The sequence below is a fragment of the Aethalodelphis obliquidens genome, unplaced genomic scaffold, assembly GCF_003676395.1.
Source record: "Aethalodelphis obliquidens isolate GAN/ISIS:26980383/991018 unplaced genomic scaffold, ASM367639v1 scaffold50, whole genome shotgun sequence".
NCBI classification, from domain to species: domain Eukaryota; kingdom Metazoa; phylum Chordata; class Mammalia; order Artiodactyla; family Delphinidae; genus Aethalodelphis; species Aethalodelphis obliquidens.
The window spans coordinates 1,906,055-1,976,529 of record NW_020837994.1 but is presented as its reverse complement, the minus strand read 5'-3'; the positions used below and the strand labels follow the sequence as shown (position 1 = coordinate 1,976,529).

Genomic DNA, 70,475 nt, shown 5'->3' with positions numbered 1-70,475 from the left:
ATGGCTCCCTTCAAACTTCTGACTCCAAATCCATCGTGCCCGTACTTCATCCCGAAGTTCAAAATTCAGAAACACATACTGCACCTGGGCAAAGCCCGGTTCCAACCCCACGAGAACTCTCGACACCCGCTCGAGCAGGGCCAGGGCCTGGGACCCTCCACCCCCTAACCAGGCCAGGCCGGGGCGCGGCGGCCTCGCTCCGGACCCCAAGGGGAGGAGAGGAAACTCCACCTGGCTCCGCTGGCGCGCCGCGCGTCTCCTGCTCGGGCCTGGGCCCCGTGGCGGCCGCGCCCCCGTCACGACGCGAGCGGCAGCGCTCGGGTGGGCCGCGGCGGGCGCGCTCGCCCAGCACCTCCGCGTCGGGCTGCCAGTTGTCGCGGGCCCGACGGCGGGCCCAGCCCGGGCCGCGGGCGCGGCAGCGCGGGCAACCCGGGCCCGCCGCGTCGGCGGCGCGTTGGGCGCAGCCTCGGCACAGCGAGTGGCCGCACGGCAGGGCCGCCGCTTCCCCCGGGGTCTCCAGGCACCCAGCGCAGTCCGACTCCTCCGGCCGCGGCGGTGGCGGCGGCTGCAGCAACGGCGGCGGCAACACCAGCAGCGCGGGGCCAGAGGCCGGGCCCGGGGTCCCAGTCTTGGCTGCCGCCATCTCGTCACAGCGGCCCCGCCGACCCCGCCGATTCAGAGCTGCCGCTGCCGCCGCGGAAGAGGCCCGAGTACTCGGACCTGCCGCCGCCATCTTGTTTCCCGTTTGTAGGGAGAGTCCGTTGCGAGGGAGAAGAGTAGAGGGCGGGGCAGTGCGCGGCGGGCACCGCTATATACATATTCATGAGGGGCGGGGCTCCAGAAGAGGGTCTCTCGGGACATGGTTGGCGTGAGGTGAAACCTCATTAATATTTATTAGTTATCCTTTATATATCTGGTCTTCGGCCTCGCCTTCTACTCTTTGCGATTTCCTCTTAGTGGGCCAAATTAAGTTGAGGACTGAGGGGATTTATTTGGAAACTGAGCGATATTAAACTTTATGAAGTAATTACACTTATTTATCCTGCAATACCCTGATAACTGAGGCTAATGTGATTGGGGAGTATGTGAATTACTCAGAACCCTGCCTCTGCTTCATAGCTGCTGTGACTGAGACCAGTCCTACCCTGACCAGCAACTAACTGCCAAAAATAGCAGCTTCTTGTCAGTCCACATCTCAGTAAACTCTCTCTCCAGATTCCTTCCTGAAACTTCCCTCCCTTGGCTGGCAAAGCTACACTTTCCTTGTTTTTTTTTCCCCTCTCTCAGCTCTTTCTCAGACTCTTTTCCTGAGCCCTCCCCCTTGTTTCGGGCTTAAATGTGGGTATTCCTCTAGGCTCAGGCCTCAGTCCTCTACTCCTTTCCGTGTATTGCCCCCCCCACCAGCCCATACCCCACCTCACATTTTCTTCCAGCTGAAACTCTCGAATTGATATCTGCAGTCCACACATCCCGAGTCCAGCCCTGCATAGTTAACTGCCTGCTGGAAGCATCATCTTGGATGTCTGCATCCCTCATGTACCAAACTAAAGTCACTGTCTACCACCCTCCTTTCAAAACAGCTCTTCTTATTTCCCTCATTCCAGTAAAGGTACGATTCTCCCAGTTCCTCAAGCTCCAAACCTGGTAATCTTTACTTCTCCCTCATCTCCCACATCTGTCAGTTTCTTAGTTCTGTCAATTTTCCCACCAAAATGACCATTTTCCTACCTATCGTCTCTTCTTCATCCCATTCCCACTGCCCAATTCAGGTCTCATCATCTCTCACCTACATTATTGCAGAAGCTTCTATAAATTGCCTCCCTGCCCACAGACTCTCTTCCTCCAATCCATCCTCCATAGTTCTTAGAGTTACTTCCTAAAGGACAGCTCTGACCACACCATTCCTGCTTGGCTTAGTCACTGAGTGAGGTGCTCAGACTTTGGTGCCAGTCCCCTTTCTGGATGCAGAGGGTACAAGAGAAACAATAGCTTCCCTCTGACAGAGAGAAGGTTGTGCTACAGCGCTTCTCCCACCCTTTGCTTTTTTGCACTAAAGTAGATTTGGAGCAGGAAGGCATTCGGCAAATGGCATTTCCTCTTGGGAATCTTTATAAGAAAGCACAAGTTTTGTAAGGAGAGCAAATTAAAAAAAAAAAGTAACATAATGTAATGGAAGGCATCAGAGGCCCTGGGTTTCCATGAGATTGCCTGGAAACAGTACCTGAGCTGATAGTAAACCAGTCCAAGGCAGAGTGATTGGTGGAAGTTAGCAGAGCAAAGAAAGAAGTGGATTCCCAAAACGAGAACCAGATGGCTAAAGGACAGTGAAGAATTGAAGAAGGGTCAATGCGTAATTGAAACAAGGGCTTGTGTGCACAGAGGCCCAGACAGTCAGAATCCTGACAAACTCAGAAGTATGGCTTCATCCAGGCTGTGCTTCCAAAGGTCCTCTTCATTTCACTTCCCACTTTGGATGGGAAGTGAGGATGCTTTGCACAGATTCTGACAAGGAAGGCCTGTGGCCCAGAGATCAAGCCAATTATTCTTAGAGACGGGGCCCTTGGTATGGGCTGTTCACTCTTGACAGTTTGGGGCTCTCAATCTGAAGTCTACTTTCTATTGGAGAAGCTGAACCATAGCAGTGTAGCATGCTTTCTCGAATACAAATAAAGACAAGAAATTTCTTTTTGCAGAGGGAAAAAGCAAGAGTTCTGAGTAATACTAGACCAAAAGCCAGGAGATCTAGGATTGGTCATGACCACTTTCTCCATTTCATTAATTTGGATAATTTCAAACAGATAAATTCCCTCTGGACCTTAGTCACCTCATCTTTAAAACAAGTGTACTGGAATTCAGCAGTTCTCAACCTGGGATACACTTCAGAAAGACACACACATGCGCATACACGAACACACACATATATACACATATGCCAACGTCCCTTTTCAGATCTACTGAACCCAAAACCTGAGGATGGGATGCCAGCATGTAAATTTTTATAATGCCATAGGAATTCTAATGAATACTCCTAGATAAGACCACTACAATGGATAAATTCAAAGGTCCTTTCTAGCTCTAACATTCTAGAAGTCTGACTCCCAATTTCCAGTCTCTTCTCTCCTCTATGCTGTTGCCAAAGTAATCTTACTAAAGCAGTATCTGTGACAGAAGGCAAGGCAAATCTAAGAAATTTGGAGAGTTATTCACTATGTGGGAAAATGAGGGCGATGAGGATGGTTTTAAAGTGCCAAGCCTGGGAAGCCTGAGATTATGATCGCAAATCACCACCAACAAAAGAGAGTAACTGGGAAGGAAAAGCAGTCTGAAAGATGAGGGCATGGTAGACATTTTGCTTTATTTAGTTACCATCAGCATCCAAAACTACCTCCGTTTGGGGGAATGACCCGTTCTGTGCAGTTTTGCTGAGACTAGGGAAGCTGAACCAGAGAGATAGCCTTCTCCCTGCCCCGGGGCAGCCAGAAAATGAAATATGACCTAGGCTTGGCCACGTGGCCACTCCTCTCTGAACTTTGAATCTTCAGGGGTGACACAAAGGCATATTGACAAGTTTAGAATTACAGGAATGGAGACAGTAGGTGTCCAACCACAGTGGGTCCCTTGGGGGTTGGGGTAGAAGGGGGAGTGTCCCTACCGTGGTGATGGTGGCCACGCCAGATTGTTCCTAAGGCACGAACTTGGCCGTAGTGCCTGCTGCCTGGCCTTCCTAGGTTACAACCCATTTTCCACAATCCAGCTTGCCAGCCTTCCTGTCAACTCTCTATATCCTTTGAGTAAATGTCTTTTTTTTCCTTAAATTACTCACAATTTCTGTTGTTTGTAACAAAGTACTCTGAGACACTGGTTTGTTGTTTTTAAAATGTCACCTGAAGGGACTTCCCTGGTGGTGCAGTGGTTGAGAATCCACCTGCCAGTGCAGGGGACACGTGTTCGATCCCCGATCCGGGAAGATCCCACATGCCGCGGAGCAGCTAAGCCCGAGTGCCACAACTACTGAGCCTGCGCTCTAGAGCCCGCGAGCCACAACTACTGAGTCCATGTGCCACAACTACTGAAGCCCGCAGGCTCTAGTGCCCACGTGCCTCAACTCCTGAGCCCACATGCTGCAACTATTGAAGCCCGTGCGCCTAGAGCCCACGCTCTGCAACAAGAGAAGCCACTGCAATGAGAAGCCTGTGCTCCACAACGAAGAGTAGCCCCTGCTCGCCACAACTAGAGAAAGCCTGCGCGCAGCAATGAAGAACCAATATGAAACCATCTGAGAAGCTTAGTCTGACAGCCTAAAGTAGAAGAAGACCAAGTTGCATGTGTTGCTTTTTCCCGAATCCCCCACCTGTACCACAGTCCACCCAGGGAAGAAGGACTTACAGGCTTACTCGAATGCAGTCATTGAGGATGCCAACTGGAACAGGTCACGGTGCAGCCACACCTACAGTGCTTCCTCTCCAGCTGTCTTTTCTCTGCCACTCCTGCCATACTTTCTGACGATTGCATCACTGCCAAAATTCCCTGCCATCCTTCTCATAGTGTGTCCCTAACTAGCACTCCATGGTCCATACCACCGCCATCACTTTAGCTCTCCTCATCCACATCACTGCAAACCTACCCTCTTCCTTCCAGCTGGAGGCTCCAGCTACTTCCTGCTGGACTGAAAGACTCAAACGTGAAGCAAAGCTACTTGGCTCCGTTCCAGGTGGAGACAGGCTGTTCCTCCCTGTGGGCCCCCAAACCCCTTTTTGCCAGCCCAGGCACTGAGTCCCTCCTGAGGCCTCAAACATCTAGGAAGGAGAAGGCTCAGTCCCTCAGACCCCACCAGCCCCACCCCTCCTTTGCCCTGCTCATCTCTCCTGGTGGCATCTTCTTCCTGTACTCTTCCTCCCTCAAGCCAGATTTCTCCTTGTGATTTGGCCCCCCTCCCTTTTGCTTTAAAGGTTCTTGCTACATTCTAACTGTCACTCATCTTCAGTTCCTTCCCTTTTGTTTCAGGGGAAGAAGTAGTTCTTTTTGCAAAGCTCATCCTTCTACCTGTCATCTTTCCAGCCTCCTCCAGATTCTTTCCAAATGCTCTACAAATACAAATAAGACTTGGTTCCTGCCCCCCTCAAGGTCACAGCCTAACAGAGAGGCAAAACTGTACGTAAATAATTATCACGGAAAAAAAGAGACAATTACAACAGAATTACAAGCTCTAAAGCTGAGACACGTACAAGGTGCGATGGAAGCAGAGAGCAAAGCTGGTAGGGAGGGGGCAGTAGGAAAAGTTTCCCAGAGGAGGAGACATGTGAGCTCTGTTTTGGACGATGAGGAAGAGTTCACTAGGTAGACAGAGGAAAGGCATTCCAGACAGAGGGAAAACAAGAGCAGAAGCACAAACGTATGAAAGTTCAGGATCTGTGTGGAACTAATGAGGAATTTGATGTGGCTAGAACACTGGGTTGGACATGAGGCTAGAAAATTGGAGAAGAAAAGGAACTAGAATTTATTGAGCAACTACCACGTGCTAGGCACATGCCCAGCAGTAATCCATCTATCTCATTTAAACCTAAAGTAACCCTGTGAGCTGAGTATATTATTATCTCCATATTACAGAGAAATAAATTCAGGCTGTTGGGGGACCTTTGAAAAGTTTAATATTTGGACCAAGGGAGTGTTAGGTATAGATTTGTATTTTATAAGGATATCTCTCAATCTTATAATTACCAGTGAGGAATAAAAATAATCTAAGCAGACTTCATCCCACCTCCATGGAGTTGAGGTGTCATTGGAGAAAGTATAGTGCACTTAACATTCATATATTCAACAAGTATCTAGAGAGCACCTACTATGTGGTAGGATAATATAGGTGCTGAGAATTCAGGAGTGAACAAGGCAGGCAAGGTGTGGATGCTGGGCCAGCTTTGGTGGGACCAGCTTTAGGTACAGTATTTGGCACATTCTAGATGCTGCGGAATGAATGAATGTTATACCCTTAGTTATGTCTTTAGTGTTTAGCAAGGTTCAAAGAGCAGTGCATTGCCAGAAAAGAAAAAAATCTGTTTAACCAACAAGCACGTTGGTGGAGAAAAATAATTCTTTAATTTCTTTAAACTTCCCCCTCTAGATACCTATAAATCCACCTAAAATCCACAGCTGGTTTCACTCTCTCTCTTTCACTCTCTGCACCTCCCTCCCATCCCCTTGGTCTTGCTTCCTCTCTTCCCTACCCTCAGGCTCTGGCCCAAGATTCCAAGCAAAGAATTCCCTCTTTTATTTGGTTGTTCTTCTCTTAAGGCAATAGAGGTGGCTCTAAGAAATCCTTTAGGTTCAACATATACAGAATAAGGAAATAAATGGCCCTTCTTAACTCCACTTCAGAGTGAGACACCTAAAAGGCAAAACTTTGGGGTCCATTGGGAGTCCACATAGGTCAAACTTCTGGGACACAGAACAGGTGGAGCAGGGTGGAGAGAATATCTGGAGAGGCAAACAGAAAATATACAGCACATTTTCCATCTAGTCCTGCCTTCTTCTATTTTCTATCTTGCAGCCAGAATGAATGATCTTTCTAAAGTATGAATCTGGGGGGCATGGAGGTGGAGGCGGAATTAGATGAAGGTGATCAAAGAGTATATAAACTTCTACTTATAAGGTAAATAAGTACTAGGGATGTAATGTACTACTTGATTAATGTAATTAACATTGTCGTATGTTACATATGAAAGTTGTTAAAGAGAGTAAACCCTAAGAGTTCTCACCACAGAAAAAAATTTCTTTTTTTAAAATTTGGTATCTATATGAGATAAGGGATGTTCCCTTAACTTACTGTGATGATCATTTCACGTTGTATGTAAGTCAAATCACTATGCTGCACACCTGAAACTTATACAGTGTTGTATATGAATTCAATCTCAATAAAACTGGAAGAAAAATATAAAGCATGAATCTAAAAAATAATGATAGTAAAAGACAAACTTATCTCCGCTATTATTGATTACCTTTTACAGTATAATAACATGTCTTATTCTAGTCTGTCTGTTTTTCTCATCTCATCAAAGAAATCCTTCTGCTACCTTCACTTTTTCTGGACCAAGTGCCCCAGAAGGAGGGGCTCATGGCCCTACTCCAGAAAAAGAGTGGGAAGGAACAAAAACCCTCATTTTGTCATAAATAAATGGGTGGATAGTAATTCTGACCAGAATGAAAAATTTGCCTCTGCTTTGTTCTGGATGTTTGCTCTCCTGTAAAATAGGTATTGCTCTCCTGTAAAATAGGTATCAGAAAGCCCAAGGGGGAGGGGTAGAGTTGGAGGACACTGGGGTTCAGGACTACAACTTCAAATTCATCTGTCCTAAGACTCGAATTTGGTCAAGAGGGGCAATGGATTATGTACTCAGATCACTGTCCAATTCTTCTGAACCCAAACTAGCTGGAGACAAGAGGCAGTGCTCTAAGGATCGGTTTCTTTCCATGTGAAATAAGAACAAAGAGAGAATGGAGGAGTACAATTCCTCAATTATTCTGAAAGTAGAAAAAAAGATCTGCCTCAGAGAGAGTACTGTGATGGGAGCAGAAGAAAAAGTCAGGGGGGCTACAAAAGAGCTTCTGAAGATTGACTTCCGGTGGTTTGAATAGAAACAGATATGAGATGGATTTAGCTGGAGGCCGAGAACAGAGAGCATGATCTCCCAAGTTCCTTCGTCCTGAAGGAGGATAGGATTCTATACCGATCCACCAGTGACCAGCTGATTGGTTCTCTTCTAGAATGGTCATTGTTCCACAGTTCTTTGTTTACTAGGCTCTGGGCTCTGCTATCTCCGTCCGGGAGAAAAGCCAGGTCTCCCGGGATTGTGATGTCGCTGAGTGACCACCAGGGGGCAAACCAAGACTACTGAGCTCTTCCCACCATCTCCTCCACCCAGTTTCCATGGAGCCAAACTCGGAATGTCAGAGCTGGAATCCGCTTTAGAAACCATCCAAGGCTTCTGATCAAACATCTTTCTTTACAGGGATGAAAACCAAGGCCTAAAGAAAAGAAATCATTTGTCAAGGCCACATAGTGAATTAATGGTAAAGTCGGAACCAGAAACTAAGTCTACTGGCTATTCCAGTCCTATACGTGTTCTACCACACCAAGCTTTCTCCTGTCTCATATTTAATTCTAGAATACACTGGTTTTTAATAACATCCTTTCCATAAAAAGGACTTGTCTCTCTAATTAGATTGTAAATCCTTGGGGCCAGGGACCATGTTTTGCCCACCATTGTACATCTTCTCCTTCAGAACCTAGCATATGGTACTGTAGGCAGCCTATGCCCCTGTAGGCAGCCTATGCCCAATACCAGATGCAGGATTTCAACAGATATTGTGAAACTGCTATGTGGTAGGTCCAGCAATGGTTCCTGAGAACACAGAGATGAAAATATATTGTCCCTGTCCACAAGGAGCTCACTATCTAGAGGAGAAGGCAGATATGTCAACAAATGACTATAATTCAGGAGATGAGTTTTTAACAGTGGTGTAGACAAAGTGAAGCACAAGAAGAAGAAGTGACTAACCACCTGGATGGAATACAAAACTGGGTCCTAAGGAAGAATGAGAACTCATCAAAGACAGGGAATGGGAATTCTAAATAGAAGGAATAGTAGAATAAGCCGACACACAGAGACATGTAGATAGGGTGTGTCAGGTGAAAACGATTGGTTTGGAGTAACTGGAGCTTAGTATATATAAGAAGCTGGACTGGGGATGGAGTAGCAAATAAGGCTAGGAACGAAGTTTGAGGTCAGCTGTAAAGTTGATGTCTATTCATTCACTCATTCATTCTACAGACAGTAAGTACCCCCATGTGCCATGCGGCACTGTTGTAGGTTGTGAGATGATAATAAAAGTGAGAGCAGTAATAATAATGATGAACATACAAGCATGGTTGAATTCCGAGGATTTGGAGTCTTGAGTTTAGGGTCCGTTCCTCACAGGAATCAGATAATCCAGATATCTTCCATTTATTTTCATTTATTAAAAAAATATTCAGTAAGCCCCTTCTATGTGCTAGGCACTGTTCTACCAACTAGGAATAAAACAGAGATCAAGAATTAGGGTCCATGGGACTTCCCTGGTGGTGCAGTGGTTAAGAATCTGCCTGCCAATTCAGGGGACACGGGTTCGAGCCCTGGTCCAGGAAGATCCCACATGCCGCAGAGCACTTAAGCCCCTGCGCCACAACTACTCAGCCTGCGCTCTAGAGCCCGCGAGCCACAACTACTGAAGCCCGCGTGCCTAGAGCCCATGCTCCGCAACAAGAGAAGCCACCGCAGTGAGAAGCCCGGGTACCACAATGAAGAGTAGCCCCTGCCCGCTGCAACTAGAGAAAGCCTGAGTGCAGCAATGAAGACCCAACGCAGCCCAACAAATTAATTAATTAATTAAAAAAAAAAAGCATTACGGTCCAGGCTGTTATAGAGCTTACATTGCTCATGGCAGAGGCAGATAATATAATAATGAAGAAATACATTGCAGATAATGATGTGACACAATGGAAACAAAATAAGGCAATATGATAGAAAATGATGGGAAGGGGACATCATTAGACAGGTTGCACAAAGGAAACCTCACTGAGGAAGTGACATCTGAGCTGAATATAGTGTCAGCTGGGGAAAAAAAGCTGAGGGAAGAGCATTCCAAGCAGGAGAAACTTCCAGGCCAAAGACCCTGCCAAGGGTCCAGGCAGCTTGGTGTACCCAGGGACAGAAAGAAAGCCAATGTACTAGAACCTTGCAGGCCCTGGCAGGATGGTCTACAGTTAGAGGGCAGGCAGAGGCCAGGTCATGGAGGGGTTTTCAAAATATGACAAAAGGTTTAGATTTTATTCTAAGTGCAATGGAGAGGTTTTAAGCAAGAAGGTGACACTGAATGATTTACATTTTTAAAAGATAACTCTGGTGGTTCCTCACTCTACCTTTGGGTGGATCCAGTGCCTGCCACTGTCTGGCTATAGAACCCAAGTCATGTGGCACTGTTTACTGGTGCTCTAGCTACATCTTCACAGACCTATGGAAAGAAGTCTCTGAGGACAAACTGCTTTTCAAAAGTCCCCCTGAGCTTGGAGGAGGTAGGAACAGAAGATCCATTCTCCTTGGTGCTTGGTTAGTGATGACGCCAGCAGTGGAGGAGGCGTCTGGTCGGTCGCAAAGCTTAGGACCTGGACGAAGGATGCTCCCACTCCATGTCTTCCATTGAAGACACTTTGTCCCCACTCAGTTTCGCTCATGAGGGCTCTGTGAAATTAAGGGCTATGTGCTCCCCATCCTGCTTTCCTGATACCTCCCCCATCAGAATCTCTGTGTGCAGGCTGTCCTGGGAAGAGATGGCCCACTGACGGAGGAAAAAAAAGGACTTAGGAATATTCACATAGCCACATAAGTACCCATACAAATAAATATGGGTGAGCCTCATGTTCATTCTACAAACATTTATTTAGGCCAACTACATGCACAGTACCTGGAGATCCAAACGAACATGTCCTAAAATAATGGTAGGTCTTAAATAAATATGTTTTACATGGATGAATAACTCTGACCTGGCTGAAGAGTAGAAGTGGAGTGGGGACTGTTCACTTTACAAATAACATCAACTTTAACAGCTCCTATAAATAAGACTCTCCTCTTAATGTATCTAAATTGGACACAACTTTCAAGAGTCAATTTGTTCACCCTTTTCAGGGCATCACATAAAGGCAATGTGCTAGAGTTGGCTTATAAGGGCTTGGGAGAGCCCAGTGGTAAATTTTCAGGAATTTTGCAAGCTGATTGTTAAACTCGGTCGTTACTAAACAGTAACTTATATAAATTTACAGTTAAATAATTTATATTTAAAACATTCAAAGTATTGCCTCCTAATTATTTTATTACATTTTACTATCAATGTTCTTGAAGTTATTTACATTTATTGTATCTGTATGATGGAAGCACTGCATAATGGTGTCCTACTGTGCATCTCAACTCCACATCCAATGATGTCCCTCAGTAGCCTGAAATTGGCCCTGATGGGAATATTTACACCATGGAAATTGCCAAATGCTATAAACCAGGGCTTTTTTCCCTTGGAGAACTGGTTGTTAAACATTTATCAGCATACCACTGTTGTAGTATGTATTATGTAGTCCTCTTATATTGATTCTTATATGGTAAATCTGCTTTTAGAATCTTACTTACAGAACTAAGTTGACTGAATTAAGAAAACTTTCCTTGACTCTGAACTCTATGGTCCTTATTGCTATATTAATTTTACATAATCAAGCAGCCTGCAGTCCAGGAGGAGGCCTGTTGGCCACAAATAACAAGTCACAAAAGGACTGTCTGAAAGAACAAGAATTCTGTTCAACAAACCTTTATTTAGCAGCTACTATGTACAAAACTGTGTGCTGAAAGCTGGGGAGGATATTAGGCAAATAACAGTGAATGTTCTCACTTTAGAGGAGGTGACATAAAACCTTTGGTGATACAGTGCGACAAGGGCTATAATGGAGATACAGAAGCATAGAGGAAAGAAGGCCATTAGAGAGACTTCAGCGAGAACCTCAACTATAAGCATCAGTGTCTGTCTTGTTCTCCACTGTGTCCCTAGCACCTAGTACTGTGCCCAGCACAAGGTTGGCTCTCAATAACTATTGGATGAATGAAGGAGGTTACCTTGATCCTGGAAAAATAAGCCAGACAGATAAGAGTGGGTAGAGGGAGGTGTTAGAAAAAAAACATACTGTGCAGAGGCGTAGGGAGAAAAGAGCTCAGCACATCTGAAGAGAGAGAAAATTTAATGTGGCATGAGGGGTCCAGGGGCCAGAACTGGTAAAGATGAGAGTACGGAAGAGTTCTGTGCCTCACATCTCTGTAGAGATCTCAGAAGACCAAAGGACTTGGCTTGTTCCGTGCAGCCCTGAGGGCAGAGCTAAGAGCAACGAGGGGAATCTCAGAGAATCAGATTTCAGTTAAAGAGCTTTCTAACAGAGCTGTCCAACAGTGCAATGGACCACCTAGGAAGGCTGTGAGCAAGTTCCCTAAGGCAGAAGCAAGCAGGTGCCAGACAAACTTGGTGCAACAAATTGCTATGGGTAATTTTTTTTCCTGACTAGATTTTGGAAAAATTTATCAAATCTCCTTTTTAAAAGGATATTAGATAATATATGGACAACCGTCCTCAACAGCAATTCTACAGATGACACAGAAACTTTCCTCAAGAGCTTGTTTCTTATGTCAATCACTGATTAAAGCTGAGGGCGATAGGGGTGCTGAAGCCTCTCCCATGAGAGAATAATATCACTGAGGTCTTCATTCCTTCATGAAGCAATTATTTACCCAGTATCTTTGTGTATCAGGGACTTTGCTAAATGCTGGAAATATAGATATAAATGAAAACAAACAAACCCTGCCCTCAGAGTGCAGGGTAGAAATGCAAATATTTACACTTCAACAGTTAAAATACAAATTTTTGCTATTTGCTAAAATTTTTGCTACCAAAAATTCACTTTGCCTGGGGGACTCAGAGAAGGCCTGAGAGAGAAATGACTCAGAGCTGACTTTTGAAAAGTAAAACAAAATTCACTAGATGAAGGAGGAGAAAGATAGTCCAGGCAGAAGGAAAACATATACAAAGCTATGGGGGTGTGAAAATGCACGGCCAGTCTGGGAGGCGAGTGGCTGGTGAAAGTATAGGGAAGGTGGCAAAGCCAGAAAATGTGTGGTCTTGAATCCAATGCTAATGATTTTGGATTAGAATCCATAAATGATAGGAAGTCAATAATGTTTTATCCTGTTATATATTTAATAAACTTTTTATTTTGGAAGGGTTTTAGATTGACAGAAAAGTTGCAAAGATAGTACAGCGTTTTTATCTAAGAACCATAGATCTTTCACCCTGTTTCCCCCAATGTTATCATCTTATATAGGCATGGCACATTTGTCAAGACTAAGAAACCAATGTTGGTACATTACTATAAACTAAAGTATGGACTTTATTCACCAGTTTTCCCACTAATGTCCTTTTACTGCCCCAGAATCCAATCCAGGATATCACATTGCACTTAATGTTATATATTTTTTATTTCCAATAATGGGTTTTAAGTGGGAAAATGATGTGATCAGATTTGTCAGTAGAAATGATCAACATAATCCTTATGGCAGGTGTGAAGAAAATAGATTGGGGGAGCCACGCTAGGGGCAGAAGACTTGCGAAGAGGCTACTAAGAAAGTCCAGTAGGGGATGAAGATGGCCTGAGCTCTGAGGACAATAAGGATGGAGAGGAGTGTTGAGACCTTTTTTGTCTCATGGTAGAGACCTTTCCTGAAGTAGAATGGACAGGATGTAAGGGAGGCCAATCTCAATCCACCTCTTTTACCTAAGACATGAATATATGTGTATAGCAGACTTTAAACAAAGATGGAGAAAGGAAAAGAGCTCTGTCCCAAGTCCTTGGGATGAGGTTATTTCTGCAATTAAACACTAAAATGGGAATTCCCTGGAGGTCCAGTGGTAGAACTCGGCACTTTCACTGCCAAGGGCGAGGGTTCAATCTCTGGTCAGGGAACTAAGATCCCACAAGCCTCACGCAGAGTGGCCAAAAAAAGGGGAGTGGAGAGGGAGGACGCAATTAAACACTAAATTTAACTCTGAGTTCCCTGAAAGCCTAAGCAAAAAGGGAAACTCAAGGGAGAGGAAGTGGCTGGCCATGTTGGAGAAGGAGAAATTAAGCTTGAAGGGCACCCAGGGGCAGATCATGTTTGTCTCTATTTCGGAGAGCCCTGGGGAAGCTCTGTTTCCGGGATCACTGGTTCCTCCAGTGCTCTCTGTTCTTGGAGAGCATGGAGGCAACACAGTAGATGCAGAGCACAGCCATAGCCCAGGAAGTTATCTTTACAGGCACAGTCAGAAGTGCTTCAACCTGGAAATGTGATTCCCTACCAGAGTGGGATGTGATTCAACATCCCATCTTCTCTCTTATTCCTCCCGGTCTTCTCCCCTCCAACATTCACTGGAGTTTCCAGCAGCTCTGCAAGAGAAGCTGGGCATGAAGCTGAGGTCCAAATTGGGGGTGGGTGAACTTACAAAAGATGCCCAAGCTAGGGAGAGAGCCAGGACAAGGGCCCTGCCCCTTTTTTTTTTTTTTTTTTTTGTGCGGTACGCGGGCCTCTCACTGTTGTGGCCTCTCCCGTTGCGGAGCACAGGCTCCGGACGTGCAGGCTCAGCGGCTATGGCTCACGGGCCCAGCCGCTCCGCGGCACGTGGGATCTTCCCGGACCGGGGCACGAACCCTCGTCCCCTGCATCGGCAGGCGGACTCTCAACCACTGCACCACCAGGGAAGCCCAGCCCTGCCCTTTTGAGTTCAGATTTTGAGTGTTTCTTATCTGGACAGAGCTGGTGGTTCTCTTCTTAGGTCCTATTAATTCATACACTCATTCAGCACGAGGTATGGAGCACCAAGCATGGGCTGGGGTGGGAAGCTCTAGGGCTTTGCCCTCCCAGAACTCACCTTCTGGTAAGAAAGACAACACTTTGACAAAAAGCTCTTACTCAAGAGGACTGAGTATGACAAACACTCTCAGAGAGGTGCAGGCCTCACCTGCAGAGGCAAAGGAGAGATTGTGTCCTGCTTCAGGACTGGGAGGGGGAAGCAGAGGAAGACTCCCAAAGTAAGGACCAAGGATCCCTCTGGGCTGGATTTCAGCTTGGGCATAGGGTGTCTGTGGGTTCGGGGGGTAACTGGTAAGAGCATTCCAGGCTCCTGGAATTAGGCCCCCTTCCTTTTGAGATCTGAGTGCTTTGACGTTCATTATCTCATTTCACGTTCGAAATAATTGCGGGAAGACATTAAAATATCAAAAGATACTAAGATCCCAATTTTAGTATCGGGATCTGGGAAACAGACTCAGGTGGAGTGGCCAAGTCCACAAACAGAATTAAGAACAGCAAGTGTCCCGATTTCATCCAGAGGCGGAGTTCCGTGCACGCACCGCCGAGTTCCCTAACCTGAGCGCCTCTCGGTTCCTCAGCCCGCTTCCCCTCCCCGACTCGACATCTCATCCTTCCCCACCCCCAGCTCCCACCTGAAGCCTAACTGGGTTCGGTCCTCCTGCACTCTGGGCGCCGCGGGGAGTCAGGGGTTAAAACCCGTGGCCCGGGTGGCTCCTTCCCCCTCCCCAGCCCCCTCGCCTCCTCTCGGCGCCGCGCCTGGAGCGTCTGTCCCAGAGACCGGCACTAGAGAGGAGGGGGAAAAGTGGGCCTGTTTCTCGGGTGGCCAATCCACCGAGCCCGCGGTGCCCCAGAGGAGGCGCCAGCGCTAGGCCAGCGCCAGGCCGGGGCTGCCTGCTTCCCGCGGCAAAGTACAAATGCGCCCGAGCGCGGCGCCTGGCGCCCTTGGCGTGCACAGCCGGCCCGCGCGCAGCCTCCCCCCGCGGCCGCCGCGCCATCGCCGCCGCCGGTACCGCCGCCCCGCCGGGCCCCAGGACCCCGCGGCCCGACCCCGAGCCCAGCGAGCAGAGGGCGCCTGCCGCTTCTAGCCCGCACGCCCGGAACAGCCCGCCGGTCCCGCGCGCCTCGCCCAGCGCTGCGCGCTCGGTGGACCCCTGTCCTCTCCTGTCTTTCTTCTCCACCCCTCCCTCTCACCTTCTCCTTTGCTTTAATCGCTTTCCCCTCTTGCATACCTTCCTCTATCCCTCCATCTCTTTCCCTCCGTTCTCTTTCCACCTTCCTCTTATTCCCACCTTGGACCTCCCTTTTTGTCCTCACCACCTTCTTCTCGACCCTTCTCTGAATCTCCACGGTAGCCGCCGCCCTCCCTGGGTCTGTGCATTGCTTTGTGGCGCTGTGCCTCAGTGACCCCCTCATCTCACTTTCTCCCGACTCCCCCTCCCGGCTCAGCGCCTGGGGGCCTGGCCCTGGGAAAGGAAGGATGGTTCCCGAGGTAAGGGTCCTCTCCTCCTTGCTGGGACTCGCGCTGCTCTGGTTCCCCTTGGACTCCCACGCACGAGCCCGTAAGTAACGGGTGGGTGTGCTGGATGGCAGAAGAGGGATGGGAGACCCGGGATGCGCGGGAAAGTGCCAGGACTTGGGACCCCAGACTGTTCTGACAGCCATCCAGGGAGCACCTGTACCGGGAGGGTGGAGACTTCTCTGCGGACCAGTATGGGCTCATGAGTCTGGGAGACTGGGGGGAACTTGGCAAGACTCAGAGCCAAGGGGGCTGCAGCCATGGACCCGAGGAGGAGGGAACTGAGAGCAGTGGGAGAGAGGGCAGGGCGCTGTGCTTTTTGTGGGGGAGGGGCTATGCTTATTCCTAGTAGAGAGTCTGGTATGTTTGGCTGCAAGGGTGTGATGAAGACGAAGAGGCTATTGCATTTAAAGAGAGCCAGTGGAAAGAAAGAAGAGCTAACTAGGAGAACTTTCCCATTGCTTTTCTCTTTTGATGCTCACAACACTCCCATGAGGTGGGTATTATCATTTGCATTTTACAGATGAGAAAACTTAGGCTGAGAGAAGAAACGCGCTCAAGTTTACAGAGGTAGTGAGCTATCCAAAGTCAGGACTCTCCAGTTCCAAATCCTATGCCTTTTCCCCCTGTGTCCCACAGCATGTGGAAGGAACCCTGATTTGGAGTTGTGAGACACTGGGAGGTAGCAGGGCACAGTGAGATAGACCAGGGTCTTCACTATCCCAGATCTGTTGAATACCAGCTGGTAGGAGGGAGGCATGGAGGGCATGTCTCGGAGCCTCAGTTTGCTAATCTATAAAATGGGAGTGAAAAATCCTAGGACTGTTCTGAGGATTAAATTCAAGAAAACATGGAAAGCGACCAGCACCAGCAACTAGCTGGTCCATGGTAGGTTCTTGAAAAACATGTTCCCTAATTCATGCTTTTCCACTTAGATACAGCGTAACTGCAAATAGTTTATATAATCTCTCTGAACCTCAGTTTCCTCACTGTTTCCACAATAGGCTGGTGGACCTCCTCCCCATCTTCTGCCACTCTCTTGCAACGCTGTGAGGGTGGAAAACAAAACCAAAGATTCTCTTAAAAAGAAGGAAGGAGCTTAGTTCAAACCCTGACATACCCAATAAAGAAACCGAGGCCCAGGGCAGTGGTCTGCTCCAGGTTACACAGGGCGGAGTCTAGGATGAAACCCCAGTTTCCCAGCCTAGAGCTCTTTCCTGTCCACAGCTCAGCTCCCCCATCTCTGCCTTCTTTTGCACGTGACTTTCTGGAGCCGGCAGTGCTGGATTTTGTTTCATTCTTGTCTCTGATCATAAGGGCAGGCTGCATGTCTGGTCGTCTCTGGGCTGCCAGCAGCATGAGACTCATAGAAGTCCTTAGTAACAAGTCCTGAAAAGAGCCCAGGGTTGGTTCAAGTCCTGGCTCTGCCTCTTAGTAGCTGTGTGACTTTTCATAAGTGACAACTTCTCTGAGCCTCAATTTCTGCATCTGTCTAAGACCCATACTCACCTGGAACCCGAACACTTCATGGGAGGATTAAAGGAGGTGACTGTGTTAAGTGCCCAGCACAATGCCTACTACTCAATCAATGTCTCCTCCCCCTCCTGGAGCCCTGGAGGTTTCCTCCTAGTACCTTCCTGTTGTTTCTTAAAAGCGACTTAGCACAGGATGCCCTCCATGCCTGCCTCCCTTCCACTTGGCACATGGCTCTTAACCCCCAAGGCTTTTCTCCAAATTTCGTTGCCCTGGTTGTGTCTTAGAAAGATGTCCTAGAATCAGATCTTTCTGAAGATTGCTCATGTCCTACCCACACCTCTCCTTCTTGCCTCCCACAGTTTGTCAGCCCTCTACAGCCTTGCTTAGGTCACACCTCTTCCAGCAAACTCTCCCTGCCACCTGATGCACTCTGATCTCCCCTCCTCTGTGCCTCCACTGGCCTTTGGGCCATGTTTCTCACTAGGTGCTGCCAGTATTCCATCTCCCCTAGTCTGGAGGCTAGTTCCCGACGGGCAAGAAAAACCTCAGAGCAGAACTGTTGAGTTAATGTGAGGTGGACCGGTAGTCAGAGGGGTGTAAGATTCTGAGATGTCAAAGCCAGAAGAACATTTGAAAATCTTCTACCCCTCGATGTACCAATCCTTATAGTTAAACTGAAGCCCAGAAAGGGGGAGTGACTTGCCCAAAGTCACACAGCAAATTTATTAAAGCAAAGAACAGAGACCTGGATCCTAGTCCCCGATTTGTCACTTACTGGTTGTGTGAATTAGGACAAATCACTTTCCTTCTCTGAGCCTCATTCTGTGTAGTGCTAACAACCTATGAATCTAGAAACAATCCTATAGTCATTTGCCGAGGTCTTATTTGAAGTTCTCCTATGAAGACCCTCGTCTTAGTTTAGTAAGTTTAGTTAGTAAGATCTCGGGCCTGTTATAGATATGAAATCTCCTGGTGGCATCTTAGGTGCTTTCAGAAGTGATACCGACAGATGGAACTTCTCAAGCCCATGTGGTGTCTGACTCCTGAGGTGGCCCAGTCCTGCAGAATGCCTAGGTCCTGTGAACATGCGTGGCAGCTTGCTCCTTATTTAAAGCACAAGGGTATTCAAACAAAGGTTATTCTATCCTTGGCTCTATTTCCAGCCACAGATTGAGCCTTGATCCTAGCCCAAACTGAATCTCAACTCCAGCCACAGGCTGAGGCCTAATCCTCAAACACTACCATAGATCAAACCCCTATTCCATTCCCAGCTAGAGCCCTTAGCCAGGGTGGGATCCCTGACCTGGTCACTGACCAGTACTGTTGCCAGTCCCAGGCTGAGCCGCATGCATACATGATGTCAGTCACTTTGGGCACCCATCCCTCCCTTCTGTCTGTGGAACAAGAACCTGCCTAGTACCTTGAGTCCCTTTCCAGTGCTCTTTCTCCTATGTCAGCTCCTCTTCTTTGTGCTCTTTCCTTACTAATTGTGCCCTCCACACCCCCCTTTAAGGTGTCCAGCACACTTCTGCTTCCTCATCTCTCCCTCCAGCCAATCCTGATTTCAGGAGAGAGTCAGTATCAGGTAAAAACATCGGCTGCTCTATTCTATCTCCAAGGGTTATATATACTATGGGAATCAAAGTTTTTGTTCCCAGGTGACAAAACCCCAGACCCCATAGGCAGAGATGGGGCAGGAAGGGAGCTCCCATGATATGATATGGTACAGAGGGCAAACTTGGAATTAGAAGGTCAGGGCTGCAGCCCTGGCTCTGCCACCAATTCCAACTGTGACCTGGGGCAAGTTGCCTTTCTCTGCCCCTGAGATTTCCCCAGCTGTAAAGTGAGATGGTTGGAGTCAAATAGATAATCATTGAGGACCATTCCAGCTTTAACATCCCATGAATCTAAGACTCTAAGACCCAAAGATGCTGTTGCCTTGGTTCTGAGTCTGCTCTGACCTTTGGAAAAGGGAGTTGGGAGAGTATGGGTCTGCAGCCTGGTACTCCTGCCCTGCCAGGGAGGAGTGGATAGATGGACTGATTCTCAGACACCAAGAGAAAGTGCCTAGAGGGCCTGGCACAGTGAGTACAGAGGGCTGACATCTGGCTCCAGTCAGGCCCCTCTCTGGGTCTGTCTAGGAGGTTCTGCACCTCCTCTCTCCCACCAGTAGAGGTCTCTGTCTCACTCACTGGCTTGCAGGCTGCGGAGCCGAGCAGGGCAGCAGCTGTGCAGTTGCTCCAGCTGTTGCACCTGTTCCAGGACTGGCCTCTCAAGTTCCCCCAGCCGCTGGCCACGGTGCCAGGCTCTGGGAGAGGGACCTTGAATCCCTTGGACTCCCAAAGAAGAGGACTGGCATGGGAGCAGTGCTGCTGGGAGGTGCAATGCAGAGATCATTGCAGGCATCCCCCTGCCTCTGGGCAGGATCCCATCCCAGAGGAGCCTGTTCCACACTCTTCTGTTGCAGTCAGGATTCTTCCTTGTGTCTCAGCTAAATCCTTTTGTTTGCAATTTAAAGCCATTTCTTCTGATCCTGTCTCTTAGGGTATGGTTTTTCCTATAATCAGCCTCCACCTACCCAGATCTGAAGACTGGCACTGGAGTTCATGCTGGCAAAAATCAATGACCTTAGACAAGTCCCAATCCCTTTCTGGCACTCAGTGTCCACATCTGTAAAATAGGGGATTGGACATCATCTCTCAATCCCTAACTTTCTAAGATTCTGTAAATCTATAAATGTATATGTCCAAGGCAGAATGGAATGTAAGTAGGGTCTTCTATGCCCCCTGACATTTGCCAGGCAACAGAGCTGCCTTTCCTGGTTTGATGACTGTCTCCTTTGAGGTCCTTCTATGCTCCTGAACATCTGCCATGTGCCAGATACGAATTCAGCTTCAGGGAAGTGAGGGCCCTTTCCCTAGGTTGCACAGCTCAGCCACTGAGGAGCGAGGTTTTTACTTCTGATTCCCTTAGGAGACCTCCCCCATCGAGTGCCAGTGCCCAGAGCAGAGCTTATGTCTCAGAGGGGAGCAAGTTTGTTTGTGTGAAAAGGAAGCTATACATAAATAAACTATGGCTGATTGGGCACGAGGGAAAAGATGTGAACGTTCTCACATTCCCTCGCAGGCTGGCTCTCTCTAAGGTTTTTCCTGAGTTCTCTCAGGCTGCGGACAGGCCAGCCACAGTTCCAGCCCCAGCTCCACCTGGTGCCATTTTCGTGGTCTTATCCAGCCTCTCCTGCAGCCCAGAAGTTTCTTTCTTGTCTTTTCTGTCTCTTTTTGGAAGAATTCCCAGCCACACTACCCACTCCTGACTACTATGGGAGACCTTTATCGTAGCATGAGGGTTTCAAGGCAGAATGTGCATTGACCTTGGATGGGGCAGTTTGGGAATTTTGACTTACACGTAAAGATCATGGAATCGCTCAGCTGCATACCTCCCCAGGCTCCTGGCCTTTTTGTACATGGTGTTTGGTTTGGTGGGTAATTTGGGAGTTCAGATGATGGGAGATGGAAAGGGGAGGTCAAAGGCTAATTCCCGTTAGGTGGCAAGATCAAAGTGCCTTAAGGGATTTGGCTCTCATGTCACATCATGAATTTCCCTTTTTGTTAAAGCAAGAGGTTTCCAGGATTAAGGACCAGCAATCACCTCCTCTTCCAGAACCTCCCTCAACTCCATTCTTTCATCATGCATTCATTTATCAAGTGCCAACTATGTAGCCTCTGCACGGAACACGGGAGATACAAAAATGAATGAGATCTGGTCCTTGCTCTCAAGAAACTCAGTTTAGTAAGGAAGAGGAATCCATTCAATAAGTATTTCTAATCTAGTATGATGAAAATTGTGACAGAGGGCTGAACTCAGTTCTGTGGGACCCCACAGGAAGGACTGGCCAGTGGCCCGGAAGGTTTGGGTGGCTTCACGGGGCGGCATCTAAACAGACTTTGGAAGAATGAGGAGTTGGTCAAACGTTGGAGATGGGGGATCACATTCCAGGTGGAAGAAACAGCGTGTGTAAAGGCACAGAAGCCTGAAGGAGTGTGGGTGGGGGCTGGATGGTGGGAGTGAGAAATTTAGCAAGAGGAGGTGAGGCTTAAAAAAGGGCCACCACCGAGAGTTCTGCTGGAAAAGCAAGTGGGAGCCTGCTCGTGACAGGCTGGGGTGACGTGATAACACTGTGACAGATACCAGAGTCTGTCTGATAAATGTTGCTACCCTGAATTCAGATTAGGTCAACCTGTCTCTACCTTGTTAACTCCTTCAAGGTCCAGGTCAGGCACCTTCTCAGGGAAGCCTTCCCTCAAGCCCCCATGCTTCCACTATTTTAGAACTTGTCAACTGTATGTATCACATCTATCTGTCTTCTTCATTAGGCTGTAAGCTCCTTGAGGGTGGGGAGGGTGTCTTATTTAGCTATGTACAAGGCCCATGGACATGTATGACTTGATATACAAAATGCTCAATCAGTGAATGAATAGCAGGAACTAATGTTACTATTACTAATGATAATAATACATCAAAACTGATGACAATAACATTTACTGCCTGTTGTGCTAAGAACCCCACATTCACCTGGTTATTCAGGCCTGAAACCTCAATCCCATCCTTGACTGCCCTTTCACCCTCTCCACCCACATCCAGTCTGTCTGAAAGCCTACCTACTGTACCTACTTAGTGTTCCTCAAATCTGTACTTTTGCCAATCAGCACTGCTCCTGCCTTGGTCCAGGCCAGCATTATCTCAAAACAGACGACTGTAACAGCCTCTCCCTGGTCTCTCTGCCTCCAGTCTTGCTCTCCAATCCATTCTCCATTCCTGCAGCCGCAGTGTTGATTCTAAAATGAAAACCTGACCGTGGGCACACCCCAGTTTAAGGCCTTTCTGTGGCTTTCCTTTGCCCTTGGGGATCTCAAGGCCCTTCGTGAGCCTCTGCCTCTGTCTCCAGCCTGATCTCTGGCCTCTCATCCCTGCCTTCCCATTTTCTCCTCCAGCCTTTCTGACCACTTTCATGGCCGTATCCCAGCCCAGATCTGTGTAGGTAGAAGTGGTGTTGAGGGAGTCTGGCTTGTGAGTGGAGCTAGGAGAGTGCAGGGAACCACAGGAAGCAAGGTTGGTGAGGTTGAGACCTGGGAGATTTGACCTTAATGGCAGGCACCATGATGTTCATGCCCTAATAGAATTCTGGGAGTAGAAGGAACACCATGAGAAATGGACTGTTAGGGAAGTTTGGGGTCAGCACCCAGGTCTGCTTTCTGTCTGTTTGTTTTTAACCTACCATTTAATTGAGCATCTAATATGTGGCAGGCATTAGGCATATTACACATATTATTTGACTTAATTCTGCAATAACCCCCAAAGATTATTACTAATCTCATTGAAGAGATATGGAAACTGAGGCCTGGAATGTTTAAATAGCTTGTCTAAATGCAGGCTGCAGATAAAAGCCAAATCCAGTTTGAACCCCAGCCTATTGGACTCTGAAGCCAGAGTTTGGGAACTACATACACACTGGGTAAGGGGTTTTGAGGGGTGTGAGACCTGTCCCACTTTAATTCTTCTTTGTCTCTCTAAAGCCTGGAACAGGGCCAATCGTCCTCCACAAACAAAAACTTCCTCCACTAATGTCTTTTTCCTGGGTTAGACATCACTGGCGGGGCACGTTAACTCCGAAAGTCCTCCGACGGAAGACGCAGTTGGCCCCTGAGTTGGAGAAAGAGATGATGGGTGGGATGAGATATGGTGGCGAGGTGGAGAGAAGAAGCAGGGCAGGCCTCAGGCCAGGGCTGGAGTGGGAAGGCCACAGAGGACCAACAGAGAGTGGATGGGAAGGGAGGGCATAAGAGAAACAGACTTTGCCTCCTTCTCCATGTCATCAGGATCGGCTGCACTGGCTGCCTGAACCTCATCCTAGCCCCCCTTGGAGCCCCTGAGAGCCTAGGTGTATGGGACCATCAACACATCCGAAATCATGGAAGCTTGAAATGATCGAATCTTAGAAGCACAACATCCTACAACTCTAGAAGCTTTGTGTTCTAATGAAATGTAGAATCTTAGAAACCTAGAACCTTGGAATCTTAGAATTTTGAAATCATGGATTCAGAAACTATCTGTACAGTAAACCCGTGAAGATCCAAGTTCACCCCCACCCCTTATTTTGCAGATGGGAAACTGAGGCTCAGAGAAGGAAAGAAAGAGTCTTCCTCAACATCACACAGTGATTTCGTGGCATAAGGAGCTAGATCCCCTTCTACCAGCCACGTGCAAGGATGGGGCAAGTGCCAGGACTCTGGGGACGGAGGCAGCCTGAGGTCTTGGCAGTTCTTCCTCCTGCCTGGTTTTGGCGTGGCCCTGGGCACTCACCTCCCTGGAAGAAGAGGGAGCTCTGGGCAGTGCTTCTCACCTTGGAGGGCGTGGTGGGCCTGGGACTCCTGGGGTTGGGGGACGGCTTGCCAGGCCTCCACATTCTTAGCTGCTGCCAGGTCCGTCCCAGGCCAGGGCTGAGACATTCTCTCTGTCTTCATGCTCTGAGCCGGAGGGGAGGGGGAGGGGTTGCCAACTGGCACAGGGGCCGGGCTACAGGGCCGCCCCAGAGAAGGTGGGACAGGTTTTCTTCAGCAGCAAGCCTAAGACGTAAGGCCACAGCGGTGTTGCAATCGCTCCCTTCTCTGGTGGGGGAGGGACTGAGGAAGAAAGACATTATTCAATCCTCGGAGCATTGGGCTGGCTCTGCGGAGCACCCCAGCTGGGTCTGTGTCCTGCCCTCTCTGCCAGCAGCGGCTGAGAGATAAACACAGCTCATTTGATACGGGCCAGCCGGGGCCTTGCTGGGAACGGGATCTGCTGTCTGATCCCCCCTCTAACCATGCGGGGCTGGAGAGTGGGTGGGGAGCAAACCAAGCCTTGGCCGCCCCAGTGGCCACTGAAGCACAGACTCTGAGGGCATCACGACCGCGGCCTCAAATCCTTGTTTTGGGGAGGCCCAAGAGGCAGAGCAGAAGCAGTGCAGGGACCCAGGGAGGCTGGCCTCAGCTTCTCACAAAGGAAACTTTCTAAAGGTTCGCAGTGGCCCTTAGCTCCTGTCCTCCGCTGCAGGCCATCCCCAGCACAGAGAGGGGACTCTGGCCTCGCGGGTGAGCTGCCCTTGCTACTGTACTGCTTTCGATCTCCATGATTCTGTGAGTTCAAACATCTAAGAGAATGATTCAGAAAGTGTGAGACTCTAGAAAGTGTGCAGGAGGAGGCATGAAAGGCAATCTCTAGATTCTAGACCAATAGGGGACGCAGAGAAAAAAAGAGTGAATGGGGGATGGTGGCCCGGGGGACCGAGAGAATAAACCTCTAGGCCCTGAGTTTGAGCAGGTGAGCATGGCAGGTGAGGTGAACTAAAGGGATCTCCGCTTGGGAACCTGGGGTCCTGGGTTCAAATCAATAGGTGGGTGGCCTCAGGCAAGTCACTCAGTCTTTGTGATCCTCAGTTTTCTCATCTAGTTTTCTTATAATCATGGTAACGATCCCAATGACCCTGCAAAACTGACTTTATCCTCTTGAATCTTGAACAGATGATAACGTCCATCTTGCAGGGTCATTGTTACCATAATTATCATAATAATAGCATTCAACTAAGTGTCAGGAATGGGGCTAAGTAAGCACTTTCCAAGCATTATTCAATTTAATTCTCAAAACACTGATGTTAATAAGATAATTAAGTAATTTATGTAAATAGAATATCATCAACAAGTGTTGGTTCCTTTCTCCAAATTTCAATCTCATTTAATTCAACACGTCTTTATGGATACTCAGCTTGTGCTGGGCCTCCCAGTTTCTCCCTGAAAGAGCTTAGATTATTCTTTGGATAATGGAGAGGTTTTTGTAGGAATGATAGCATCCCTTCTGGGTTGTAAAAATCATCAGGTACCTGTATGGAGGAGGGCTGGCAAGGATAGGGCCAGAGGCAGAGGAACACAGCAAGGGGGCCTCAACACCTGACCTGGAGCCCTGACCTGGGGCTAGGTGCTGAGCCGGTGAGAGGTGAGGACATGAGTGTTCTAGACAGAGCTCGAAAGACTGGGCAATTGATGGGCTGTGGGAGGAGAGAAGGGGTGGAGGTCTCAAGAAAGAAGGATTGCAGGAGAGATATCTAACCCACATAAGGAAATAAACTATTCTAGTCATTCTTAGAAGCATTCATCTACATATTGATGACTGATACGCAGATTACAAAAGTAATCAAGTGATGTGCAGTCACAGTACCAATGACTATTTTTAAGGATATTTAAAAGTCAGTTTCCTAACAACCTTTCACTAGGCAGCACTTTGTTTTCCCAATTCAAGCACTTTCCATCAGAACTCAATGAGATATAGGGACACAGTAGAGTATGAAAGCAAGAAAGCTGCTGTCAGTGGCTTTATTCGAAAGATAGGTCACATGGCCCAGAGAAGGGGTGTGTGTGTGTGTGTGTGTGTGTGTGTGTGTGTGCGCGTGCGCGTGGGTGCGTGTATAGGCAGGGGAGCAGCAGAGGGCAAGGGAGGGGAGGGTGCAGAGATGTAGTAAATAAATAAGCAAAATGGGACAAAGGAAAAGGAAGCAAGTATGATTATGAGGGCAGAAGGAGCACTGCCTTGTGAGTCAGGAGACTTTGGCTGTCATCCCTGCTTGATGACTGACTTACTGTGTGTTTTTCGAGGTGTAGTTTGGCCTCTCTGGGCCTCAGATCATTCATCTAATTATAATAACTAACATTTACACCACAATTTAAATCTGTAAAGCATGTTCACTGCTTAATCCCCTAACCACGTTGTGAGAGAACTTTCAAGGTTCAGAGAGGGACAGTGACATGCCCAAAGTCACACGGCAAGTGTGTGGTCAAGCTGATATTCAAACTCAGACATTCTGGCCCTCTGACTAGGAGAGCATGTCCCGTGGATTCTCCTTCACTTGAGTGGTCCAGATGACATCCTTCCTAGAGCCAGAAAGAAGGAGGGATGAGGCAGGGACTTCAGGCTGGAGCCTCCTGGGACTGACAAAGCACTGGTTGGTTTGCCAGGCCCAGACATGTTCTGCCTCTTTCACGGGAAGAGGTATTCCCCCGGCGAGAGCTGGCACCCCTACCTGGAGCCCCAGGGCCTGATGTACTGCCTGCGCTGTACTTGCTCCGAGGTAGGTTCCTCTGGCCACCTGTCACAGGTATGTCTGGGAGACCTCCAGTGAAGGCACCCCGGAGGGAGGGAGGACAGCCTGACTCTGAGGGTCAGGGGCACTCTGGAACTGGGCCCCCTGGAATCGTGCTCTGTCAGCAGCAACGGAGGGACTTGGGGCCACACCACTTCACTACTGGGTATCTAATACATAGGCATAGATGCCTACTGTGCGCCTCCCAGAGATGAATCACACAGTGGGTCAGTAGCTGGGCTGGGATGAGGACCCAGGCCTCCCATCTCTCATCCAGCCTTCTTTCCTGCTGGTGCCAGCCTCCCTGTGCCCATGCAGCAGAAGACAGCCTTCCTGACCTGACCTCCTAATCCTTCCTTTCCTCGGGCTATCTCCTCCAGCCACCTCTCTTGCCGCCCTGCCTTAGGATGCGTTCTCCCAATACCACTGGTCCAAGTATTTATTCTTTGCAGCTTCACCCAAACGCCACCTCCACCAGGAGCCTTACTTGATCCCTCAGCTGGAAGTATTTTCTTCTGGGAGGCCACATAAGTTTCTCTGTCCCTTTCTCCTGATCACTGTTGGCCAAGTAAAATGGTTGTCTGTGTCTGTTAGTTACTGCCTCGCCTAGATGGAGCCCTGGGAGCAGGTCTTCCTAGGCATTCACTCATGCCCATTTCGGGGTCCTGCAGAAGGCTATACCAACTGGGGCAGAGACCAGATCTTCTGTTAACCTCTGACTCCCCCCAGCCCACCCCAACCCAGCACCCTCCACAGACCCTTGTACAGTCAACTGGGTGGAATAAACGAGACCCCCACGTGGTCCAGAATCCCCAGGCCAGGCATGGGGTTAGAGGATGGCGAAGGAGGGAGTGATTTAGAACAGGGGTCCCCAACCCACGGTACCGGTCCGCGGCCTGTTAGGAACTGGGCCGCACAGCAGGAGGTGAGCAGTGGGCGAGTGAAGCCTCATCTGCCGCGATGCTCCCCATTGCTCACGTTATCGCCTGAACCATCCCCCCCATTGCTCGCATTACCACCTGAATTAATATTCCCGCCCCCCACCCTGCCCTGTCTGTCCGTAGAAAAATTGTCTTCCACAGAACCGGTCCCTGGCACCAAAAAGGTTGGGGACCGCTGATTTAGGAGGCTTGAACCCCCTCGGCCCTGGCTCAGCTGCCCAGTCTCATTGGTGTGAAGTCTGCAGCTCTCTCTGTCCAGGGGAGGGTGCTGAGGGGAGGGAGTACCTAGCTCCCAGCTGGAGCCAGCCCCTTAGCTCCTCTCTTTCCCTGCACAGCCAAGGCTGTGAGAGCCTCCCTTGTTAAAACAATCCTCAGGGTGGGAGCAGAGAAGAGCTTCTGAGGAAACACTGGGACATGGAGGTGGGGTGGGCCAGCCCCTCTCCTGACTCTGACCACTGGGGTCTCACTCCTCCTGGGGTCTTTCCCTCTGATTCCCCACTGCTTCTACCATGCTGGCCCCTGGTCGAACCTGATGCCAGTGGGAGCACAACCCCCCATCCCTACTTCCCCTTGGTTTTCCTTAGCACATCTGAGGCCAATCAGCTTTTTCAGAAAGAACTTTGTGAAATATAGCCAAAAAACAGGAAGGAAACCATAACAGAAAATTCCAGACATATCATGCGGTCCAGTTGACAAAGTCCAAGTTTTGTGATCCAGTGGAGCTAATTCATTTCTCCCTCCCCGGAGTTCACACATACACAGTGTCCTCACCCCAAGGGGCTGCAGCCGGCATCCCCCCAATACACCCTGAATCCCTTCCTTCTCTCCATCATCACTGCTCCCCCCTAATCTAAGCCACCTTCCTCTCTCACCTAGGCTGCTATGTGAGCATCCCATGAGGTCTCCCTGTACCCCTTTCTAATCTGTCCTCCGCACAGCAGCTAGAAGGATCTTTTCTGAACAAAAAACTAATCATGTCATTCAAAAATCTCTTAAAACCCTCCAATAGCTTCTCGTTGCACCTAAAGTAAAGTTCAAATTGCCTGCTGTGGGCGCTATGTGATATGACTCTGCCTTATTCTCCAAGCTCATTTCCTACCTGCACCAACACTTCAACTCATTCCGACTTGTTCCTCCACCCGGAATGTTCTTCCCCCAGATCTTCCCAGGAATGGTTCCTTCTCATCTTGCAGTTTATAACATAAAGTTGCCTCCTTATGAGGCTTTCTCTATGGCTGTTTCTAAAATAGTCTAACCTTGTTAACGCAATCACATTACACTGTTTTATTCCTGTTATAAATTTAACATCTGACATGATCTTGTTCCTACTTATTTATTTTTTATAGTCTGTCTCCCCCTGCTAGGGGGGAGCTCCGTGAGACAGAGCTCTTGTCTCTCGCTCACTGCTATGCCCCTCGTGCTCAGAAGAGGATGTGGCGCCCAGCTGTCATGCAGTAAACATTGAGTGAATGAGTTAGTTCCCGCCCCCTCCACCAGAGGCACTTTCATGGAAAGTGCACAGACCCTGCACAGTGCTCACCTGCTGTGTGTCTTAGGCAAATGGACGTCTCAGAGGCTCTTTTCTCATTTTGAAATGGTGGATAATAAATAGTATCTACCTCTAGGGTTGTTGAGACGATGAAGTGAGAGAATGCATTTCTATATCACATAATGCCCATACCTAGTAGCTACTCCAAATGGTAGTTATGACTTTCCTGAGAGGCACCCCTTGGCTGCAAGGCCTCCTGCCTTGCCCCTGCCCTTTCGCCCCCACAGCCTGTCTCTGCCTTACTTCCTGCTGCATGTCGCTCATCATCTCCACCCCTTGGTTCCTTCAACGCCAGAATCAAGAGAGAGATTCTAACTCTTCAGACAACACAGTTCCTCATACTCTACCCTGGTTTCTCACCTGAGGGGCTCCGTTCACCCTCCAGACATTTATCAAACACCCCTGTGGGCCAGGCCTCTAGAAGGCCCCTTCTGGAGCTCAGACCAATCCTGTGGACTCTAGGATGTCCCTTAGCACTGATGAATCCTTGTCATCACTTCTGGCCATCTGGGGAAGCAGTGACCCCAGAGAGACTAAGGCCTGCTCCAGGGTTCTCCATGGGGCAGGAGGCTGCCTTGGGAGAAGTGTTTCGGGGGCACTCAGCTGGGGCTGGAAACACACTTGCCAACTCCAAAGTTTAAACAAAGCTGGCTCCATCTGACTAAGGAAGAGACCATCTCTCCTTCCCCTCTTGGCTCTCATTCATTCACTCATTCGTTCATTCGAACTTCAGCAGGCACTTGTTTGGAGCAAGGCCCTGTGCCCACAATTCAGAGGAGAATAGAGTGAGGCTTGGCCCTTGTTCTTGAGAATTCGCGGCTGAACAGAAGAGACAGATGTAATGGTTTGTTACAACACGGGGCAACGCCCTGACAGCAGAGGGAGAGGAAAGTGTGGGACGTCTGTGACAGGCTGACAAACTGCCTGGGAACATCTCCAGTGGTGGCCTCTCCCTCCAGTTCTTCTGTTTCTGCTCATCTCTGTGAATGCTTCTCTGCCCCTTCTCTCTCGTTTGCTGTATTTGAAAAAGTCCAAGATTTCAGGCCCTTCCTCTGGTACCAATCCCAAGGCTTTGTGTGGGATCAACCACACCTCCCAGAGATTTAGAGAGCAGATCACAAAGTCCTGAGTCTTCTCCACATCCTGTTTCTAGCTGGGTCCCCATCCCTGTCACCTCCCTTTCTGTGTCACACTCCTCTCTTAGCCCTGAGGCTCAGGTCCAGAGGTAAAAGAACAAAGCCCTGGAGTTAAAAAAGCACAGAGTCAAGATCAATGTTAGAATAACCCAGTCTTTCACTTGTAGTTCTCAAATACCACAAAGGGACACAAAAGATCTGTGTAAATCCAGGCACACGGTGCCCTCCTCCGTGCGAGGGAGGGACACGGATGGACGAGCCACACAAATGAGGAGGGGAAGGGGAGAGACTGGACACACAGAGTTTATCACTTTTATCCCGTCGCAGGCTTAAAACGAGTACAGTGCCCTGCAGTTGGGAGGGGGCTTGGGGAGAGGACGGTGGGAGACAGTGGCTCCTTGGAACTAGGACTGACCCCTGTGTCCCCTTCAGAGTGCCCATGTGAGCTGTTACCGCCTCCACTGCCCGCCTGTCCACTGCCCCCAGCCTGTGACCGAGCCACAGCAGTGCTGTCCCCGGTGTGTGGGTAAGTAGCCACGCTCCTGCCCTTGTGCCAGCCTCCCGCGTGCCCACTGACCCTTGACCCACTCCTGACACAGGCCTCCAGCTGAAGGAGACCCCTGGAATGAGAGGGGCGGTCTGCAGACACCAGAAGTGTTAAGACACCAAGGTGCTCAGGGGAAGACATCCTCCATGGATCCCCAAGGAGGGCTGGGGTAGCCACAAACTTCTCGTACATAAGTAGCTGTGTTTGGCAGGAAGACAGAGAGAACGTGGAAAATAGCTGAAGGCAAATGGGCATATGCTTAGCTTGTTGACGACATACATGGTCTCCTATCGCTCTTGGGCTGGCCAGAGCCCGAGTAAGTGGACGTGCCTTGTGTAAGTGCAAGTGAGTGAGCTGGGGCTGGGAGGCCCTGCAGCGTCACCCCGGGATCAGCCCAGGATTACCACCAGGGGCTGGGACTGGCCGAAGGAGTTGGAGTACATGTGCTCTGAGATTCCTCCCAGGGCTGGGGTTTAGGGCTGCTGTGTGCCATGATGCTGAATGTCCATGATTTTAAGAATCTGCTGGGAGCCTCTGAGACTCGGATTCTAGGAAGCAGAGGCAAGAGAGAGGAGAGGAGAGGTGGTCTGAGAAGAAACTGTCAGAACCAAGTGGCAGATGAGGGGCAGCCGGTGGGGAGGCCAGCTCAGAAGGCAGGGACACGTTGAGAGGCGCATCCACGCTTAGTGGCATTAAGGTGATGCATACAGCTGATTCACTTCGTTGCACAGCAGGACCTAACACGGCGCTGTAAGGCAATTATATTTCAATAAAGATGTTAAAAGAAAAAAGTTCAGTTGGGTGAGAAAAAGAAAACGAAGATGATGAAGGGAGGGAGGCTCCAGACTGCAGCCTCAGCTCCAGACTCTGGAATCATGGCTCTCCTGGGGAGCTGGGGACCTGCGTGGAGGATGTATGTAGAGGGGCTTCTTTTCCAAGTGAGATCCCAGTAGGGATCTGACCATGACTCCAGCTTGGGTCATAGTTTCCTGATCCTGGATTCCCTAGGGGAGCAGAGGCTTTGTGCTTCATCCCGCCTAGTGAGGGGGCGTCACGCCTCCTCCCCGGCTGAGGCTGACCCCGGGACTCCCGACCACGCCTTGCGGACTGTGCCTTGGCCCAGACCCCTTCTTCGTCACAGGCTCCTCCCTCCCTCTCTCTTACCCAGCCTTGCCCCTTTCCCTGCCTGGTCTGCGTGTTCTTCAGCTCCTAAGACTCAGCTCAGCCATCAGCCCCTTCAGGAAGCCTTCCCTGACCACCTGAGTTAGGGGCGCCACCTCTGTGCTGCCACAACTTCTGTGCTTCCATCGCCCTAGCCCATACCACACCAGTGTCACTGCTTGGGGCCTGTCTCTACACAGTGAGACTGTCAGTTTCCTGATGGGAGGGGCCGGGTCTTATTCGCACTCCATTCCCATTGTGTAGCGTGGCGCCTGGTGCAGAGAAAGCGCTTAGTAAGTACGTCTTGAAAGAATGAGCAGGTTGTGACCACCTAGAGGGGTGGGATAGGGAGGGTGGCAGGGAGACGCAAGAGGGAGGAGATATGGGGATATATGTATAGGTAGAGCTGATTCACTTTGTTATAAAGCAGAAGCTAACACACCATTGTAAAGCAATTATACGCTAATAAAGATGTTTAAAAAATAAAATTAAAAAAAAAAAAAGAATGAGCAGGTTCCCCCTGGACAGGAGGCTTACCCCTCTACCCAGCAGGGTGAGGGCTGGCTAATTGGCAGGTGACGGGGAGGGGGCTCTGGTGGCCAGGGAATGGCAGGAGCTGACGCCAAGCTTACACAAGCGCAGTCCGTATCATACCAGCGGACTCCACTAGGATGAAACTCCATATGGGACCTTGTCTTGTTCACTGCTGTATCCCCAGGGCCTAGAACAGTGCCTGGCACTAGGAGGTGCCCCATGGATGCTTATCGAATGTTGAATGAACTCACACAGGTCCCCACTGAGTGGGGCTCCGTGTACCTGAAGCATCTGGCCTTGCCTTCTTGCTCCGATCAGCGCCAGCTCTGAAACTGAGGGGCTCAAAGGCTATGGGAGGGAGTGACATAGTCAGACATAGGTGTCCCGGGGACCTCTTCGTTCACTGATAGGAGGTCTGGCTGGGAAGGCTGAGGCCAGAGCTTGGTTTAAATGATAGCAAGGGATAGGATACAAAAATTTCAGAGAAGTGCCCAAGTTAGTTCTGGCAAAGCTCTTCAACCGTTTTCTCCTTCCTCCTTCCCCTTCCCACCTGCAGAACCTCACACCCCCTCTGGGCTCCGGGCCCCGCCAAGGTCCTGCCAGCACAACGGGACCACGTACCAACATGGAGAGATCTTCAGTGCCCACGAGCTGCTCCCTTCCCGCCTGCCCAACCAGTGTGTCCTCTGCAGCTGTACCGTAAGACCTGCTACTTCCCTTTAGCACAGGCCAGTGGTCTGGGCCTGCAGAGCACAGTGGTGTGGACCGGGGTGGGTAAGGGGAATTGTTCCTCCTGGTCAAAGGACAGTGAAAGTGAATGGGCTCAGGGAGAAGGGAACATCTGGGACTTGGAATGTCCTGCCTTTCTCTGGGCTTCCGCACCCTCCTAAGCTGCCTGGTCACCTTGCACTGACATTTGCCATTACTGTGTCCCCCAGTAGACTCTGCACTCCTTGAGGGGAGGGGATATGTTCAACTCATTTCTATATCCCCCACTACGTCCAGCTCAGGGCCTGGCACACAGATGTCTATAATGATTGTTGAATGAATGAGTGAGTGAATGAGTGAATGAGTAAATGATCAGTTATCAATCCTGGGGCACAGAGACAGAACCAGACTGCTTGCAGTAAATGCAGTTTAATCTGAAGCTGCTTAAACTCCCCTGCTGTGGTCAGAGTTGGGCCTAGGGACAGGCGGGGCTGAACCAGCAGTGTTATCAGGGGACAGAAACCGAAGCCAAGCAGGGCCTGAGCTGGAAAGTCTTCCCCTCCTCCTCAGGGTGGGTTCTGGGCCTGGCCCTGCTGCATGTTTGCAGGTGGTCTTTGGCATGTCACCCTCATCCTTGGGCTTAGCGCATCTGTGCTTTGGTGGGAGAAACTCCTGCCTTCCTGATTTCCCTACTACCTGACCATCGAACTTCTCTGGGCCTCAGTTCCTCTGAGTGTGTAAGGGAGTCTGACCAGGTGATCTCCAAGGTCCTCTCCATTTAAGATAATAATCTGATTCAGTGGTGATGAGAGGATAAGAGACCGAGACCCATGTTTCAGCTCCAGCTCTGCCATGGTTCCCTGTGTGACCTTGAGAGAGTCACCTCTCTCAGGCCTGCCTCCCATCTTTTCAGTGAGAGGATCTCACCCCTCCAAGAATCTGAATTTTAAGGTATCTGTGCTGCAGAGCAAACAACTTAATAATAACAAGAGTGACCACTTAGAAATCAACTGAGAGAATGGTTATTTTTGCAGGGCCTGGGCCTCTTGCAGTGAACTAGTACACTGTACCTACTAGGAAATGCCCTTATGTTTATATACAGCATCCCAGTGGCCCTATGAGGGGGATATCACTATTCATAGTTTTTAGATAAGAAAACTGAGGCTCAGAGCAGTTAAGCGATTTGCCTAAGGTCACACAGCTAGCTAAGTGGCAGACTCAGAATTCAGACCCAGGGCCATATAATTCCAAACCCACATTCCTTTACCTGCACTGTGTGGCTTCCTGTGAAGGGATGACCACTTAGATTAGCAGGGGCTGTGGGAAGAGACAGAACTGATGGTGGTGGGGTGGTAAGAAGCATTCTTGTGACCCCTTGTCTCCTCTCCCTGGATACTTGGGTCTCCCCTTCTTTCTTCTGATCCCTGTTTATATGGGAGTGGTTTGAAGGATCAGAATCCTTACTTCTGAGACTCACTGGAAAAGGAATAGGGAAAGGACTCAAGGTAATATCACTTCCTCCCAGGTCCACATTGTGCCTCGCAGTTTAACAAGGGTTTTCATAACCATTCCCTCATTTGATTTCACAACCCAGATGGGAGTGCCCCCATTTCACAGAGGAGGAAACTGAGGCCCAGAGAAGAGAAGTGACTCACCTAAGGTCATCTGGCCTCTGACTCCTAGAAGGCCCTTTCTCCTGCAGTCTTGCCTTTGCAGGCTGCATCCTGAAGTTTGGGAAACCTCGAGTTTCAGTAAGAGCAAGATGAGCCCAAGTAGTCATGCACTCATCCCCTCCTCTATGCTGGGCTCCCTGTTCTAGGCCAGGGGAGAAGGACACTGATAGCAGTAGGAAAAGCCTGAAGACTGGGTTCTAGTCCATTCTGCCCAGCTGTGTCTCTGACGTCAGAAGGTCCAGGCCCCTCCGCAGTCCCTCCCCATCTGTAGGATGGGAGAATCTCACCTCATTGGGTTGCTGTGAAAGCCTAGGGAGAGACTGGGTACAAAAACACTTTAGAAGCTGAAGGGTAACTGTTACCTCAGGGCCTGGGTAAGAGTGGGAGGGGTACAGGGACCCCGCCTCTGAGATGGCTGGGCCGTGCCCAGGACACTCTACTGCTCCCTCCCTCCCCACCTCAGAGGGGACCCCAAGGCCATTTGCCTCACCCCGGGCAGGGGCTCTCCCAGCCCCAAGGCTGGTCCTCAACAGAGCTCATCTCCCAGCTCCTGTTTGCTCTGTCTGTCAGGAGGGCCAGATCTACTGCGGCCTCATGACCTGCCCAGAACCGGGCTGCCCTGCACCCCTCCTGCTGCCTGCCTCCTGCTGCCAGGCCTGCAAAGGTGAGTCTGTCCCTAGATCTGGCAGTGCCCGCCCATCCCACCGCAGGGACCTAGCCATGGACTGTTAGGGGGGAACCTCAGGGAACACCAAGCATGTAGCAAACCATTCTTTCCTCAGGGCGGTGGCTTAGCTGCAGCCTCTAGAAAGCTAAGCCTGTGTCAGAGGCTGATGTGCATTATTTTTTATTGCAATCTCAGGGAGCAGGAAGGAGGGGAAGGGAAAGTGAAGCAGGGAGGGAGGGAAAAACAACACAGGAATGTGTTGGGGAGCTGGCCTTTGCTTGATATCAAGTGTGACCTATTGCTCTAAGTGACCTCCTGCTCCTCAGAAAAGTCTGGAGGTGATAGAGGAGGAGGTGGAACTTGCCCACCAGCCACCAACTCTCACTGGTCAAAGATTCACCCCAAGGCGGGGTGATTCCCTCACACTCCCCGGTTGTGCTAGGCTGTCCTGGGAGCAGGAGGTGGGAGTGGGGCAGGGTAAGAAGTGGGGGCAGAGACATGGAGGAGGTGTGGCACGAGGGCACCCGCTGGGTGAGTCTGAGGGAAGTTGGCTGGAGCCCATGTGAAGGGGGTATTGCTGCAGTGCCTGCAGTGAGGGGACAAAATCCCTGCAATCAAATGAGGCCAAGAGGATCAGAAGAGGCACAAGAGAGGGGTCTGTACAGGCAGTGACCGTGTCTCTTCCTGTCTTCCTCATGGCAGAGCCGGGCACAGGCCTGGGCTCACTGGAGCTCAGGGCACCTGTGTCAAGCAGAATCCAGGTAGCATCTCTGTATAGCACAGAGAGAGGCAACACACTGACGAGTGCGGGGCAAGCAGCTTGGGCAGAATGAAGTGCACAGATGGCCGGACTGTCCCCTGTGGGCAGGACTTGAGGAGGGGAGTGCTGCACTATAGAACGTTTCCCCAGATGTTGGCACTGTGGAAGGGCACCGGGCCAGGAGCCAGGTGATCCCAGTTTAGTCCTGGTTCTTCCAGCTAATTCCTGCAGATTCCTTCCCCTCTCTGGGCCTCAGCTGTGCTGTGTGTGCACTGAGAAATTGGCCTTGGTGATTTCTACAGGCTGATTCTGACGTTCTGGATCTTTGAACCCAGAATGCTCAGTGGTAGACACTCTGTATGTGAGGCAGGGGTGAAGGGGAGAGAATCCCACTCAGGGATCTAGGAAGCTGCAGGACTCCAGAGGGTTTTGTGTGCTGGTGCCCCAGGATGTAGGGGATGGAGGAGTCCTAGGCTGTTCCAGCTGGAGGGGCAGAGGGGCTAGAGGGCAACCACGGGACGGTATGGTGTAGACCAAGTCTGGTGACTTCATGCGTGGCTGGACAGAGAGGCTGCCCAGGGGACTGCAGCTAAGCAGGCTGGGATTCAGAGCCCTCGGGCCATCTGTGACGACACTGAACAAGATGCTCTGGCCCAGCCAGGTGGTTCAGTCTTAAGTGACCAAGAGGCCGGTGTGGGGAAACTGAGGCAGTGGCCCAGTTGTAGGGACTTCATCAACCTAAGGGTGAGGCGACGCTGTAATGAGAAGTAGGAATAAGGCCCCACTGGGGCAAAGGGACCTACTGGTGTGGGGGGCTGCAGAAATGGCAACAGGCCTTGGAGGGGCAGAGCCTAGAGGTGGTGGCCTGCAGGGCTCTGGCGCCAAGGCTGAGGAAGCAGAGGCTGACCCAACTCCCTTTGGGTTTTCAGATGGGTCAAGTGAGAAGTCAGCTGAAGAGGATGCCACGCAGTCACACCGTGGGGTGGTGAGTGCACAGCTTTAGGGACAGGGTGGGGAGAGGAGGGGAGGGCGCTGGTATCCAGGGCCTAGGTCTCCTTGCTCTGGAGCAGGCAATACCAGTTGTTGCCCTCGTTTCTCATTTGTCCCCTGGGTCAGCTCCATTAGCCGCCACCAGGTTCCAGGCCTTCTCCTTAGACTTCCATCCTGGCTCCCACCGTGGGCTGGTGAGTCAGGAGGGGTCTGGGATAAAACACCACACAGGGCAGGAGCAGACCCCAAGCTTCCCAATTTCCTTCCTGGAAAATTCTGACGCTGTCCCATCCAGAGCCTGTGTCTGTCCTTATTCAGGCCGCCTCTGGGCAGCATGTCCCCCAGGGGAGTGGCCTCTGACTTGGGCCAGCCTTCCCCATCTAGCTCCTGAGGTACCAGTTCTTCGTCTGGGGCTACCTCACTGTTGCTGGTTCCATCTTGACCCCTCTCGATCTTGGTCTAGAGTTAAGATGAGCTAACCTGCCCAGCGCTCTCTGGTCAGAGAGGAAAAAGGTGGGAGAATGGGCCCGCACACTGACTCATGTCCCTGTCTGCACCTGTGCTATGTCTATGATGTGAAGAGCTCCACCTGCTCTTTCATCCTGGGTCACCTGGACCCTGGGGGACTCGAAGGGGGGGGTTCCCCTTCCCAGAGACTCCCCGGGGGTCTGAACGAATGTGCTCTCCCTTCTCCCCTGCCAGCTCACCCCCACTTCCCAGGCTGGGCTTTGTCTAGCAGGTGCTGGGCCACGGGACCTGACCATGTCATCCCCCTTCCTCCCCATCCTCTCCCCAGGAGGCAGCTAAGTGAAACCCACCAGACTTAGTTCCAGGCCCCGAGCAGCTACTTACTGACTTGCTGGATGCCGTGGGCAAGTCACCAATTAGGGGGCTGGGCTCTTCAATTCCTTTCTGCCTCTATTCTACTTGACAAGCATTTCCTGGGTGCCTCCTGTGTGCCTCGGCCTGTGCTGGGGCCTGGGACACAGTTTCCACTCTAGGAGCTCTTGTGGGCTCAGTCCAGCCATCAGAGGACTGACTCAGAGACTGTACAGTCAGAAAGGGGCTGCAGGAGAAGGCATGTGAGTGACTCAGTGTCAGTGACGGGGTGGTAAGCCCTGCCCTTTGCCCCCAGCCCACTTGCTCCTCTCCCACGGCCTGGAGCTCCCAACCCCCAATCTCTGGACTGGGGAGCCCCTGCCCTGTTAGGCTGCCTTTACACACACACCCTTTGTTCTCACTGCCAGCCCTTCCAAGACCTGATCTGGAGGGGTGGGGTCTCGGGATGTTGGATTCCAGGGACTCAGGAAAGGAGGCTCCCAAGACCCATCATCTCCGGACAGGGCCTGCTCTCAGCCCTCCTGCCTGTGGGATTCCGGGGCCTGGTGGGACCTTCAGAGGCCCATCCCCTGTCCCATCACCTAAATCTTCTTGGACAAAGAAGAATTTCCTGACTCTCATCCTCACTACATTCTCACCTTCCATTTCTTACATATTAAGTTCTCCAGGTCCCTGATCACTTATGTCTCCCAGATCAAGACCACAGTACCCTTGCCCATCTCAGCCCCAAGGCTCTGGCTCTGCCAGCCTGAGAAGGGCTCAGTGGAGGCTAGATTTCCAAACCACTATCCTCTGAGAGTTTTCAAAGGCCTGGGAACATCTTCGACCCCATCCAGATCTTCTTTCTACCCAGAGCCTATGCCCTGTCTTCCCTGGGCCATCAGGCTCAGTCACTAGAACCATCCTCAGGCCTCTCCCCGCAGCCTCTGTCTGGCTGCTCCTGCACTGGCAGTGGCCTGTCGGTGATGTGCATCCTTCCTGCCCTTTGCAGAGACATTCCCAGGATCCATGTTCAGGGGACGGTGGGAGAAAGAGAGACCTGAGCACCCCAAGCCCCACTGGCCCCAGCGCCCCCCTGGGCTTCCTCCCTCGCCACTTCCGACCGAAGGAGGCAGGCAGCACGACAGTCAAGATTGTTTTGAAGGAGAAACATAAGAAAGGTGGGAACTGGAGCCTCTGCCGACCCCTGAGGTGGGAAAGGGGGGCCCTGACCGCTCCCACTTCCCATCCCTGCACCTCCACTGAGTGGTTCCCCAATCTCAACTTGGCCATGAGCTTGTAGACCCCTAGAACGTCGGGTCTAAACGCCCATTTGACAGATGAGGACACTGAGGTTCAGAGTATTGAGTTAGAGACAGAACCAGTCCCGGAACCAGGACTACGGGCCATACAACAATATTTTTTTTTAGCATCTGCCACGTCTTTGCTGGGAATTGAGGGACACAGAACAGACAGATGAAAATGGTCCCTGTCCTCCAGGAGCTCCTAGACTAGTAGGGCAGACAGACATGTACATTAATTATTATAAGATAAGGAAGTGGTGAGGGAAAGTTTTTGATGAAGGAAGGAGGACACAGAGCTGGGCTGCAGGAGGATGGTTGGGATGGATCAGGGAAGGAGGCTAAGGGGACAATTGTGGCAGCAGAGGGGGAGGAAAGAGGCCTCACTGCAGGGCACCCTGATTGGTGGAGCGGGAGGGGTTGCAGAGGCATCCGTCCAGCCCCTCGCTGTACAGATGGGACACTGAGGTTGAGACAGGAGAAGGGACCTGACGGAGCTCACATGGCCAGGTAGTGACAGCACTTGATCACAGGTCTCCTACTGTCAGGCCATCCCTCCCCATGCCCCACTGGAGGTGCCTGTGAAGTGCAGGGGAGGACTCTCCATCTTCCGCAAGAACTTACTGGCCCATCTCGGCCCTGAGTGCCGAGATGGGGGATGTCAGGGATAGAGGACTGGTTTACTCCCTGGCCTCCACTTTGCAGGCAGTGTGGCTGGGCCAGACTGGTGGAGCAGGGGCGCCCCAAGGACCTACTCCCAGCCATTATTGGACTCTGACCCGAGTCCGAGGCACTGACCCTCCTCCCTTCCTGCCCTCCCAGCCTGTGTGCATGGCGGGAAGACGTACTCCCATGGGGAGGTGTGGCACCCAGCCTTCCGCTCCTTTGGGCCCCTGCCCTGCATCCTGTGCACCTGTCAGGACGGCCGCCAGGACTGCCAGCGGGTGACCTGCCCCACTGAGTACCCCTGCCGTCAGCCCATGAAAGTGGCTGGGAAGTGCTGCAAGATTTGTCCAGGTACAAAGAGGGCCTGGGGGCAGGGAGGGCACTGGCCAGAGTGAGCCATGGGTCTCTCTCCCCAGAGCACAGACACTTGGAACATCTCTGACATGGATGGGGCATGGCCTCAGAGCCAGGGGATGTAGGGGTTATTACATGCACAGAATGTTAGAAGCACAGCAGTGAAAAATGCCCAACTCATAAAATATTAGACTTATGGAACCATCTACTGTTACAGATTCAGAGACTTTCAGACATACATAGAATCAAATAATGTCCTGGATTCTGTGAAGTCATAAAATCTTAGGCTATTAGGACTTTTAAGAGGAATGGCCAACATTTATTGAGCACTTATCATGTGCCGGGTAGGTATTTTGGCTGAATTCATGTAATCCTCACCAAAACGGACAAGGCAGGCATCTTTATCTCCATTTTACAGAATGAGAAGATAAATACCTTGTCCCAGGTCCCAAAGCTGTAAGTGACAGAGCTGGGATATGAACCCTGTCGGCCCTCTTTTTATTTACTTATTTATTTATTTTGGCTGCGCAGCGCGGCTTGCAGGATCTTAGTTCCCTGACCAGGGATCAGATCCCAGGCCCACAGCAGTGAAAGCGCGGAATCCTAACCACTGGACCGCCAGGGAATTCCCACAAAGACCATGCTCTTGACCACTGCTGTCTTCCTTCAATCCTCATCAACATATGGGAAAACTGAGACCCAGAGAAGGGAAGGGAACTTCCTAAGTCACACAGCAAAAGAGCAGTGGAGCTGGAACTGGAACTCCTCCTAGAACTTGTCCTGTATCACACTCATCATCATTACTGCCATTGTCACCTCAATCCCTCCCAAACCTTTCATTCTACATGTGTTCAGTGTGAGCCTGTGCTGGGTGGTATGAGTCACTCAGAAGACTTGGAGAACATGATTCCTGCCCTTCACCATGTGGGTTTATTTTAGAGAGAAAACATACCCAAGTGAAACAATTATAAGGCAATGCAAGGCAGTGTGGGATTAAGGGCCTGAGGGAGAGGCATAAGCAAGAAGGGTTTTACAAGCTATGGGTGGGAGGAAATGGTGCGCTGAGCTGTTCCAGGTGGGCTGCCTGGAAAAGGTGGAAGGTGAGCTGGGCCCTGAAGGGTGAGAAGTTTCCTAACATGCTAATCAATGGGAGGTGAATGGGGGAGAGGCTCCTTCTGTCTTCCCCAGAGACCTCCTTCTCTTCCCAGGGGCACCAGAACTTTCCCAAGGGCCCTATTGACCCTGAGGGAGATGTCAGACCAGTGGCCCCTCTTCCTGGGCTACCAGGGGTGGGGAGACAGAGTGTTCACGAGCTGCTTGTCTCTCCCAGAGGACAAGGCAGACCCTGGCCACAGTGAGATCAGTGCCACCAAGTGTCCGAAGGTGCCGGGCCGGGTCCTTGTCCACACATCAGTATCCCCAAGCCCGGACAACCTGCGTCGCCTGGCCCTCGAGCGTGAGGCTTCTGAACAGGTGGAGATCTACCTCTGGAAGCTGGTAGAAGGTGAGCAGGGGCCCACTCCCACTCTGGCCTGTCCCCCTTCCTTTGCTCCAGACCCGCCAAGGGTGGTAAGGGAGTTTTGTTGATCAAGTGCCTCTGGCCCAGGAAGACCTGCCTTGGGCCACCTTCCAGCTTTGAGTCCCAGATTCCGAGATAGAGGGAGACTGATTCTATCTGACGATTCTGATAAGCTCACCCACTCTGAAATGCCAGGGCCTTGAAGTGCTCCCTCTCCTGGGGGAAAGGGGTTTTTACACTTTGTGAGGAGCCAGGACAGAGTAATGCCTACCCTGATAAAACAAAGAGCTGTCTATTGGTAGAATTTCAGCAGACTGGGAGGAGAGATCTTTTCAGGCAGGAGGGCCCTCACAGCCTCCTCAAATCCTCAAGGCTAGTCTCATTCAGCCCTTTCTATAAGGTGGATTCTATCCCTCCAAGGTAAGTCGACATCAGAATATGTTTCTCGTTCTGTAGAAACTCACCCTGTTCAGCAGGCTGCTCCTATCACCAACTGAAGGTCAAGAGTTTTCATTGATAGGGAATTGCCGAGAGTTCAGTTTTGGGGCTCTTCTTGTAAAACATAAATCCCCTGGATAGAGTAAAACAAATTAAAACCTTTAAGTGGAAATTAGCTGTAAGGTCAATTTATTGATGTGTTTGGCTGGCAGTGGGGGGGTGGGGGAGATGTGGGGGGGTGAAAGAGGGGATGGTAATAAGAATGATGACAATGATAATAACAACCAATGTGTGAAGCACTTTGGAGTTTACAAAGTGCTTTCACGTTCATTATCTCATTTGATCCTCAACGATCCTGAGAGTTAGGTATTATTATCCCCATTTTACAGATGAGGAAACTGAGGCTCAGAGAGGTGAAGTACCTGGCCCAAGGCCACACAGCCAGTAAGTGGAGGACGGGAGCTAGAGCCCAGGTCTTGTGACGTCAGATGCGGCTCTTTCCCTGCTCTACTCTGCCCCCTGTCGTAGGAGGAATGGACGAAGAAAGCGGAGCTGTTCAGCCTGGAGAAGAGAAGACTCAGGGGGACAGGACCGCTGGCTTCATGGCTCTGAAGGACTGCCCCAGGCAAAGGGAGCAGTTGTGTTCTCAGTGACCACAAGGGTCAGAACAACAAGCAGGGGCTTTGGAATCACACAGACCTGGGTTTGAATCCCGGCTCTGCCATTTCTTAGCTGTGTGGCCTTGGGCAATCACTTGACCTCTCTGGGCCTCAGATTTCTCTTCTGTTAATGGGGGAGAAGGGGTTTTGGAGGATTACATGAAAGAATATAGGTACCACCCCTGACCTATAGTAAGTGCTAAAAATGTCAGCCTCCTTCTTATCCCGCCTCATCAGTTGGTTAGAATTGCAGAGAGGCAGGTTTCAGTTTATGAGAGGAAGCACCTTCTCAAGCGTAAAGCCTTCCTGCAGTGGAAGGGAGGAAGCAAGTTCCATTCACGCAAGTGTGCAGGCAAGGGCTGGGTGGGGATTTGGCCACTGGCTGAGGAGTTCAGTTCAATAACCTTCATGATTGTTTTGAGCCTTGAGATTCCCTCTTTCCCTGGACAGGTGGGGCTGCATGTTTACGATGGGCCTCCTCCCACCCCTCTGTGACCACAGAGAGTAACAGGCCCAGGCTCTGTCCTCAGGACCCCATTGCTCTGTGCCCTGGGTGCAGGAGGAGCTCCCTGGGAGCTGAGCTGGTCAGGGAAGGCTTTGTGGAGGATGGGCCTGAGCTGGACAGGATTTAGAAAGGCAAGAGGGGCACACTACAGGCAGACTGACAGTGACAGCCTCAAACTCTGGTGCCAGAGCCCACGTTTACATGCCTGGTGCTCTGTGATTGGCATTTAGCAGGTACTATATATAATGTGCTTCAATTCACCCACATATAAGAAAGCTGAAGGGTATGTATTAATGCTCCATTTTGCAGATAAGAAAACTGAGTCTGAGAGGTAAAAGGACTTGCTCAAAACCACACAGTTTAAACAGTAAAGCAAAGATTCAAACCCAGGTCTTACTGTCCCCAGTGCCGCCTCCACAAAGGTGACCTTATGCTTTTAGGGAAGGGCCTAAGGAAGGCCCAGGATGGCAGAGAAGGAGGCATGATAGCTCAAGGCAAAATCTCATTACCAGGCGGCCCAACAAAAAGGAACAAGGTGGGGAGGACTCTTCAACTTCACAATGCCAGGCCCTGCCATCCTGTCACTAGCAAACCTTCCCCCACCCCCGCCCCACTATCTCCTGAGCCTCTGGGTGCCTGAAATGCCCCATCAGCCTCCCTGTCTGTTACCTCCCTGTCCCAGACTGTGAAAGTCAAAACAAACTCTCCCAAGGTCTGATCGTCAGTGGGAAACCTTTCCTGTTTCCTCACCCAGACAAGTGGAAACAGCAGGGCTTGGGGGCCAGGAGAGGAAGAGGGCAATTGGCCTGGACACAAAGTGAGCAGGTGGATGCTGAAAGCTGGGCTGAGGCCACACCACAGTGGGACCAGCCCCAGGCCCAGAGTCTGAGCAGAGAGCTGGCGTAGTGTTAAAGGGCTTTTTAGAGTCTAGAATTTCAGAGTAGAAGGGACCTCAGGGGTCTCCATTCCTCCCCCCACCCCAGGAAGGAAGTCTCCCTGCAGCCTCCCTGATGGTCTCTAGCCCCTGACTGCACACACCCCCTCCCCACCTCCAGACAGGTGGTTCACTTGCCATTCTGGGCATGGCTCTACCCAGAGAGGGTTCTTCACACTAAGCGAAGCCTGTCCTATCTCTTGGAACTCGCCCACCACTGCCACCTCTGCCCGGGACACACAGAGCCCAGCCACTCTCAGGCCTGGCACGCCCTTCAAAGAGCAAGAGGCACAACCATGACCCTCAGGCAAGCTCTTGATTCCAGGCCCAAGATCTCAGACCTTTCAATCACGCTTTATAGGCAACAGCGTGGGGACCTGCCCTCAGCCCCGTTACCTCTCCAATTTGTGTTTGGGGGTTTGTGCAGCGGCAGGCCTGGAGCACCAGACCTGTCCCCATCTCATGCTTGTGATGTGACCTGGGCCTCTGGAGCAAGTCTCTCCCGTATTCTGGTCCTTGGCCTCTGGACTGGGGGGCCTGAAGACAGTGCTGGGCATCCCCAGCTTCCTGGACCTCAGTCCCAGGACCCGTGCTGTCTCTTCCCCTCGGTGGGATCCCACTTGGATTCCCATAAGTAAGGCCGGTTCTTGGTTTTCTCGAGGGCGGTGCTGGCCTACCAGAGGTCTTGCTGTCACATCTGTTCTTTCTGGCCACAGACCCCGGTGGTAACAGCCGGCACAACATCAGAGCCCATGTGCTCAGGGCCTCAGCGCCATGTGTGGTGCCTGTGCTCCCCAGGGGATGCAAACATCAGGAGACACAGCTAGTACCTCATTCCCCCTCAGGGCCTGGCCTACACAGGGTACACATATATTTGCTTATCCATCCATCCATCCACCCATGGATTCATTCATTCATTCATTCAGCATGCCTAATGTGGGCCGGGTGCAGGGAACCCAAGAGGAACACCCTCCCCAAGTTCCCAGTCTGGTGAGGGAGGCAAGAGCAGACACAATGATAGCACATTAGAAATAGGAACAATCACAAACAGAAGCCAAGAGCTGTGGGTAACCCAAGGAGGAAACTATAACTATTTGGGGGAAGAGGGAGAATTGAGGAAGACTTCCCAGGTGAGGCTGGGAGGATGAGTAGGAGTTCACCTGTGGCAATAGGAGCAGGTGTTTCAGCAGAGGGGGCAGCATATGTAAAGGCTTGGCCCCCTCAGGGACCTCAAGTAGCTGATTAGGACTGTAGCACAGGCAGGGCCACTCAGAGGGATGGGGTAAACTGAGCCTTGAGCCGAAAGGGAGACTACAACCCTGACACCTGTAGTGCTTGGGTGTCTGAAGCAAATCACCTATTGATTTTTATCATACGTTCTATGTCCAGATAAAAGCTTGACCCGGCCCTACAGGCCTGGCAGCTTTTCTTCCTTCTTTCCTCCCTCCCTCCTGCATTCCCCCTCTCTGCATTGTGGACAGGTGAGTGGTGTGAGAGCAGGAAGGTGACAGTGACAGGAGCAGGGTCACGGAAGGGGAATGATGGGGTAACATGCATATTTTCCAATGACCACAGCCAGGATCATAGGTTAGAGGCGGGGTTAAGGGGGTCAGAAGTCTAGTGCAGTGACCCAGGCAAGGCATGATGGGGCCTGAATGGGAAGGGTGACAGCGGGGATAGGAGAACAGATTCAAAATATTTAGGGAATTTAGTCCACAGGATTTGGTGGCTGGTCAGAAAGGGGGAGGGGAGGGAGGTGACGGGGTCTGTCCCAGGTCTAAGTCACCCTGTTTCACTGACCACACACCCTGCCTTTCCTGCTCATGCCCTTGTCTCTGCCCTCAGGAATCTTCCACTTGATTCAGATCAAGAAAGTCAGGAAGCAAGACTTCCAGAAAGAGGCACAGAACTTCCGGTTGCTCACTGGCACCCACAAAGGTGGGACCCTGGGCTGAGGACTGGGGCCTGGGAAGAGAGCCGGGCTAGAAGCTGGGGCCTCCTGGGGAGTTCCAGGCTGCTGGTGCCGGGAGGAGGGCGGCTGTCAGCCACAGACGTCAGTTCCCGGCACAGGAATCCAGTGGGCGTCTGGGCCAGAGATTTCCTAACTCAGACGCCCGGGAGCTTGGGAGCGGGAAGGTAAAGCAGAGCCAGCTGGATTTGGTCTTGGGGGTGAGGGAGACGGGGCTGTCAGAGGTGGGGCTCTGAGCCCCTAAGTTCTGGTGCTGCTTCGTTTCTCTCCACTGGAACTTTTCCCACTGAAACCTTCTAACCACGTTCCTTCTGATGCCCTTAAGTTGCTCTACACTCCCCCGAGGAAGAGGGACCCAGGTGGGTCTTCAGGTGGGGGAGAGGAAGTCACAGACGGGAGGGTCACCAACAAGAGTCAGGATACCAGCCCGGCCCACACATGTTGGTTGTTTGAGGCGGAGTCATGTGTCAGAACCCTCTGGGATTTGGGGTGTGATGGGGTCCCCACCTCCCTCCTCCCTGTGGGCTCCAAACACAGGCTACTCAATCCTCGTTGTCCTAAGTTTGCCCCACCCCAGTCACCCCATCTCTATTGTGCACATGCATGCAAATGCACACACCACACACACACAACACACACACACACCCCTGCACACACACATACAGCACACACCCCTACACACACACGCGACTCTTCCTCTTTTCTCCATGCAGGTCACTGGAACGTCTTCCTAGCCCAGACCCCGGAGCTGAAGGTCACGGCCAGTCCAGACAAAGTGACCAAGACCTTGTAACACAGACCTGAACAGCTGCAGATGTGAGCTCTATTATTTTTGTTGTTATATATTAATAAATAAGAAGTTGCATCACCCCTCAACCCTGCCTGCTGAGTCCATATCCAGTCTCCACGTGTTCTCACAGTGACTGCAGACAGGCAGAGACTGGCCCACGTCCTCACGGTGAGCTGTTATGAGAGTCGGGGCTAGTTCCCCCAGCCTTCTGACCCAGACCCTCGTCTGCCATCGTGGCCTCTCCCCTGCTCTGTGCTGCTTCTGTGCCCAGCCCCCAACTACAGCGCCTCCTGCTTTTGTGGGCCATCCCCCTCCCATAGCTCTTTGGCAGTGAGCCTAGGAAAGGGGACTGACTGGAGTTAGCCAGAGGAGCGGGGTGCACGGAGCCTCAAAGTGCTTTCCCAGCAGATATTCCAGAGATCCTTACAGTTGTCAGCTACACTTTACAATGAGGTCGCTGAGTTTAGGGAGGAGCAGTCATTTGCCTGAAGCCACAGAGCAGGGTGGTAGCAGATTTGGAATTGGATGCCCGGTCTCTTGCTCCAAGCTAGCACTCGTCCCTGTTCCACCGTGACCAATGTTATAAACCCAAACCTTCTCACCTCAGAGGATTTCCAAGACTTGGCAGTCAGATTGCCAACCCTGGCACCACGGTCTGGGAAGAAAGCCTAACGGTTACAATTAAAGACAACATCAGTCATTGATCCTGCCCGCGTGTGCAGTTCCTCGCCGTTTCAAAGATGTTTTAATGCCCGTGATTCTACTTGAGGTGAACTAGTACAGGAATTACCCCATTTTAGAGAGGAGAGAACAGAGGTTCAGGATCGGCCACTGTCTTCCCCAAAGCCTCACGGTGATGAGTGGTGAAGCCAGAACCAGAATTCAGACCTACTGACTCCTAGACCTGTGCTCTCATCCCACGGCCAGGCCCACTCCCACCCCAAGCCTGATCGGAAGCCGTGGAGAGACAGTGTCAAGTGGCCTTTTGGTGGGATTCTGCCACCTGCAGCCACTTAGAGGGCTCTGCTCCGAGCCCTGGTCTTATACCTGGGCGTCTGAGGTCTGGGAAGTCGTCTAAGCAGCCTCCCAGTGCTGCCCTTACTGAGCAGGGACGGGTATCACCCTCCCCAAACTCCCTCTGCCAGCTCCCAGGGGGGCTGGATCGAGAGTCTGGGGTTTGAGGAACATGGTTGCAACCTCCCCCTCATCCTCTGAGTCAAAGGACATCCAGCTCCTCACAGCCTCTGCCTGGCCCTCCTGGAGAAGACTCGCCATTCTGGCCTTGTTTGATCCCCACGTGGGGTTAACTTGGAAGTCCAGGCGTGGCTTCTGAGCCTCCTGCATTTAAAGCATAGGAGCCAGCCGTTCACACCATGAACTGGTCATCCTTCAACCTAGCTCAGATGTCTCCTGCTCAGCGGGGCTTTTCCTGCCACGCCACCCCCACCCCTGCTCCTGCACAGGGGCCCCTCCCCTCGGCTGGAGAATGGGGTTGAAGGCAAGGCTCTGTAATCAGAGGCATCTCCGGGGCCTCAGGACAGGAATGACTTCCCTGTATACTTTTCCTAGTGTTGCAGGCCAACTGCCTTCCTGGTTTCTCTGATGGACTTACCCGAAGCCTGTGACATTCACCCCAGATCTTTCCCACCATGGGAGCATGTTCAGCCCATCAGCACCTCCGGACTTTGGTCCAGACTTTTCTGAGTGTGTCAACATAAGGCCTGCCTTGGGAATCTCTAAGCAGCTCTCCCAGGGCTCTACATCACTCTGAGTTGTCTTCTCCTTCCCTGTATTCATTCATAAGACACTTTCTGATCTCCACTGGCCTAGGCCTTGTGCTAGATGACTGACACAGTGTAAGGAACCAATACAGCCCTGCCTGTCCCTAGGGAGCCAAAATCTTGAGCAGGAGATGAGGCCTCACAACACCATGAGTACAAGGGCTGTGACAGCAGGGCTGTGGGGACCACAGCCCCTGCCCAGATGGAGGACACTTCAGCTAGCTCTGAGGGATGAGCAGGAGTTAGAAGAAAAGGTGGAGGCAGGGAGAGGCGGGTGGGACAGTGGTACAGGAAGAGACAGCTTCATGGAAGACGAAAAACAGCATCTTACAAGGAGAACCACAAACAGCTCACTGTTGCTGGATAATAAAATGTGAGGCAAAGAGCAGAGGGAGGTGAGGCTGAATGCCCGGCCGAGAAACTTTGGCGTCATCCTGAGGGCAGCAGAGAGCCCTGGAAGGGTTTCAGTGCTTTGGTCAGATTTGTGGTTTAGAAAGCTGGCCCTGCCTGCTGGGTGAAGCACGGTGTGGAGGAGAGAGGCGGAGACCAGGTAGGGGGCTGCTGTGGGATCCGTGGAAGGGATGACAACGCCTGGGCAGGAGAGAGGCGACGGAGGTGGGAAAGAAGGCAGAGCTGAGGAAGAGGGGGGAGTCGGGGTGCAGCTGGTGCCTCACGTGGTGACCAGAACCCAGGAGTTTCAGCTGAGCTGAGTCTCAGGAGAGAACCCCAGCCCTTTGGGTATATTATGGTCTGGAGAGGAGGCTGGGCCAGAGACAAGGATGTGGGAGCTGTTGGCCTGCAGGTGGTAACTAATGCCAGGAGATGGGAGACATAGGCCTGTAGAGTGAAAAGAGAAGGGTCATTAGGACAGAGCCCCGGGGCATCAGCAAAGGAACTGCATGGAGGCGAGAGAGAAGCCAGGAGGGTGCACAGCTGAGAGTCCAATAGGTGAAACCTGGAAAGGGGGCTTCTGGTGACCATGGCCATGGGTACTGTGAGGGGAGCTGGGAGGCAGGAGCAGGTTGTGCAGGGCTGAGGCGGTGTCTGGGAGGTGAGGAAACAGAAAAGCCTTTGAAGAACTTGGGTGGTAAAGGAGAGGAGAGAGGCAGGGCAGTGGCTGACAGTGAACATGAGATGGAAGAAGGGGGTTTTTCAGGCGGGAGAGATTTAAGCAAGTCTTGCTGATGAGGAGACCTCACAGGAGAGGGAAAAGTAGAAGAAATAGGAGTGAGGATGGAGGAAGGGAAGATTTAGGGACAAGTTAAAATCCATTCTTCCCCAGCCACTAACTCGCTGCATAACCCTGGCTGGTCTCCCCATGAGTGGGACGGGGGAGAGGGATGCGGTGGTCTCCTGGGGCTGCCCAGCTCTATCCCTGATGGGGCTCCCTGAGACCGCAGCAGGGAGTCCTGTGGGATCCACTATCTTGGTGGCCAGGCTGGGCTCTGCATGAGGTAGGGACATCCCCTCCCACAGGCACGGTCAAGTCCGTTGTCTCGTCTAACCCCTGGAACAACCCAGTGAGGTGGGGCATGTCAACCATATTATGGAGATGAGGAAACTAAGGCTCAGGGAGAGGAAGTGACCTAATTAAGATCACACATTAGTAAATGGAAGGCTTGGATTCCAGCTGAGGTCTGGGATTCTGCACCCTGATGGAGCCCAGAGCACTGGAGGGGCCAGGTCCTGGGCTGCAGCAGGTGCAGCCTCTGCTCCACTCAACCTTCCCAGGTAGCTTCCTGGCCCCTAAACTTGATCATCCTATTATGAGGCCACACCTGGCCTCCAGATTTCCTGGAGAGGCTCCCTTCTCCTCCCCCTCCCCTCCCCCTCCTCCTCCTCCTCCTTCTTCTTTTCTTCCTCCTCCAGCAGCTGTGAAGCCACCTCCCCCTGTCCCCCAACAAACCCTGGGCTCTGGGAAATGGCAGTATTTCTGAGAAACAGGACATGGCCTGTGGTTTGGGACTGGCCTGGGGGTGAGGGAAGGCCTGGGGCCCCACCAGGCACAATGGCATCTCTCTCCAGGGCAGGTCCGGCCACCCTCCTTCCCTTCACCCTGGTCCCTGGAAGACACCCACTGCCTGCCTTCTTCACCTGCAGGGTCAGTTCGTGGAAGATGAACAGGAAGCGCCTTAGGAGGCTGGCTGAAGTTGGGAGGGGTTGGGGTGGTGTGGGTTTCTGTGCACAGGGCTTATCTCAGACCTTCTATAATGGGAGTTAGGACCTGGATCTCTGGTCCCCAGCTCAAGGCTGTTTGAATGACCACATGACACCTAATGTCTCTCCCCACCTTATCCACCCCTGGCACAAAACAGAGCCCACATAACTTGCCCAAAGTCAAACAGCAATGAAGAGTTGGAGATGTGACTGGAACCTGCAGGGTCTGGCCCCAAAGTCTGCCCTCTCCCTCTGCCCCATGATGTCCGGGCTGAGGATAAGATCTGTCTTCTCGCCAGCTCCCCTGCCACCAGCCTCTCCTCTCCACGCTTTCCCCTTCCTAGCAAGTCTTGCCTATCAAACCAGAATGATCTTTTAAAAATGCAAATCTTACTCTGTCTCCCCTCCATTAAGCCCCTCCTTCAATGGCTTCCCTCTGCCCTCAGAATAGCCTTGAAACTTCCTCTCCCCGCCCTTCAGGATCTGACTCCTGCTGCCTCTTCAGCCCTAATTCCCCCACTTCTTCTCCCAGCTGCATCCCAGGGTCTGGTTTGCTGCCCTACCTGATCAAGCTGGGATGGGTGTGGGCTCTAGGAACACCTGGATCACAGGCTCTGACACCATCAGGATGTTCTCTCTCTGTTGCTCCCTGCCTATCAGCAATTTCTTTCCAACCAGCTCTTTCAAGAAGCAGATATACCGTGCACTGCTCAGTATCCTGATAGCTCTCAATTAGATAAGATACAAAGGTTCTTCCCTTCCAATTCCAATAGAGAGATTCTCGGGGAGGACTTGGATTGGTCCATCTTGGGTGATTAGGAAGGAGGTATTAGAATCATATGATTGGATTGGGGGAGCAGTCCCCCAAATAAGGGGGTGGACAGCACACACATGGTCACAAAAGGAATCCCTGTTCCCAGGCTGCCACTGCTACACCTTCAGATCATTTCTTAAGCCAGTGTCCTCTCTTCCACACCTTAAACATGCTGTTCCCACTTTCTAGAATGCTTTTCCCTATTTTCTGCCTATGGTGGTCCAGCTTAGACTTTAAGCCCTCCTCAGAATAGCCCTCCCTGGTTCCCTCTGCTGCCCCAGTATTGCACCCTCTTCTGTAATTGAATTCACCCTTTTGTACTGCAGTGATCTGTTCCTGAGCCTTTCTCCCACTGCTCAGTAAGCTTCTTGAGCCAGAGACCACATGGTGGTTATCTTTGTATTCCCAGCCCCTAGCATGGCCCTAATAATATGTACTTATTGAAGAAGGAAAGGAGGGAAGGAAGGGAAATAATGACAATGAAGACAATGGTGGTACAATGTGGTTGACTGCTGACCTATAGTAGGTGCTCAATAAATGTTGAGCCCTCGAGTGATCGCCACTGCCATTTTCACCACCATCACTGCCAGTGCCACCACCATTACTGCCACCTCCACCACCAGGACTACCCCTCTCATTTGCAAGGCCCAGCCAGGAATACAAATGGAGCCTATTTATCATATCCTAAATATTTAAAAGCTATAAACCAAACTAACAAACCATTAAATAAATATGTTCTATCTTCCTACCTTGACAAACATATTTTCTTAATGACCTGGAAGGCCAAGTTCAAATTTTAAAATTTCTGACTTCTCTGAATTCTTTGCCAGAGCATGGAAGCACAGGAAGCCCAGCCCCCTGGCTTCTAGCTCCTGGCCCAACTCTCTTCTCATTCCAGCTCTGTCCTGAACTATGAGGGGTCTCATACACACATAGACTAGGTGGAGATACCCTAGTCTACATGTCTTTGGTGGTTTTAAAACACATCTAGAAATGCTTTTATACTCCTCTCATTGAGAGGTGTGGCCCATGTGCCCTCCCCTTAAGTCTGGGTGGGCTGTGACTCATTTGTAACCCAATAGATTATGCTGGGTGGCTTCCAAGGCTAGGCCAGAAAAGGCAACGCAGCTGCTTCTCTGTTTACTAAGATACTTGCTCCAAATAAGAAATCCAAGTGCTCTGAGTCTGCCATACTGTGAGGAAGCCCAGAGCACATGGGGAGCCTATACATGGATGCTCCAGTCAATAATCACAACTGGCCTCCCAGCCAACTACCAGCATCAACCATCAGATATACAGATAAAGACCCCTCCAGATGATTCTAGCCCCCAGTCACTGAGTCTCCCCAGCTGATGCCCCAGACATTATGGAGCTGAGACACATCATTCCCATTGTGCCCTGTCTAAGTTCCTGACTCACAGAATTCATAAGCATTAAAAAAGTTATTTTACAAATAATTCTTAAGTTTGTATTGAAACACAAAATACCCCAAAGAGCCAAAACAAGTTTGAGAAAGAAGAACAAAGCTAGAGGTATCATGCTTCCTAATTTCAGACTATACTACAAAGCTACAGTAATCAAAACAGTATGGTACTGGCACAAAAACAGACACATAGATCAATGGAACAGAATAGAGAGCCCCAAAATGAACCCACACTTATATGGGCAATTAACCTACAACAAAGGAGGCAAGAATATACAATGGGGAAAAGACATCCTCTTCAATAAATGGTGCTGGGAAAGCTGGATGGCTACACGCGAAAGAATCAAACTGGACTACTTTTTCACACCATATGCAAAAATAAACTAAAAATGGATTAAAGACTTAAGTGTAAGACCTAAAATCATAAAACTCCTAGAAAACATAGGCAGTATGCTCTATGACATCGGTCTTAGCAGTATTTTTTTGGATATGTCTCCTCAGGCAAGGAAAACAAAAGCAAAAATAAACATATGGGACTGTGTCAAACTACAAAGCTTTGGCACAGCAAAGGAATTTATCAACAAAATAAAAATGGCAGCATAAGTGAATGGAAGAAGATATTTGCAAATGATACATCTGATAAAGGGTTAATATCCAAAATATACAAACAACTCATACAACTCAACATCAAAAAAACAAACAACCCAATTAAAAAATGGGCAGAGGATCTGAATAGTCGTCTTTTCCAAAGAAGATATACATATGGCCGGCAGACACATGAAAAGATGCTCAGCATCACTAATCATGAGGGAAATGCAAATCAAGACCAGAATAAGATATCACCTCACAACTGTCAGAATGGCTATTATCAAAAAGCCAACAAACAATAAGTGTTGGCAAGGATGTGGAGAAAATGAACCCTTGTGCACTGTTGGTGGGATTGTAAATTGGTGCAGTCACTATGCAAAACATTATGGAGTTTCCTCAAAAAATTAAAACTAGAACTACCATATGAACCACCAATTCCACTTCTAGGTATTATATTTATCCAAAGAAACAAAAATACTAATTTAAAAAGATATATGTATACCAATGCAGCATTATTTATAATAGCCAAGATATAGAAGCAGCCTGTGTCCATCAACATATGAATGGATAAAGATGTGAGATATATATATATATATATATATATATATATATATATATATAGGAATATTTCTCAGCCATGAAAAAGAATGAAATCTTGCCATTTCTGACAACATGAATGGACTTAGAAGGTATTATGCTAAGTGAAATTAGTCAGAGAAAGATAAATACTGCATGATCTCATTTATATGCAGATTCTAAAAAAACAAACAAAACAAAAACAGACTCATAGATACAGGGACCAAATGGGTGGTTGCCAGAAGGGAGGGAAGTGGGTGGTGGGCAAAACAGGTTTAGAGGATTAAGAGGAACAAACCTCTAGGGCTTCCCTGGTGGCACAGTGGTTGAGAGTCCGCCTGCTGATGCAGGGGACACGGGTTCATGCCCCAGTCTGGGAAGATCCCACATGCCGCGGAGCGGCTGGGCCCGTGAGCCATGGCCGCTGAGCCTGCGCGTCCGGAGCCTGTGCTCCCCAATGGGAGAGGCCACAACAGTGAGAGGCTTGCATGCTGCAAAAAAAAAAAAAAAGAAAATAAGAGGTACAAACCTCTAGTTATATCATAAATGATATTTATTTATTATGTAATATATAGCATAAGGAATACAGTCCAAATACTGTAATAATTTTATATGAGGACAGACGGTTACTAGACTTATCGTGGTAAATATTTCATAATGTATGCAAATGTCAAATCATTATGTAGTATACCTGAAACTAACATAATATTATACATCAACTATATTTCAATAAAAGATATTTAAAATTCCCTCCCAAAATAGTTGTCTTAAGCTAAGTTTTGGAGTAATCTGTTATGTAGCAATAATAACTAGAAAAATGTCCAAGTTTCATTCAAACCCTCGCCCCCTCCCCAGGCAAACTACCCTTCCGGCTTAGAGAGCAGACCTAGGGAAGAGGACTGCACAGTCCTGGAGGCAGACTCAGGCTGTTTAGGCAGAGAATACCAGTGCCCTGGGTTCCCTGGTCTAAAAGGGGGGTGGGTGGGCACACATCCTTTTGATCCCACAGACTCCTTGTGCTATATGGGTAGGGGTGCAGCTGAAAGGGGTCAGACTGGGGCCCTCTAGAGGGTGTGGCCCAGGATGGGGTCCCCCTTGCCTGGTTCTAAGCGTTGTCCTGCCCTCCACCATCACCACCACCACTATCACCACCCATTACTACCAGCACCAGTGATGCAATGGTCCTCTGTGTCCCAATGTACCCTCAAAAAGAAAGCATCCTGGAAGAGGGGATACCTAAGTAGAGACTTTAAGGAAGCAGCCAGAGAAAGTGGGGAAATCACATTCCAGTCCCAGGAAACAGCACGTTCAGAGGCCTGGAGACAAGTAAGAGTGGTACATTCAGGGAGTGCAAGCAGACCAGCCTGGCAAGACAGTTGGGCTGGGCAGTGGAGGCAGGCAGTACAGGCAGCAGGGAGTGGTGGCAACAGCCTCTAGAGAAAAGCCAGGAGAGGTAGGCAGAGGCCAGCTCTTTCAGGGCCCTCAGAACAGGAGTGGTGCTCAGGGAGGATGCCCTCACATGGCTGTCAATGCTGGTACCTATTCTGACTGCCCAGAGCCTATTCCAAATCAGTAATTATTCTGAATATCACCCCTTTTCTCTTTTTTTTTTTTTTTTTTTTTTTTGCCTGGAAGTGCTTTCAGCAAGGAGGTGACTCAATCAGATTTGTGTTTTATAAACTTTCCTCAGGCTTCTGTGGGAGAAAAAGCCTTGGAGGGAGCCAAGAATGGAAGCAAAGCCAGCCATGAGTAATTTATCAACTATCATGAGAGAGATGATGGCAGTAGGGACTAGGGTGTGACAACAGAGATGGAGAGAAGTCGACGGGGTTCAGCACCATTTAGAGGGTAGAATCAAGGGAAGCAAAGGTGAGTGAGACATGGCCTCTACCTTCAGTGAGCTCACAGTGCAGCAGAGAAGAAACGGTGTGAACATACATAGCAATTAAAATCAGCTCTTTTCTGGGGATTTCCCTGGTGGTCCAATGGTTAAGATTCCGTGCTTCCACTGCAGGGGGCATGGATTCGATCCCTGGTGGTGGAACTAAAATCCTGCATGCCATGCAGTGCAGCTAAAAAGGAAAAAAATCAGCTCATTTCATCTTCACTATGAATATCAGAGGTAGGTACAAAAATTACTCTTTTGCAAATGAGGACAAGTGATGTTCTATGGCAGAGGCTGTTGGATGCCCACCTAGTAGCCATTCCCCAACCTCCTCTTTGCTAATAGAACCCCATCTGGATAGGTGCTCAGCATCTGGAGTGAACCATGACTGACTTAAGTCAGCTTTGGCAATCCAACTCTCCTCTGCCAGTTACTGGTCTACGGTTGAGCCCATGACCCCATTTCTGGTGGGGTGTGGGGTGGGGGGAGATTTTCCTCTGCATAGTAGAGAGTCACACGAGGAGAAAGCCTTTTTGTTGATGCCCTCCCTTTGCTTCCTGCTTCAAATGCTATCATTTAAGGACATGAGACGTGGAGCTGCAGCAGCCATCTTGTGACCATGAGGCCAAGGATTATGGAAGCCAGCAATGCTAAGGAAGGCTGTAGAGAACAGAATCCTCAATGACACCGATGACCCACACTGAGCCAATCTGGGGATCACCTACATTTTTTTTTTTTTTTTTTTTTGCTAAGAAAACAACATATATCCTCATAGCTTAGGCCACTGTAGCAGTACTGCCAATGACCCTCTCATCCCTTTAATATTGTCATAGACTCTGGCTTCCAACGTGCTTTCACTCCCAACAGCCAGCATCGGCTTCTCCTTGTCAGAAGACCGCCCGCAGCCTGCTGGAGCCCACTTTGCCTGTGAGTGTGGGAATCTACACCCCCATCCACTCAAAGGTGCCCCTTAACCAATGATGGAATAGTATGGAGGTGTCAGTCCTCCAGCTGCCTTGCACTGATTTGTACAGCTCTGAGGAGTGATCTGTACTATCCCCAGAGCTCCTCTTCAAGATGGAGCCAAAATTCCCCCTTGGGGGACTTGGTCTGATATAATACTTGCCCTCCTGGCCCCACTTCTATACTTCCCTACTACTGGTTTGTCTTGGAAATAGTTCCTAATACATCGCTTTCATATGACTCCTTGTCTCAAGTTCTGCTTCTAGGAATTCCAACCTAAGACAGTGACCACTGGTCAGGTTTCTGTACTTGCAGCCTAAAGCATCCTAACAGACATAACCCAGCAAGGTGAAGGTCTCATAGTAAGTTTGCTCAAGTCTAGGTTTCCTGCTTGCAAATTCTACTTTTTTAATGCACCAATTAATAAGCTGATGATTAAAAACTTAATTTTGTAAAGTGCTATACTCTAAGCATAATAACAATGGCAACTAATTACAACCATTTACTGAGCATCTCCCATGAGCCTGGGAACGGGCTAAGGCTTTACTTTGGTGAACTCATTTAATCTTTACCAGAACGCTATAAAGTGGATACTATCAGTTTTCTAGGCCGAGTAACAAACTACCACAAACTTAGCAGCTTAAAACACATTTATTATGTGCAGGGCATTGGGCAAAATAGGTGAGAGGGATTAAGAGATACCAACTTGCAGTTATAAATAAGTTGCAGGGACATAATCTACAGCATAAGGAATATAGTCAATAATACTGTAATAGTTTTGTATGGTGGAAGATGGTTACTCGACTTGTCATGGTGATCACTCTATGATGTATATGATTGTCAGATCACTATGTTGTACACCTGAAACTAACATAATACTGTACATCAACTATACTTTTAAAAATACATTTATTATCTCACAGTTTATATATGTCAGAAGTCTGGACACAGTTTAGCTGGGTTCTCTGCTTTATGGTGTCACCAGTCTGCAATCCCATGTCAGTAGGAGCTGTGGTCTCATCAAAGACTCGACTGGGGGAAAGATCCACTACAAAGCATTCTCAGGTTATTGGCAAAATTCAGCTCCTTGTGGTTATAGGACTGAGGTCCCTGTTTTCTTGCTGGCTGTCAGCCAGGGGCCACTCTCAGTTCCTAGAGACCACCACATGCCCTTTTCATGGGCCCTCTCACAACATAACAACTTACTTCTCAAAAGCCAGGAACAGAGAGTCTTTGACTCCAGGGAAGGTCTGGTTCCTCTTTTAGGAAATTTTACTTGATTAAATTAGGCCCAGGCAGAATAGTCTTCCTTTTAAGTAACTCAGAATCAACTGATTTGGGACCTTAATCACATCTGCAAAATTCCTTCACCTCTTCCATACTCCACAGGCCAGAAGCAAATCGCAGGTTCCACTCACACTCAAAGAGAGGGATTATACATGGTGTGAAATCATGGGGGCCACCCTATGATCTATCCACTACACGAATATTATCCAAATTGTATAGCTGTGGAAACTGAGGCAAAGAGGAATTTTTAGGAATCTTACCCAAAGTCATACTGCCAATGAGTGGAGGTGGAATGTGGTTTCAAACCCATGCACTCTAGTTCAGAACTCACAGTCTTAACCATGACACTGCAGTGACTGCCCCAAGCACTTTCCCTTTCCCTATGTCCCTGAATCCCCTCAATAATCACAAGGAGGAAATAGAATCTCAGAGAGGTTAAGGAACTTGCCCAAGGTCACACGGTGGTACAGTCATGGCAACAAACCAGGTTTATCAAATTCCCAAACCCAAGATCTTAACCAGTGTAGATGATAGGTAGTGCTTTAACAGAGAACTAAAGAGTGCTGGAATAGTTCATAGGAGACTGAGGCAGGGGTGGGGTGGGGCAGGGCAGGAATGGAGGAGGTAGCCCTTCAACAGGGTAATAAAGAAACAACAGAATTTATCTATTTGAAAATGGGGGAGGTGGGAGAGGGAAGAAGTGTATGTCCAGCTGGGATGAAGGCAAGGAAGCAGGAAAGCACAGCTGTTTGGGACAGGGTGGGGATGGAGGGCTGTTTCGGACCAAGATGGGGGACTGCGAGAAAGGAGGCTGGAGATGGGGCCAGGACCCAATTTGGAACATTAGGCTGAGGAGTCAGAGTTTTATTTTGAAGGCAATTAGGATTTACAGAAGAGTGCTGAGCAGCGGCAGCCGTGCACAAAAATGCCTTTAGAGAGGCTGGTTAATGGCAGCGTGTGGGAGAGGGGACTGTTTAGAGTTTTCTTGCCCCTAATAGCCTTTTCCACAAAAGGGCACCTTTAGTCCTCCCAAAGCCCAAAAAGGGAGGGTGGATGAGCGAGGCTGTGCCATTTTATGGGCAAGGACACTGAGGTCTATTGAAGGACATGCTGCTCTCTGAGAGGAATGTGACTCAGTAGTGGGGCCCAATGTCCCACTTCAGGCACGGCGCCGGGGAAATGGGGCCCAAGGATTATATTTTTTTTCCCTACAGACTATGGCTCATTCATCCTCTGCACATCCCAGATTCACCCACGAGAATCAACATGGGGATCGTTTGAAATGTGGATTCTGGGACCTAAGGCCATAGGTTGTGATTCAGCAGGTGTGGAGTAGGGCCAGGTTTTGGTATTTTAAACAAGCATCCCAGGTGGACCCGAAGGTCCTGGCTACCCTTTATGACACCCTCAAGAGTATAAGAGTCTGGGACTTCCCTGGCGGCGCAGTGGATAAGACTCTGCACTCCCAGTGCAGGGGGCCCGGGTTCGATCGCTGGTCAGGGAACTAAATCCCACATGCATGCCACAACTAAGAGTTCACAAGCCGCAACTAAGGAGCCGGCCCGCCGCAACTAAGCCCCAGCACGACCAAATAAATAAATATTTTTTAAAAAAGAGTATAAAGAGTCAAAACCTAAGATAGAAGAATGCTGCCCATGATGGGGCCTTCCCCCTCTAGGCCCCCTCCTCCCATTCCTCTGCCTCAGCCCGTCGTATCCGACCTCATCACAAGCCACTGCCTCAAGTCCCAACCCTTCAACCCCTCCTTTACAGGGCAGTCCAAGTGAACTTTCCAAAGAGCCAACCTGACCTCCTCACCCCTCAAACCCCTTCCACACAAATGAAAGTCCTTATCTCCCCGGCCCACCCCTGGAGGATGCAACACACCAGCCTTTTGCGACCCTGTTCCCCCTGCCTGGGCTGCCCTGGTGTTTCCGTTCCCCTGGGGAACACCTCGACTTGCTTAAAGACGCGGCCTTGTCTCCCCTAAGAAGGGTTTTTGATGCCTTGCCCCAAGGCTCGCCCGCCTATTTTCTGATGTAAACCCTCCCAGCCACACGTTAAGGGGCTGGCTGACCAGGTGAGTGCTATTATTAATGGGGAAACTGAGGCTCAGAGAGCCAAGAACGTACCCCGGGTACCTCTGCTGTAAAAGGCGAGATTCGAACTCGAGGCGGCGTCCTGGGAAGGCTCCACTTCCCGCGGCTGCCAGCAGGGGTACGCGGAGCCCGGGGGATCCGGGAGGCAGGAGGCGGGGACGCTGGAAGAACTGGGGCTTTGATTCCCATCTGCCGGCGCAGACCCAGACACTAATTAAAATCGCCTGGGCTACGGGGGCGGCGGGGCGGGCACAAAGCCGGCTTTGACCGGGCGGCGGCGGCGCTGGCGGGCGCGGGTCCTCGCCGCACAGGGGCCGCTTGTGGGACGTGTTTGTTTTTGCTCGTAAAACGCGGCAGCCGAGTGGTGCCCCGGCGGCGAGGGGGGCCCCGGAGCCGGGAGAGGGCCCCTGAGGCCACGACCGATCGCCCCCGCCCGGCCTGCTTCGAGATCGACGGCCCTTGACCCGCACCCCACGCTGGGGGCCACCTTGGACCAGTCGGTTACCATCATTACCACGTATTTATTACGTGGTAATGATGGTAACCGAGTATTATCACTAAGAATTAATATTTATTGAGCGCTTACTGTATTCCAGGCCCTGGGCTAAAGCTTTTCCCACTTCATTTTATTTCTCCTAACTCTGTAAATAGCCCCATTTTACAGATGGAGCCCAGAGAGGTTGAGTGCCTTCTGAATTCTAAATGAAAGAGCCAGGCCTGGAATCCAACACTGGGACTCCAGAAGCTAGAGGAGACTGCCTCCCAGCAGAGGGAGACCAGGGCTAGGGCCAGTTGGGAGTGTCACAGGAAGGTGCGTTTCGGCAGGAAGAATTTTCCTGCTCAGAACCTGCTCACTGTCCGTCAAGCTGTCTGTCAGAGTGAGCTCCCCAGAGCTGGGGTAGTCAAGTAGAGCCTTAAACAGGAGCAGTGTGGCTCTCTGAGGTCCCTTCCTGGCCAGGTCTCTAGGATCCCCTGCGTATGCACCAGTGGAACTGCCCTGCTGGGGAGGCACCTCCCATCCTGGGCTGTACTGGGTGGTGGGGTGGGATGGGGTAGTGTGTGTGCCTGCAGGGGTACAGGTCCGTGTGGGTCGGTGGGGACCAGGGAAAGGAGACCAGAGCCTCCTCCTTGGGAGCCCCTGTGTTTGGAAGGATCCCGTGGCCGCTCAGGTCATAGAATCACTGAACCGTAGGCTCACACTCTGGGCCTTCACACCAGGGTCTCCTGTGATGAGAACTTGCTCCCACCATGTGGATGTCCCTTCCACCCACTTTTCACCTGACTCCTACTCATCCTTCAGTTATCAGCGCTAAGCAGGTTGTAGTCTCAGCACCCACAGCTTCTCCTTCGGTAATGTCCCACCCCACGCCCTGACCCCGACCCCAATTTGGGGAGCTCCCTGTGGGGAGCGCTGTCCCCTCCAACCACAGTGGTAGTGATGTGCACAGGGTCGCTGCCTCCCCTGCCGGACTGGCGCCCCTGGGGATGGCACTGTATGGGCCTTGCTCACCTCTCTGCCCCCAGTCCCCTCCCTTCATGAACTGACCCTGGGAAGATACCCTGATTGAGTAGTATTTCCTCTGGTGCCTCAGGATCAGGGCTCAGCCTAGGCCAGAACAGGCTCAGTGAAGACCTACCTGGCAGGGGACTTAGGGTGAGGGTGGATGCCATCAGAGAGATGCAGAGCCTGGTGGGGGCCTGAGTTCCCCACCTGGGGGGGGGGGGTGACAGGCCAGGCAACTGACAATTTCCATCCAGTGACATGAGCGCTGACGGAGGGGTCCTGTGTCTGGGGACCTCCCCCTCTGAGACTGGGCCTCTGACAACCTGAGCTGTAAGCCTCCCCACCTCCCTTCGCCCCACGTCCACCCCCCATTTGCCCTGTGTCTGTAGATGGATGGCTGGGGAGGGCTCCGACCTGGATGGGAGTCCCCCACTGCTCCCAGGCACCTGTGAGGAGAAGCACACTAACAAAGAGGAGACGAACAAGGAGGGAGGGAGGGTTTCTCAAAGACTCTTTCCCTCCCTAAGCCCTGGGAGCCAGAGCTTGGACAGAGACACTATTAACACGGAATTTGCAAACATGGCTTCTAAAAATAGCTCCAGCTGGCAAGGCCCACCTGGCACAGGCTGCACCTTTGCGGCTGCTGGCCCACTCCCCTCAGAGCGCCGCCTTGGTCTGTCAGCGAGCGTGTCACTCTGCCCTCCCCCGTTCCGTCGTGAGGGCGGCCACAGCCCTGGGTCCAACTCAAGGGAGGAGATGAGACTTGTCCCAATCTGATGGGGGAGCGGGATGTACGGGCTGAGGGGAAAGACAGTCTTGCCTATTAGGTGGTTGGAGGAGCTCTCCAAATCAGAGCAGAGGTCAGGGATGAGGGGGCGAGGGGGTAGAACACATCTGTACAAAGAGACCAAAGTGGTGTTTAAACTCCTGCAAAAGAAAACAGCCCAATCAGAGTAAAAAAATACCAAGATGAAGGAAGAAAACAGGAGGGGAGGAGCGCGGGGCCAGAGGAGTGGTTCATGGATCCAGACGGGGGTGAGGACGCGGTCACCTCCCAGCAAATCCTTGGACCCTCAGAACCGAGAAGAAGCCTGAGAGCTCCTCTTGTCTGACTCCTTCATTGAGCAAATGAGAAAACTGAGGCCCAGATTGGTAGTCTGACTGGCCCTGGGTTCCTCAGCAAGCCAGTGGCAAGACTGGGTCTGCTGGCCCGATGCCCTTTCCAACAGGCCCTGGCCTCCCTTTCTGCTGGCTGATGGCATGACCATCGTTAATAATGAGTCTCAACATACTCCTTTTCCATCACTGGCTTATTTAGAAAAGGTTTACTGAGCACTTGTTGCATGCCAGACACTGGGTTCACAAAGGTGAACTGGACAGGCAGGCCCCTGCTTACTGGTAAGTTCCATTACGGTCTAACTGCAAGATCTGCTCAGGTGTGCACAGAGCTCTGCTGTGTTCAAGGTGCTTTCATGTGAACTCACAGAACAGAACACATATTGTATTTCCCAGGTGACTTGAGGAAACCGAGGCTCGGGACAGTTAATAACTTGTCCGAGGTCATGCAGTAAAGTTGGGATTGGAGCCTCCCCATGTTACCTCAGGAGGCCTTGGGTTCCTTCTAAATCAGTGGGGACAGCCTGTAGGAGGCATCACTTGCCTCTGGAAGCCTTCTGTTCTGGCTGTCCCCATGGATGAAAGCTAAGAGTCCACTGGGATGTCCCATGACCAGAAACACCAGATTGCCCTCAGTGACCTTGCTTTTGGTTGGATTCAGTGGCATCCCCTGGACACATTACATAGGTAGATCCTGGCTCTCATAGAGTCAAGGCAAAGCCTGGCCTCTCCCTACTATGGTGGCTTCTCCCTGCTCTCTCTAACCCTCCCATGAAGCAATCAGACCAGATGCAAATGCCATTCCCTGGAATGGGAAAGTAAAGCCAGAGCTGTTATCTTCCTGGCCCTCACACAGGCCCCATTCAGGGTCTAGAGCAGGAAGGGCTGGCGGTCAGCAACACAAAGTCACGTGACCTCCCTCGAGGGGGCCTGACTGTGCTGGCTCCCTCACAGCAGCCTCTGGGCATTGCCCCCTGTGGTCTCTAGAGCCCCAGGCTCACCCGGGGTGGGGTCTGCGTACCATTTCTTCCTCTTCTTTTTTTTAACATCTTTATTGGAGTATAATTGCTTTACAATGTCGTGTTAGTTTCTGCTGTATGACAAAGTGAATCAGCTACACATACATATATTCCCATATCTCCTCCCTCTTGCGTCTCCCTCCCTCCCACCCTCCCTATCCCACCCCTCTAGGTGGTCACAAAACACCGAGCTGATCTCCCTGTGCTATGCAGCTGCTTCCCACTAGCTATCTATTTTACGTTTGGTAGTGTAGATATGTCCATGCCACTCTCTCACTCCGTCCCAGCTTACCCTTCCCCCTCCCTCTTCCTCTTTTGACATCACAGTGAATTCTACTCTGCAAAGGACTCATTCCAGGTGGGCTTATCTGGGGCCTGTGCATTCACTCCAGCCATTCTCCCACACCCACAGGGGCGCCTCACCACATCTATACCTACCCACTTGCTGCCTAGAACTTTCCAGAACACCATGATGCAACACTTGCCTTGAGTCCCCAGCTGTCGCACACCTGGTGGGCTGACAGGGCTCTGACTGTGAACCCAGGGAGTCACTGGCTGTTTCACTCCGCTCACGTGCTGAGATTCATCTGCGATAGAGAGGCAGCTCCTGCCTCAGAGACCCTGCTACCTGCATAGCCCCTGCTGATGAAAATGGCTACTGTGGACACGTAAATTGCCAGGTTTGAGTTATATGCCCCTTCTACCCTAGCCACACCTCAGGCTAAAAAAAACCCATCCCTAAGCTGGACCTCAGAGAGATTAGTGTTCTTTGAGGTGCCCTGGCCTGGGAATCCTACCCGCTAGGGGCACTCCAGGCTAAGTAGAGGCAAAGCCAGTCTGAAGGCAGTAAGGATGTTCACAGCCTTACCCGTCCAGCATTTTCTTCTGGTGAAACAGCTACCCCGTGTCCTTTCAAGGAAGCACTGCTGGGCAGGTGTTTGCCCAGGGAAGGCCACTGATCCATCCAGAGGTGGGGAGAACATCAGCTCATGGGTTCCCTGGGCCCCAAGGTGGTGTCTGGGAAGGGTTGGCCAGTGAGGGGATTAGCTCACCAGTGGTGAATAGCTTGGCCTGTCTGAATGCACCCTCCAGGGGTCTAGACTGGGCTGGTCAGAGCAGTGGCAGGTGAGAGTGGAGAGGGCAGAGGGCTGCCTTGGTGTCTGAGCTCTTCCCACTTCCAGACCATATGTGCCCACCCCACGCCCAGAAATGGATTCCTAAGATAGCTTGAGAGAGCCCGTGTTCCTTGCAACCAAAATGCTTGTTTAGCTAACAGATTCTGTCATTTAGGGGGTTTAAATGGGAGGCTCAGAGAGCAGGCAGGAAAGAGAAGCAGAGGCTGAGAGAGTCTGGGTCATGGAACCAGGAGAGGCTAAGGTGGGAGCTGAGGCTGCACCTCAGCTCAAGGGGCTGCTCAGCCAGCAGAGCTGCAGTTTAGACGCCGATATCAAAAAGGCCATTCCTCCCGAGAAGTCCTGTGCTCCCTCACCATCCCCACGTGTACCCACAATAATCAGCGGCTCTCTGTTCTTGCAACCTGAGCAACCCAAGCTTAGCCCTGGACTCCTGCACCAACCCCCGGGCTGGAAGGGAGAAGCAAGCCCCAGCCATGGCATTAACTGCCGGATGATCCCGGTAAGTCACTCAGCCTCTCCCAGGCTCAGTTTTCCCATCTGGAAACTGGGGCGACCAATCCCAGTTTCTCCATATCCTCCCGCAAAACATGATGTTGGCAGGGGGCGGGGCTGTGCGAATAAAATGAGATCACAAATTGGAAACCACACGGAGACCCAGCATCCAATTACACGTGATTCATCGTTTATGACCTCACCCGCGTGAAAACACCAAATGGCAAATCCTTGCCTTCTTCCCTCTCTCAGGTTAGCAGATTTTTCAGTCATTTGGTCAGTGGGTACAGAAAAAAAAAAAACAAAAAAAAAACCCTTGGGTACCTGGCACCATTTGGGTCTGAGGGGGCACAAGAGAAAAAGACCCCAGCACAGCCCTCCAAGAGCTCATAGTCTGTCCGGGAAGATGGGATTCACACAGGACATGATCACCGCCGTTTTGGGGAGCACCTACTCTATGCCGGCGCTGTGCAGTGTGCTCTATACATGATATTTCATGGAATAAATCAACCCCCTCACGTGGCTGGTATTGTCCTCAGTCCACAGATGAGAAATTGAGATTCCGGGAGGCTGCTGGGAGGCTTGTCCCGTGTCGTACTGTTAGTGGCAGAGAAACTGGGCTGAGCCCAGGAGCAGCTGCCTCTGAGTGTGTGGTCTTTGCAGCATCCCTGGCTGCCTGTGGATGTTATCGAGAGGGGTCTGGATGCAGCAGGAGGGGCTGCCCCCTGTCACTACCTGATGTCTGCTCTGGCCAGGCCTTGTGCCAGGTAGTGGTGTCCAGAGCAGAATCTTGAACTATTAGCCCTGAAGAGCATGTGGCGTGGCCAGAACTGCCTTTCAGCTCCGCATCTCTGGGTGTTCCCTCCCAGGACACCTGCTCCCATTCTGGCACATCTGACCCCTCACCAGTAGGAATCGCAGCTCCTGTGTGTGCACACAGCTAGCTCCTCAGAAAGACCGTGAGCTCTGTGTTTGACAGGTTAGAGAGAATGAATGCCCCTCACCTTTGACCCTCCATGGGGTCAAGCCCTCGGTGGGGAGCGCTTAGCAAGGTCCAAGGAATCGGGTGCAGCTTAGGGTCTTGGCAGCAGCACCCAGTGGGAGCCCAGGCCATCTGCAGAAGTCACACAGGTGCCACTTACTGTAGGTAAGTGTGTATGTGCCAGGCTCTGCTCTGGGTGCTCACCCTGCGCCGTCTTATTTAACCTGCACATTAAATGTTATTGTTATCCAATTTTACAGATGAGGGCATGGAGGCTCAGAGACATTTAGTGACTTGCCCAAGGTCACACAGCTAGTAAATGATGGAGCCAGGCCTCCATTCTGTCTCCTGACTCCCTGCATCCCACAGCATCCTTTTGGGTAAAGATCAAATTCATCTGGTGTTCAAGACTTTTTGCAGAATGACCTCAAAACCATCAAGCAGACTGGTCTCTCTCCTCACTGTACTCAAGCAGAACTGCTCATTCCCACCAACACACATCTGTGTCTCAGAAAACAAGAAAGAGGGTCCGGCTTCCTTCCGTCTGGAAGGAATGGGCTCTGGATGATCTGAGACCCCACCAGCTCTGACCCTCTTCCCCTGAAGAGGGGAAGGTGCCAGGCCTTGGTTCAGCCCTCTCACACCCTTGCTGTAGGTGCTCCCTCACTCCAGATGGAACAGTGGCAGTGACCAGCACTCCACCCCCAACACGCAACACACCAGTTCCCTGCAAGCAGGCTTTGGGGAGTGGTCCAGCCCTGGCAGGTGCTACTTAGTAAGAAAGCTTTCAGGAGCACTGGGACAAGAGGCAGGAACCCCCGGTTCTGGTTCTTCTCTGTCGTCCACTCTGCAGAGTGATGTGGGCCGATCAGTTCTCCCCTCTCAGCCTATTTCCTTGGCTGTAAAGTGGGGGGATGCTAAACGGCCTCTAAGTGTACTTCCAGTCCTGCTAATCAAGGAGTTAGCTGAAATGGAGGAATTCCAGGCATCAGCAGGGAAGATGGGAGGGACTTTATAACCCTTGGGCAGCAGGGCTTTTACCAGGAAGCAGAGCTGCTCTGGGCACCTGGGCAGCTGCATAGTCTGGTCGTGCATCACAGTAGAGGAGGGGGAGCGGCCTAGATAAGGAGCAGTGCCAGAGACAGGAGGTGGGAAGACAGAGGAAGGGACTGACAGGAGAAGGCAGTGAGGCTGAGGGGAGAAAACAGAGGTCGAGCCCGAGAAGGAGGATGGAGAGCACAGAGGTCAGACAGGTGGGGAGGGGGTGGGGAAGGGGTCGCACTGAGCCAGGTCCTCAACTGCACCTCTGGGGCAGAAACCACCAAGGGTGGCGTGACATTGCTAGGTCACCAAGAGCCAGACGTGTGGAGGTGGAGCCAGTCCAAAGCCACTTTCCATTTTCCATAAGAAAAAAAAAATTAGAACCGCTGACCGAGGGAGGGTTGGGGACCCCCTGATGTTTACTCTGAACTCTTCTGGAACTGAACTGTAAAGTCACAGTGACATCAACTAAGTAAAAGCAATATGCATATGCATAGAGAAAAGCCTGGAAGGACCTCTTGTCGGGGAGGAGGGAATACAATGGGAAACAGGTGCACCAGACTTCGATTATATACACGACAGCTTATTTCTCAGGCTGGAGGGTGGGTACATGGGTGTCAATAATATTACTTTTATGCTTTTTCATATGTAAAGTATTTCACTTTTAAAAACTCCCTGTAAGGAAATTTGCCAAAATCTTAACAGTGGCTCTTTGGGAGTATGGAATTATCATGATTGTTATTATCTTCTTTTTGCTTTTAGTATTTTCCAAATGTTCTACATTGAGCAGATATGGAAAAAATAGCTAAACCTTTTAAAATAAATAGATACACTCCCCCTTCCATGACCATAATTTTAATGTTCAGTGGAAACTGAACACAACTATTTCAGCCACTTCATCCTCATGTTCTTTCCCTCGCAGATTCCCAGGCTCAGCAAATCACAAGCATCCTCTTTCACTCTCCATCTCTGCCCTAAAGCTGATGGTTCTCCAAAGTAAAGCTTCCAGTCCTCTTAGTTCCCCAAGCCCAGTAACCCTCTAAGTTGAGAGGGAAGACACTAGGTTTATAATAAGAAAGATATGCATTTGAAACTTAGCTTCAGTAGCTTCTGGTTGGTCACTTAACTAAATCTCAGTTCCCTATTTGTAAAATGATGGAAGATTTCCATGAGGATCAAAGGAGATGATATAGGGACTTCCTGGGTGGTCCAGTTGTTGGGACTCCACGCTTTCACTGCCGAAGGCCCAGGTTCAATCCCTGGTTGGGGAACTAAGATCCCACAAGCCGCCGGAGTGGCAAAAAAAAGGAGATGATACATATAAAATATTCAGCACTGATTAGCCGTGCCTGGAATATAGAAAGTATTTAATAAATTGTCATCATCAACATCATCTTCATTACCATCATCATTGATGGCTGTTTTCCACTTCCTCTAGGAAACCTTAACTTGATGAAAGATTTCAGTCTGAATTGGGCATCAAGCTGGCCTCCTCCTCCTGGCAAGACGTCTGGATTCTAGTCTCAACTCTGTCACTAACTGTGTGACAGGGAGGGCAAGTTCCTTCTCTTCCCTGTGTCTTAGTTTCCTCATCTACAAAATGGTAGGACTGGACTTCCTGCTCTAATAGTCTGTGACTGAGGTAACCATACAGTTTATCCTTCAAACCAGGATACTTCTGAGAGTGAAAGGGGTTGCTATCAGTAATTACCCTGGGATGACAGGTTGAAGCCAGGACAGTTCGGGGAACATTGGCAAGTCCAGTCACTCCACCCTCGACAGATCCATTACCCCCTTGCCCACCAGTGTGGTAGGCAGAATAATGCCCCCACCCATACACAAACAGCCACTTCCTAATCCCTGGAACCTGAGGACTTGTTAGATCCCATGGCAAAGAGAATTAAGGTGGCAGATGAGCTGCCTGAGATGGGAGATTATCCTGAATTATCTGGGTGAGCCCAGTGTAATCATGAGATTCTAACACATCGAAGAGGGAAGCAGAAGAGGGAGTGACAGAGTGATGCAGTGCAAGAAAGACTTGACCAGCCATTGCTGGCCTTGAGGAAGGAAGAGGGCCATGACCTAAGGAATAGGGGAAGCCTAGAAGCTGGAAAAGGTAAGAACATGGATTCTCCCTAGAGCTTTTAGAAAGGAATTCAGAGCTGCCAATGTCTTGGTTTTAGCCCAGTGAGACCCATTTTGAACTTCTGACCTCCAGGACTATAAGATAAAATACATGTACTGTTTTAAGCCACTAAGTTTGTGGTGATTTGTTACAGAAGCAATAGGAAACTAATACGCCTAGTAGGGCTCGGTGGGTCCATCTGGCTGGCTGTTCCAACAGTGCTGTCCTTGGACCGTAAGAGAAC

General features: G+C 50.7%; 2 protein-coding genes across 3 annotated transcripts in view; one reads left to right on the top strand and one right to left on the bottom strand.

The window, feature by feature from the left end:
- The window catches only part of RNF169 (ring finger protein 169), an 85,114-nt gene extending 84,374 nt beyond the window's left edge, over positions 1 to 740 (bottom strand). The window contains exon 1 of the mRNA XM_027083392.1: positions 232 to 740. Coding sequence (XP_026939193.1) covers positions 232 to 733 — 502 coding nt within the window. The 5' untranslated portion in view covers positions 734 to 740. The remainder of the gene's footprint in view (positions 1 to 231) is intronic.
- Positions 741 to 15,285: 14,545 nt separating this feature from the next.
- CHRDL2 (chordin like 2) lies at positions 15,286 to 47,329 on the top strand. Of its 2 annotated transcripts, XM_027083395.1 has the most exons (12): positions 15,286 to 16,021; positions 26,499 to 26,611; positions 30,682 to 30,775; positions 33,048 to 33,190; positions 35,443 to 35,536; positions 37,229 to 37,284; positions 39,121 to 39,289; positions 40,232 to 40,426; positions 41,760 to 41,933; positions 42,776 to 42,830; positions 46,330 to 46,422; positions 47,167 to 47,329. In XM_027083395.1, exons 1-12 carry the CDS (start codon positions 15,940 to 15,942, stop codon positions 47,255 to 47,257), a joined length of 1,359 nt encoding a protein of 452 aa, XP_026939196.1. In that variant the 5' UTR covers positions 15,286 to 15,939; the 3' UTR covers positions 47,258 to 47,329. The 2 variants fall into 2 exon arrangements, 1 of the variants encoding a protein (XP_026939196.1); XR_003428066.1 differs by lacking the exons at positions 15,286 to 16,021; positions 26,499 to 26,611; positions 30,682 to 30,775; ... (6 more) ...; positions 42,776 to 42,830; positions 46,330 to 46,422 and adding an exon at positions 46,628 to 46,812 and having other exon boundaries at positions 47,167 to 47,274.
- The last annotated feature ends 23,146 nt before the right edge of the window (positions 47,330 to 70,475 follow it).

Excerpts from the sequence above, each read along its gene's own strand:
- CHRDL2 (XM_027083395.1), top strand. The coding sequence starts at position 15,940 with ATGGTTCCCGAGGTAAGGGTCCTCTCCTCCTTGCTGGGACTCGCGCTG. Across the intron at positions 39,290-40,231 it reads GAAGGAGAAACATAAGAAAG|CCTGTGTGCATGGCGGGAAG; the intron begins GTGGGAACTGGA and ends CTGCCCTCCCAG. Across the intron at positions 40,427-41,759 it reads GTGCTGCAAGATTTGTCCAG|AGGACAAGGCAGACCCTGGC; the intron begins GTACAAAGAGGG and ends TGTCTCTCCCAG.